The 72,089-nt window shown below is 39.4% G+C and overlaps 1 protein-coding gene across 1 annotated transcript; it reads right to left on the reverse strand.

Moving 5' to 3' along the window:
- Positions 1–15,252: 15,252 nt before the first annotated feature.
- AMBN (ameloblastin) lies at positions 15,253–55,104 on the reverse strand. Its single transcript, XM_025922142.2, has 15 exons — positions 55,018–55,104; positions 46,669–46,719; positions 36,210–36,404; positions 31,743–31,838; positions 30,963–30,968; positions 26,819–26,887; positions 24,263–24,313; positions 22,918–22,965; positions 22,300–22,410; positions 20,656–20,892; positions 19,733–19,771; positions 19,168–19,227; positions 19,028–19,072; positions 18,539–18,583; positions 15,253–16,288 (listed from the first exon to the last, which is right to left on the reverse strand). The coding sequence occupies exons 1-15, from the start codon at positions 55,102–55,104 to the stop codon at positions 15,752–15,754; spliced, it is 1,677 nt and encodes a 558-aa protein (XP_025777927.2). The 3' UTR covers positions 15,253–15,751.
- Between the last annotated feature and the right edge of the window lie 16,985 nt (positions 55,105–72,089).

Genomic DNA, 72,089 nt, shown 5'->3' on the forward strand with positions numbered 1-72,089 from the left:
CTGGTGGTGTTCTCTGGTCCTTTCTAATCTTTGTTGCTTTTGGCATATATATATATATATATATATATATATATATATATATATATTTATTTATTTATGTTTTTTTTTTTTTTTTCATCTTTTCTCCCCTCAGAGAGTCCCCCTTAAGAGTTCTTGCAGGGCTGGTTTAGTTTTTCATGAACTCCTGTAATTTTTGTTTGCTGGAAAAAGAATTCTTGACTGTGTATTTTTCCGATTCAGCTCATTGAATATATCCTCCCGCTCCTTTCTGGCCTGCCAAGTTTCTGTGGATAGGTCTGCTGCCAACCTGATCTGTCTTCCCTTGTAGGTTAGGGACTTTTTTCCCTTGCTGCTTTCCTGATTCTCTCCTTGCCTGAGTATTTTGTGAATTTGACTATGATATGCCTTGTTGATGGTCGGTTTTTGTTGACTCTAATGGGTGTTCTCTGTGCTTCCTGGATTTTGATGTCTGTGTCTTTCCCCAAGTTAGGAAAGTTTTCTGCTATGATTTGCTCACATAACCCTTCTACCCCTATTTCTCTCTCTTCCTCTTCTGGGACCCTATGATTCTGATGTTCCTTTTTAATGAGTCACTGATTTCTCTAATTCTTAAATTGTGCTCTTTTGCCTTAATCTCCCTCTTTTTTTCTGCTTCATTATTCTCCATAAGTTTGTCCTCTATATCGCTGATTCTCTGTTCTGCCTCATCCATTCTTGCCGCCTCTGCACCCATCCATGATTGCAGCTCAGTTATAGCATTTTTAATTTCATTCTATTTTTTACTTCTTTTATCTCTGCAGAAAGGGATTCTAATCTATTTTTGACTCCAGCTACTATTCTTATTATTGTGATTCTAAATTCTGGTTCAGATATCTTGCTTGTATCTGTGTTGGTTAGATCCCTGGCTGTCGTTTCTTTGTGCTCTTTCTTTTGGGGTGAATTCCTTCGTTTTGTCATTTTGAAGGGAGAAAAGAAATTAATGAGGTAGAAAAAGTAAATAAAAATTAAAATTAAAATTTATTAAAATTGAAAATTAAGTGCGCACACACACACACACACACACAAATTTAATAAATGATGCTAGATCCTAGGTGTGTTTTAGTCTGGGTGTTGGAAGTGGTTTGACAGATTAGAGAAAAAAAGGGAGAACAAAAAAGGAAATCATTTGAGAATTTGAAAACATGAATACACTGAAGTAGACTAAAATGAGATGATGGGAGTAAAATAGAATTTAAAAAAATTTACATAAAAGCAAAAATATAGTAAAAAAATTAAAGAAAAATATTTTTAATAGAAATTTAAAGTAAAAATGAAGTTTTCCATTTTCTGCATTCAAGAAAAAGAAAGGAAATGAAAAAGAGGAAAAAGAAAAAGAAAACAAGGAAATCATTTGAAAATTTGAATAGGTGAATACACTGAAGAAGACTAAAATAGAATGATGGAAGTAAGATAGAATTTGAAAAAATTTACACAAAAGTAAAAATACAGTAAAAAAATCAAAGAAAAATATTTTTAATAAAAATTGAAAATAAAAATGATTTTTTTCTTTTTCTGTATTGAAGAAATAGAAAAGAAGTGTAAAAGAGAAAAAAAAGAAAATTGAATAAATGGACCTGCTAACGGATTGAAGTAGGACTGAAATTACTTCGTTTTCCCCTAGAAGTCAGACTATGTAGTGCTTTATAGTCCATAAACTAAGTAGGCGGTGAGACTTCTGTTCTTGAAGAGCCAGGTTGGCCCAGTTGGGCGGGGCTCAGTGTAACAGCTCCATTCTCCACTAGATGGCGCTGCTAGCCTACTTGGGTGGAGTGTTGCAGCGCTTATAGTTGCGTCTGCGCATGTGCAGTAGCGGTGAAAATGGAGTCACCCAGGTACCCAGTCTGTTCTCCCAGATCAGCAATCGTGCACCCGTCCTCTGTCTTCAGCTTTCATCCACTCCCGCTTCTCCACTCTCCGTGACCAGGCCCCAGGCAGTACCTCTCGCCCGAGTTTTGTCTCAGGTGCGGCTGTTTTCCCCAGCCCCTTACTTCAGAAGGACTGCGGCTTTGAGCCGTTCCGTCCCTCTGCGGGAGGGTCTCACCGAGCAATGGCCGAATGAGCAATGACTGAATGTCAGCTGCACCCAGGAATGCCCGCTGGACCCTGCTGCTGCTGGTGCCCTGAGACTGCAGCCAGGTGCCATCCTGCCCCAGAAAAATTTCATGAGATAGTGTAGCAGCAGCTTTTCAGGGATTATGGAAAATAACAACACACATATGGCACCAGGCTTCACCTTTAACCGCCTTGTTCCAGCACCAGCGAATGTGGCCGTGTTCTGGGGTCTGCTGGGACCAGGTGGCTTCAACGGTCTCTACCAAATGTCCTTCCAGCAGTGGAGCTGCTTTTCCCCGTGTGGCTGGAGAACCTCCCGGCCCCCACTCTGTTCCTGGGGATTCGCCCTCCCCACCAGAACACCGCCAGGTATCGAGCTGCGGGGTTGCAGCCTTTGCGCTGCCCTTGTTTACAGTCTTAATGGAATTTAAACCCTCTTCTTTCTCCCTTTTTAGTTTAGTCCCTGTGGCTGTTTCCAATTTTCCACTTTCTCTCCAGCTGCTTTTGGGGAGGGGTGCTTTTCCCGTATTCTCCCCCAACCCCAGTCTCTGCCTTGTCTCCACCTGCAAAGGCAGCTCCTTGCCCACCGCCGGCTGCCCTCTCTCCAAGTTCGCCTCTCCGCACCATGTACCTGCTGAATTCTGTGGTTCAGATTGTGCAGATTGTTGTGTTAATCCTCCAATCAGTTTTCTAGGTGTGTAGGATGGTTTAGTCTGGCTGTGTTTGGTCTTGCTGTATTTCATGGACATGAGACACACAAAAAACTTCCATGCTGTTCTGCCATCTTGGCTCCTCCCCTTTCTTTCATGATTTTTAAAGAAAGTTTCTGTCATAGATTTTTCTTTTTATTGTATGGCTTTCTGAGGGGAGAAAATAATTTAAAAGAGATATCATACATTTTCAATTTGTTAAGAACTAGTTTCCCATTCAGGGGAAGTTTCCACCATGGAAAAAAGAGAAAAAGCGTCTCCAAATCATAGAGTTTCAGAGTCAGATGATATTTTATTTAAAAAAAAATTTTTTTTTAACGTTTATTTATTATTGAGAGACAGAGAGAGACAGAACATGAGCATGGGAGGGGCAGAGAGAGGAGGAGACACAGAATCCAAAGCAGGCTCCAGGCTCTGAGCTGTCAGCACAGAGCCTGATGCGGGGCTCGAACCCACAAACTGCGAGATCATGACCTGAGTTGAAGTCGGACGCTTAGCTGACTGAGCCACCCAGGTGCCCCAGAAGATACTTTAGAATCACCTAAAGGGATATTTCTGTGTCTTTCTAGTTTCACAGACCTAAAATCTTGGGGTTCTTTGACCCTTCTCCAATTCCTGGACGAATCCTGCCAGCTTTACCTTCAAAACAGATCCAAAATCAGACGTTTTGCACCAAGCCCATCCACTGTGGTCCAATGTTACCACCATAGTAGTTGCTCTGCTTGCTTCTTGCTCCTCTTCAGTTTATTCTGAAATCAGCAGCCAAAGTGATACATTATATGTAAGTCAGATCATGACGCTCCATCTCAGTCTGCATCAAAGATGGTCCTTACATGGCCACAAGGCCATATGTGATCTGATCTTACCTCTCTGATGTCCATCTCTTCCTACTTTCTATCCTTCCTCTGCTCCAGCCATACTGGTATTGTTACTTTATCATGATACCAGGTGTGCTTCTGCCTTAGGACCTTTGCACTGGCAGTGCCCTTTGGTTGGAATACTTTTTCCCAGAATTGACATAGCTCACTCTCTTGCTTCCTTTAGATCTTTACTCAAATGCTACCTTCTCAGTGATGCTTAACCTGATGAAAATGGTCACCCCATCATCTTCTCTAATTCTCATTCTGCTTTTTTTCTGTTGTACTTATCATCAATTTACACATGTTTTTCTAATTTAGATTTTGTTGTCTATCTTTCCTTTACAGTAAAAGTAGGAGCTTTTGTCTGTTTTTCCATTACTAAATCTCTAGTACTTAGATCATAGTAAGCACTCAGTAAATACTTGTGGAATTAAATAAAATCATCCCCTTTATGGGGCAGATGAGGGAACTAAGGCCTAGAGAGATTAGGTGATTTTTCCAGGGTTTCATTGCTGGTTAGGCTCAGTGTTGGAGGCACTGACTTTCAATGTAGAGTCTATTTTGCCACGTGATATTTTGTTTTGAGCAATTCTTAGCAACTGTTGGTATATTCCATGTTTGAGACTCAATACATTAAGTAATGATAGTGGGAGAGGCAAAGAGAGAGATAGAAAGCAGAGAGCCAAAGAGAAACAGAGAGGAAGAGAGGTATACACCCCAGGGTTTGTACATGCATGCACACACGCGTGCACACACGCACACACACACATGTGCACACATTAGGAAGACAAAACAGAGACAGGAAGAAACACTCAGAGGCCAGAGACAGGCCTAACAGGGTTCATGCCTCTAGCCATTCCCCATCCAAGAACACCCTCCAGCCCACCACACTGCTATCAGGGTTAATTTCACTCATAGCCGTTCGTGTCATAGAACACTCTTCTCTGGGAGCTACAGAACAAATGTGAATTCCTCACCTTGGCGTACAAGCCATCATCTGTCTTTTCCTGTTTTTATCCCTGACATCATGACACTTTTGCCATATTGTTCCATTTCCCCTCCCTAGATTTGCCAGATCTTCCCACATATTTGTCCATCTGCACGTGTGATTTACTGAGCCTAGAGTTCTTGCTTTCCTTCCTCCACTTGGAAAACGGAATCTCTGAAACTTCCCTCTTCTTTTTTTTTTTTTTCAACGTTTTTATTTATTTATTTTTGGGACAGAGAGAGACAGAGCATGAACGGGGGAGGGGCAGAGAGAGAGGGAGACACAGAATCGGAAACAGGCTCCAGGCTCTGAGCCATCAGCCCAGAGCCTGACGCGGGGCTCGAACTCACGGACCGCGAGATCGTGACCTGGCTGAAGCCGGACGCTTAACCGACTGCGCCACCCAGGCGCCCCTGAAACTTCCCTCTTCTTTCCCGGCAGAGGCAGCTTTCTGTCCTTTGAATGCTTATCTAGATAGGAGCGTTTGCCATAGCATCTGAGTGACCTATTCGTCTTGGTGCTGTTGTGTTTCTAGGGACTAAACACAGTACCAGAGCCTAGCAGGTGCTCAAAATGTGTTAGCTGAATTAAGAACATTGCAGCAGCTTAACTAAGCTTTTTATTTTAAGTTTATTTTTTTTATTTTGAGAGAGAGAGAGATGCAGAGGGGGAATCCCAAGCAGACTCTGTGCTATCAGTGCTGAGCCCAGTGTGGGGCTTGAACTCATGAACTGTGAGATCATGACCTGAGCCCAAATCAAGAGTCAGACACTTAACCAACTGAGCCACTCAGGTGCTCCTAAGCTTGCCTCTTACGATAAGTGGTATGAAGTAGGGGCCACATAGATGAAACTGCTTCTATTAAGTAAAGCCAGGTATTGCCTTACTTAGAGCCCTCACTTGTGACAACAAATAGCAAGTTCTAGATTAAAGCCTCATTAAGTCAAAGTAGGCATTGGCAGTTTTTACCAGCAAAAAGTCTCCTTAGCTTTGCTTCCTTTCCAATGACTATGGTAATTATGCATTTTAAATACACTAATTTATTTGGTATATACTTACCGAGCACACACTCTGAGTCAGTTACTGTTCCAGGGTCTGGGAGCCCTGAGGTAAACAAGACAAACATATTCCTGCCATCAGAGAGCTTAGCTAGCAAAGGGCTGGTGGGGGAGACAGATTGTAAACAAATAGGAAACAAATAATTGCTATAGTTGTAATATAGATGATATTATCTACATCAGCAGTTCTAAAAGGATACCTGGCATTTACTGAGTGCTTAGTATGCAAGTCATTACCTCTCTTAGCGTTGAGTGTTTTATTTTGTTTTTGGATAAGGAAGTTGTGACACACACAGGTTAAGCAATGGGCTCACAGCCAGAAAGGGCAGAATTGGGATTTGAATTACTAAGTTATACTGCTGTGTGGTATTTATTTATTTATTTTCTTATTTAAATATTTATTTATTTTGGGAAGAGCACACGTGGGGAAGGGGCAGAAAGAGGGGGACAGACGACCCCAAGGGGTTTCCACCCTGATAGGCTGATGGCAGTGCGCTGAGCTGGATGTGGGGCTTGAACTCACAAACCGGGAGATCATGACCTGAGCTGAAGTCTTAACTGACTGAGCCAACCAGGTGCCCCTGGTGTGTAGTATTTATGCAAGAAAGGATGTTCTCAAGTTCTAATGAAATCCAGGCACGGAGTCAGGGTTAATTTATGTGTTTTCTTTCATCTGTATAACACCAAAACTAAGAAGATGCCTCAGTCTTGTGATAGAAGGTGGCAGAGAATAGCAGACTAGAAATGTTGCATCCAGGCTGGCTTCCAATTGTGGTTGCAATTGTGCAACCTTGAGCAAGTTATGTAGCTTATTTAGCATTCAGCGTTTTATTTAAAAAAATTTACAAGTGTGTGCATGAGTAGTTTTTCTCTAAGGACATTTTAGTTTTGAAATCATTGCATTCAAATGTCACCTCCTCAGGGAGCCCTCCATGACCACCCCATCGTTCCTTCTTTCTCTTTCTTTCCTCACCCTGCTTTAGTGTTCTTCACAGGGCTTATCATCACTTGATGCTGTATCACAGATTTGACACTCTGTTCACTGCTGTTTTCCTAATGCCTAGAACAGTGTTTAATGCATGGTGTTCACTCGGATCTTTGTTGAACAAGTGTGTTTTCCAAGAGACTGACTAGGTGACAGTCCTTAGAATCAGGATGGAATCTTCCATAAAAATGTATGCTTTGTGCTAACGTCTCTAAAACCGCAAAAAAAAAAAAAAAAAAAAAAAAAAAAAAAAAAAAAAAAAAAAGAGACAAATGATACGTTTTTAAGAATCTGCTGTTAAAGGAAAAACTACATTTCATAAACTTGGCTTGAAAGTAGCTTGCTTGGCATATTTGGGCACTGGGTGTATATGAAAGAAAGCCTTAGAAATCCAAGACAGAGAGACAGTCTCAATCAGGATTCCTTCCTTCCTTCCCTCCTTCCCTCCCTCCCTCCCTCCCTCCTTCCTTCCTTCCTTTTGTTCTTTCTTTCTTCCTTCCTTCTTCCCTCCCTCCCTACTCCCCTTCCTTCCTCTCTCCCTCCCTTCCTCCCCCTCTCTTTCTTTCTTTTTTTTTTTATATTAATTTTTTTTTAAGGTGTATTCATTTTTCAGAGACAGAGCATGAGTGGTGGAGGGGCAAAGAGAGAGGGAGACACAGAATCCAAAGCAGGCTCCAGGCTCTTAGCTGTCAGCACAGAGCCTGACGAGGGGCTGGAACTCACAGGGCTGCAAGATCATGACCTGAGCTGAAGTCGGATGCTTACCAACTGAGCCACCCAGGTGCCCCTCTTTCTTCCTTTCTTTCTTTCTTTCTTTCTTTCTTTCTTTCTTTCTTTCTTTCTCTTTCCTCCCTCCCTCCCTCTTTCTTCCTTCCCTCCTTTCTTCTTTCCCTCCCTTCTTCCTTCCTTCCTTCCTTCCTTCCTCCCTCCCTCCCTCCCTCCCTCTCTCCCTCCCTCTTTCTCTTTCTTTCTTTCTTTCTTTCTTTCTTTCTTTCTTTCTTTCTTTCTCCTCCCTCCCTCTTTCTTCCTTCCCTCCTTTCTTCTTTCCCTCCCTTCCTCCCTCCTTCCTTCCTTTCTTCCTTCCTTCTTTCCTTCCTTCCTCCCTCCCTCTCACCCTCCCTCTTTCTTTTTCTTCTTTCTTTCTTTCTTTCTTTCTTTCTTTCTTTCTTTCTTTCTTTGGTTGTTGCCTGTATTCTGTTATCTGGGACTCAGTCCTCCTTGCTTTGCAGGGATAGACTAGTCCTAGACAGTCATATTGGAGTGATGTTCAAAGTATGCTAGACACTTAACTCTAGGGTTGACCTCTTTTATGTCAGTTTTTTTCAAACACATCTTTAAATATCACCTGCGCATTTCTAGTTTGTGAATAAATTAGAATGTAAATCCCCATCCACTCTGGAAAAACCCACAGTCATTTCCTTCCCTGCGCTCACTACGGCTTATCTTTAAGTCATTATCAAACCGGTTGTTAGGCAGGTCTCTGGGTGGAAAGCTGCTGACCCCCGGGGAAAGATGAAAGTACAGGAGAGTGCTGGAGGCATCAGCAAAGGTATTATGACCAACAGCCTCATAATGATGGTTTCTCAGAGCTGGGGTTTGTTTCTAATGTCTGCCTTCTGTGCAGGGTGCTTGCCAGTGCTTCTACTTTCCCTCCCATCTCTCATGTTTATGGAAGAAAGGAATTGTCTAAACTTTTAGTTTGGTCTCGTCTGCAAAATGCAGCATAGTCTGTCTGTGGATGTCATTTGGCTGCTCGCACAGGCTGTCTCTACAAGTCAACCCTTCAGTGCTGAGTTCTATGGATGGAAGCGGAACACACTTAGGGAGTCAGAGCTTCTATGTGTTTGAGACTTATTTTCCCAAAGAGAGTACATTCAAGTCCTAATGAAATTCAGATTGTGACTCGGGGTCAGTTTGGATATTTGCTTCAGCTCATGCATTACCATATACTGCTGTGCATTTGAATGATTAGACTTTTAGGCCGTCTGAGTAAGCACTGAAATTTTTTGGCAGAATTTTCTGTGTTCTCTCCACTTACTTTTTTCTTTCTTTCTTTCTTTCTTTCTTTCTTTCTTTCTTTCTTTCTTTCTTTCTTTCTTTCTTTCTTTCTTTCTTTCTTTCTTTCTTTCTTCCTAAGGAAAGATGACTCCTACCTTTTGCTAGATTCTCAAATGGAAGTTCAACTGCTGTGAAGGGTCCATGTGGGAGAGCATTGAGTGGGGCATCTGAAGGCCTCGGTTTTTCAGCCTCTGACAGCAACTAGAACTTGAAGAACAAATTGCTCTCTGGGCATTGAATCTTCTCATCCATAAATGAGAAGATCGAATTAAATCAGTGTCTTCCTAAACTTCATTCATCGACATAGTCATTTATACTGCCCCTGTGATTATTATATCTTGTTATAACCTGTACTATTTACTTAATATTTTTTATTTAAACACGAAAAGAAATTTATTTTAAAAGGAACCTTGGGGCACTTGGGTGGCTCAGTCTGTTGAGTGTCTGATTTTGGCTCAGGTCATCTTGTGATTTGTGGGTTCAAGCTCCACATGGGGCTCACTGCTGTCAGTGCAGAGTCTGCTTTGGATCCTCTGTCCCTGTCTCTCTCTGCCCCTCCCCTGCTCATGCTAGCTCTCTCTCTCTCTCTCTCTTCTCTCAAAAATAAATACACCCTTAAAAATAAAAAGAACCTCTGGGGTGTTTGGGTGGCTCAGTTGGTTAAGTGTTCGATTTCGGCTCAGGTGATGCTCTCATGGCTTCTGAGTTCGAGCCCCATGATCGGCTCTGTGCTGACAGCTCAGAGCCTGGAGCCTGCTTCAGATTCTGTGTCTCCCTCTCTCCCTGCACCTCCCTTGCTCACGCTCTGTCTCTCTCTCTCTCAAAGATAAACATTAAAAAATTTAAAAAAATAGGATAAAAGGAACCTCAGTTTTGCATCTGTTAGTGGGAAACCAGAATCACTCAATATACATAAAAATAAAATTATTCCGGTACTACATAAAAATTATTGAATTTATTTATTTTTTCTCTAAGAGCGAGAGAGTGTTCATGCATGTGTGTGGGAGGAGCAGAGGGAGAGACTCTTTTTTTTTAAATTTTTATTATTTTTTAAAATTTTTATTTGTTTTTGAGAGAGAGAGAGAGAGAGAGTGAGAGAGCATAAGCAGGGGAGGGGAAGAGAGAGATGGAACAGAGGATCCAAAGCAGGCTCCTGGCTGACAGCAGAGAGCCGGATGTGGGGCTCAAAGTTACAAACGAAGAGATCATGACCTGAGCCAAAGTCAGATGCTCAACCGAATGAGTGGGGTGCTCCTGGGTGCCCCAAGGGAGAGAGAGAATCTTAAGCAGGCTCCACACCCAGTGTGGAGCCCGATGTGGGGCTCGATTCCACAACTGTGAGATCATGACCTGAACTGAAATCAAGATTCAGCTGCTCAGTGAGCCACCCAGGCACCCCAAGTTTTTCAAAGTTTATTTTTGAAAGAGAAAGAGAGAGAGCATGAGCGGGGGAGGGACGGAGGGGGGGACAGGGGATCTGAAGCAGGTTCTGTGCTGACAGCAGAGAGCCTGATGTGGGGCTTGAACTCAAAAAACGTGAGGTCATGACCTGAGCCAAAGAGGCTTAAACGACTGAGCCACCCAGGCACCCCTAGACATTATTATTATTGTTTTACATTGAATGTTTGTTTAACAATATCTGCCATTATCAGTTTTACTATTCATTCTTTCTGTACCTCAGACCTTCCTTCTGGGAGATAATTTAAAGCATAATGTAGTGTTTTAAAGTATACACATTAGAATTTTGTTTAATAAGAGCCTGCTTACAGTAAAAATAAAAAAAGATGCAGCTGCTCTATGACAGTAAAAATAAAAAAAAGATTCAGCTGCTCAGTGAGCTGAGCCACCCAGACACCCCCAAACTATTGTCTTTATACTGGTGGCAGATGTGCTACTCCTGAGACACATGGGCATAATGGGTCTGTTATGTTTACTGCTCCAGATTAGCTCTCCACCCTCCTGTCTCCAGAAAGGTCCAGAAAATACTTTCTTCACTAGGGCATAATGAGCTCTGGGGTTTTCTCCTCTGTAGGGCAGATATGATGATGGGGATGCTGCTTTGGGTCTCAATGGGAAACATAGGATTCTGTGACAGGAAAGGCCCGATGGTGGTATTTATCCCCCAGATAAAGAGGATGTGATTACCATGGTAGGCCACAAGATGGAATAGTAATCACAGTGCTTTGACCAGCAAGGATCTGTGATGATACCTAGTAGATCATGGGTTTCTCGATAAAAATAGATGGACATTCTGTTAAGATGTGGCCTGACATGAGAAGACAAAAAGAATCTAGGTTCATTGAGCCTAACCCAAGTCACCTAGTGGGACTCACAGTGTCTTATCCAGTTCCCAGACCTACAGCCCCCCAGTCAAGGGGACATCAGGTTCCTGTGAGAAAAGACTACGTGTGTATGCCGTAGTGTCCCTAAACCTTCTCCAGAAGAAACTGACGCAGTGTTCTAGGGCATGTGGGAGGGAGTGGGGGAAGGGAAATACCCAGATTTCCAGCAGGTTGTTAGATGGTGGTCCTGAACAGGCAAAGCCTTCACAGTTTACCAATTAAAGCTTATAGAAATCAGATGAGAGATGGAATCTTGGTCCATGTCCATCTGACAGTGGAGCCAATGGATTTATCTTGTAATTCATTTTCCAGTCACAGAATGTATAGTGAGAATAGATGTATCTTATAACTGGCAGAATCCCACATAGATTCCTACACCAATGGAACACAAGCTGTAACGGTAGGAAGGAAGCTCCTGGAGCTGTGTCTCTTCTTACAATTTCTCCTCCCCTCCCCTCCCCCCCCCCCCCACCAGATGGTAAGTTTTGTAGGGGGAATTGCAGAGATTAGTGTCACCACTGAAGTCTCGAGGGATACAGGGAAGGTGTCTTTCCACATCCTCATTTAACTCACTTGTTTGGCTGGCGCAAAAGCTGGATGGGTCCTGGGAAATCATGGTAGATTACTGCAAATCAGTCAGCTGATGATGCCAGTTGTAGCTGTAGTTCTAGGTGTGGCACCTTTATCGAAGCCAATCAGCATAACTCCTGGTGCCTATTATGTAGTTATTGATCCACCATATACTTGCATCCTATTCCAATCAGTAAGAAAAACCAGAAGCAGTTTGCTTTTAAAAGACAGGGACACTACAAACCTCAACTGTCTTGCCCCAGGGCTGTGTCACTTTTCCTACTGTCATAATACAGTCCTAAGGGTGCTGGATCACCTTCATATCACATAAGAAACCATGCCAGTCCATTACGCTGAAGACACAGTGCAACAGGTTTTGATTAGCACGAATAGCAAGCCAGAAGGTGGAAGATAAATACTGCAAAAGTCCACAGGGCTGCTGACATTTCTAGACGTTTGGTAGTCCTGGGCATGTGAGGATAGCTAAAGTGAAAGGCAAACTGTGGCAGCTCCCAGTACCCCACAAGAAGAGAAAAGCACAATACATGTGGGGCTTCTTTGTGTTTTGAAGATAACATGTAGCACAAACTGTTATCACTTGAATGGCTGTCAGTGTTAAGTGAAACGTAGGGCAAGAAAGGTGTCTATTCAGTAACAGAAGCTTCCCTGTCACTTGTGCATTAGGACGCAGGGACTCAAATGGATGGGAAGTATCTGTGGCTGCAGGGAACCTCTGGCAAGCGCTGGCAGAATAACAGCACAGAGCTTTAGGGTTTTCTTTGTGAAAAGAAGTTCTTGCCTTGCTACTGGACCCTGGTAGAGACAGCATGCCGGGCTATGCGAGCCAAGTGATTATGCTGAGTTGCCTATCTTGAACTAGGTGGTATAGGATCCACTGAAACCATAAAACTGAGTATAAACAGCAGCATTCCACTGTAAGTGGGAACGATATATATGACTCCAGGTTTCAGCGGGTCTGGAGGGCTCAAGTAACTTGCACAAGTGATTGGTTCAGACGTCCACGTACTTTCTCTTTATGACTTTGATGCCTTTCCTCAATCCACACAGTTAGCCTCATGGGGAGTTCCATATGACCAAAAAAGCCAAAAACAAAATAACCCCCCCCCCCCCCCCAAAACCAGATGTCTAGGTTTGCCCTAGCTAGTACTGGTTTATACCTGTTGTGAACATTCATTTATCATTCATGACACCACTTTGTTGTCAAAAGTGTCCCAGTTTGGGGAATCAGTCCTGTGACAACCCATCTATGATCAATTAATGGAGAGGAAAGAATGTCTGCCGGTTCTGGAAGTGCACGGTTAGTGCACCACAATGCCACTTGGTGGGCAGGACCTTAAGAGGTGTGTCTGGTCGTCTATTTTGTTTGGAAGAGGAGATGGCTCGAGTTACAGATTTACACTGACTCAGCACAGCACCAGATTGGTCAGCTGGTCCGGGACTTAAAGATAATAAAATTGGAAAATTAGTATTAAGGAGGTCTAGAAGGCAGGCTATTTGGATAGGACTCTCAGGATGGGCTATAGTATGAACATACTTGTTTCTCATGTAAATGCCCGAGAGAGGGAAGCCACGGTGGAGGAAATTCTCAATAATGAAGATGGTTCTTCCTGTGGGTGACATTTAGCCTCTTTGGCCACTTTGGTGTTTGCTCACTGGAGCAGTGTTTGAAGTGGATATGGTGGCAGGGAAAGAGGTTATTCAAGGGCTCAACAACACTGTATCCCCGCCTTGTCAAACTGATCTAACTATTAACACTGTTCAGTGCCCAGGTTACCAATGGAGAGGCCACCTCTGAGCCCTTGATATGATTCACCAGGGAAACCAGCATATGTGATGTCACAAATGCATGCTCTGGGGACACCTGGGTGGCTCAGTCGGTTGGTTAAGCGTCTAACTTCAGCTCAAGTCACGGTCTCACAGTTTGTGAGTTCAAGCCACGTCAGGCTCTGTGCTGACAGCTCAGAGCCTGGAGCCTGCTTTGGATTCTGTCTCCCTCTCTCTCTGCTCCTCCCCCACTCATGCTCTGTCTCTCTCAAAACTAAAAAAAAAAACATTAAAAAAATAAAAACAAACAAATGCATGCTATGAATTATAAGGAAGAAGTCAAAAGGCTAGCTGTGGAGTGTGAATGGAAAAGCACACATTCAGATAATGGGAACAATTCCATTCTATTCTTACTGATTGTTTTGCAGGGTTCTCTTTCTGGAAAGGATCAGCAGGAAAAGGTGGAAACTGCTATGACTCAGCAATTTTATCCCAGCGCTATCCATCTCATGTAGACCTCACAACAACCATGTGGGGTGAGTTGGCTTGCAGCTCCATGATGGAGATGAAAACACAGGATTGGGGAGATTGGGTCTCATTCCCAAAGACTCAAAGATGACAACATGTGATGTCTGTCTGGACATCTTTTACTATCCTGCTTTTTAGGAGACTGTCTGGCTTGCCAAGGTGGGACTCAGTGGGCACCTGCTGGCTACGGTGGGGCTCATTTTCCAACCCTCGCACCTTTGCCAGAGCCGCTACAGGACACAGTTTTAATCTCCTGCAGGTCTCCTCAGGCTCTAGCCATAGGGTAGGGGTGAGCGGAGCTCTGCCTGAAAAAGGGGGAGACATTAGGGGTGGCTGTACGGTCCTGCTTTGGTTCCTGAAGTATCCCAGGTCCGGAGCCATCAGAGCTCATCTCCTGGGCTGTATCCCCAGAATCTCCACAGGGGAGGGATGGGAATCTAGATCCTGGAGAGGGTAAGGCCTGGCTGGGCCACCTGGGAGGGGGTGGACAGAATGGGGTGGGAGGCTACTTTTCACAGGTGACCAGAACTGGCCTCGGAACCTGTCAAGTTAGGCAAATAGCCCTGACTGAATACCTAGCTTTGGTGACAAGTAGCAATCATTTGCTGATTCCCTTTTTTACCACAGTGTACTTCACAGGAATGAGCTAATTCTCACGTGGCACCCACATGACTCTTCTTGTGTTTCTTCCTCTTGGAGGCCTTATTCTGCAAATGGTTCTGAGAAAACTTGTCTGATCCCTCCCAGCCCCTCCAATGCCTCTCCGGCTGGGTGAGGCTGTCTCCTCTGTGGCTTCGGCGGCACGTTGTGCTTAGCATTTTCTTTCTTTTTTTTTTTTTTTCTCCCCCCCCCCCCCCCCCCCGTGCTTGGCATTTTCATAGCACTTTTCACGTATGTTGTGGGTTTTGCAGTATTGTTGTGAGATAATGTATGTAAAATACCTGAGTTGGTTCAGAATGGCTGTTTTTGTCATAAAAACAAAAACTGTGGTTGTCTGTCTTCTTGTCAGTCATGCCCAGTGTAAGCTGTGAGGGAAGGGACTGTGTGCCCGTTGCCTAGGACAGTGCCTAGGACATTGGTAGATACTCAATAAACTTTCAATGAAAGAATGAACAAATCAAATAAAATGGGTTAAAGAATAGCAAAGGTAGGGAATGAGCATGCCTTTCTTAACCATTTGAATATATGTAAATAATAAACATATAATTCCTGATATTTTCAACAAGAAAAATTCTTTATTTAAAATAAGCTAAGTGTTTTTACTAGATTAAATAAAATACTCTACAATGAGAATTTTAAATCCAATATTACCAAACCCAGTAATACCAGTCAGGGATTGTTCACCCATCCCTGTTTAATAATGTTTGAATGGTGTCTCTCATAATTCTGAGAATATGTGCCTTTGCTTGGAGAAAAATTTCCAAAGCAATGTTGCATTTCCTGGATATGACTGTCATGCTGGAGAGAGAAATTCTATAGTGCCCAAGACAGCTAAGAAACAGCGATTTTCACATGCAGAGACCCTTAAACTTGCTCTGATGTCATTAATAGTATTTCTAAATCACAGAGAAAGCCAACACATTTTATTTCAATAAGAGAATGAAAGCAAGAAGGGGACCTACACTATTTCTAGCCACTTGTATTTATTAATATATGCTCAGCATTTTTAACGCCTTTGCTGCGGCAGGGTAGTAAGTGTTTCAGTAAAGAGATATACTATAGGGACAAAGCTGGGGAGCTTGTGCATACAGAAAGTAGCTGATAATCTCAAAGCTCTCAGGGCTCTTGGAAATGCCACACATCATGCATGATCTGGGGCTGCTGGGCCTTGTTTTCTGGCATGGATGTTTGCTGAGTGTCTGGGATGGCTGTGGTATCTGTGGGCGTTTCTTCCAGGGGTGTGGTCACGTCGGCACCATAGGTCTCATAAATATCTGCTAATCCAGGGGTCATCAGTGGGTCAGCTTCTGCTGGGGTGACCCTGGGGGGTCCCCCACTCTGCCCTGCAGGACCTCTTGCCAGGCTGGGGTCGTTGCCCTTTGGGTGAGCAAGAAGCCCTCCCAGGGCACCAGGTGCTACCTCTGGAAGGAGAGCTGGGTTTTCCGGATCGGCCGGGTTGACATCCGGCCTGGGGGAGCCTTGTGCACCTCCTTCGCCCTTCTCAGGGCCTTTGGTTCCGGCGACTGGGGTGTCAAATTCCAGAGTAAAATCCCCACCCATGGCTGGATTGTGGGGTATCCCGCCAAGGTTAGGCCTCATGCCTCCAAATCCTGGGAACATGGCTCCATAGGCCATGGGGCCTCCTCTGCCTCCCTGGAAATAAACCATTTACCAAAGGTACCGTTATCACCTACTATTAAGTATACCACACAATCACAATTGGTCAGATTCACCTAGAAATCATAAAAAACTGTTAGGGAAAAAAGAGTGAGTTGACAGCTTTGGGTAAGCACATTTCTCACTAAACTGGCTTTGAAATATAAAGGAGAGGATTCTGCACTTTTCTAGAAAGGTGGAAGGCAGGTGGAGACCCTTTGCCAAGTCTGAATGAAAGCAGGAAGGAGAGAAGTGGGGAAGCAGGGCAGAACCAAGTCTACAGGCAAACGGAAGTTCAAATATAATGTTAAGAAAACAATAAGCAGGCAAAATAGGCAATGCCATCATAAAACAAATGAACAAACAAACAAAAACTGGTCCATTGCTGAGTTTGTTGAGGGATATTTTAGAAAACCACCTCAACATCATTTCTCAAATGAACAAAGCCCTCTCTAAGATTTTCCTTTTCTTTTTCTTTATTTTTAGAACATGTGTCAGAAAAAGAAGCTTGATCTCTCTGGAGGAACTGAAATATTTTCTTCCTGTGGACGGTTAGAATTGTAGAACTTACCAGGTCCCTTTTTTTCTGCCTTTGCTGCCCCAAAATATCCAACCTCCAATTTTGGGCTACTTACAGTGATTGTGTAGGGCTTTGTAATTTGCATGTTTGTAATCTCATTTAATTAATCGCTTACAGTTTTTACTCATTTTAAATTCTATCTTCAATTTTTTGGTGACCTTTATTGGGGGCTTTTCATAAGCAACTACAAAATCTTTTAAGCATGAGGCAGAATATAAATAATTAAAATGATAAGATGATAATTAACGCTTACTTGAATTTTCAGCCAGTTGTGTTGGTAGTATGTGGATACCGCATTCTTTTCTCCTACCTTCTCTTGGCTCTCCACTCTCTAAATCTCAGCTTCTCACATCATCTCCTTGAGGGATGGCACTGTGAACCCCTTGCCTGGGCTACCTGCCTCTCCCCTTTACCTCTCTTATAGGTCTGTTTGCCCTTATCACAACATTTTGACACTATCTGCCCTTGTATCTAACTTTCCCATTGATTAGAGAGTAAACTCCTTGAGAACAGAAATCTTATGTAATTTATCTCGCCTCTATAGTGTCTTCCTATGCATCTAGTTCATAGAAGGCACTCAAGAATGTTGGGATGAGAAAGGCACCTGGGTGGCTCAGTCAGTTAAACATCTGACTTTGACTCAGGTCATGATCTCGTAGTTTGTGAGCTTGAGCCCCACGTCTGGCTCTGTGCTGACAGCTCACAGCCTGGAGCCTGCTTTGGATTCTGTGTCTTTCTCTCTCTGCCCCTCCCCTGCTCTCACTCTGCCTCTCTTCTTCCCTCAAAAATAGATAAACATTAAAAAAAAAAAGAATGTTGGGATGAGAGTTTTCTTTCGATGATAGCATATTTATAGTATTTATTCATTTGATAGGATCTATAGTTGATAACAATTTAATTTAGTATGGTATTTGTTTTGTTTTGTCCTCTAACAGAGGTAACAGGTAGAAATTTCTGGGGGAAAATATGAAATTGTGCAAGTCTACTGGTCTCAAAATTTAAAGTTGTCATATGCATGGATAATAGAAAAAGAATATGCTCAAATTAACTTATTAACGCACTTTGAATTTTACACTAATCGCCTTTTAAACTTGGTTAGTTTTCTTTTTCTTATCTGAATATAGTTGACACACAACGTCACGTTAGGTTCATGTATACAACATTGTAACAGTGTTGTGTGGTGACAGATGGTGGCTACACTTGGGGTGAGGATAACATAATACATAGAGTTGTTTTCTTTTTCTTTTTTATCGCTCAATGTCGAGGTCTAAATTATTTGCAAGCTGTTGAATTTGTTGTTTTGAATTTATTTGGTCCGAGAAGAAATGGGAACTCTGTACAAATCATGCGTGTCTTTTTTTTTGGTTTGAAGCATATGCCATTCAATGATAATGGCCTTTCAGGAAAGGTTTCTCCTCTGCTCATATTCAAGAAACAGGGCAAAATCTTATGTTCTAGAATGGTCATGACTCAGAAATGACTAGATGGAAACGTGGTGAAATCTTTGCATGTTGCCTAAGAATCAAGGTTTTGGTTTCTGAGTGGAACAATCTGAGTCCTGTGCTCTATATTCAGTGACATTTATGGCCAATGCCTCTTGCAGCAAGTCTTTTGTGACTGTTCTGCCCTGACCACTATTTTCATAACAGTTTGAGGACATTACTCACCGCCATTTCTTCTGAGCTCATGATGCCAAGTCTGGCAGGAGCATTCTGTTAAAAAAGAAACAGTGCATCTTATTACCAGTCAGTAGGTTCCTATTATCCCATTAGCTACTCAAGACAAAGTTAAAAGTAAAGTAAAAAGTTAACTTTTTCCTTAAACCTTAAAGTTAATGCCATGTCCAACGGCAGGGTAAAGTGTAGAGGTGAGTCATTATTAAATGCATGGAGCCAAGTTGGATAATTCAGATAGAAAATTTACCTTTCCTAATGCTGTTGTATATATGCGTGTGTGTGTGTGTGTGTGTGTGTGTGTGTGTGTGTGTGTTTCTGGCTAGAGTTAGTCAAATAGAAAGTGTGCCTCCTTGACATTTCAGTTGCTATTAGGCACTCAGAGAATACGGAATCTTTTGTGTGAAGCTTAGATTTTTATAATTATAGCTCTTAAGATAATATTGAATTTAAAATGATATTTTTTGTAGGTTACAGACTTACCAATTGATTTGCTCCATAGGACATGTAAAATATTCCTGGATAAAGCTAAATATAAATACAATAATCATCATAAAATGCATTTTCCAAGGAAAAATGTTCAAGTAAATTATAAGCAGAGGCATATTTTTTAAAAAGCTTACTGGAGAAGGTTTATTTTGTGGCATTGGTCCCCGAGATATCAAACGAGCTATTTGGAACACCTTTAAGTGATAGAAAAACAGAATTAGTAATTCATTTTTGCTATAATACAGGCAAACCTCCCTTTACAGCCATTTCTAAGTGATATATGAAATGCATTTTCAGGTGGATTAATTTGACAAATAAGTATTTAATATTTAAGAAAACAAAGGAACCCATTATACTTCATATTCATGAATAAATGGGGCAATTAAACATTTTCACTCTTCTTTCTTTTTTTTTATTTTTAAAATGTTTATTTATTTTTAAGAGAGAGAGAGAGAGAGAGAGACAGAGTGCGAGTGGGGAAGGGCCAGGAAGAGAGAGGGAGACACAGAATCTGAAGCAGGCTCCAGGCTCTGAGCTGTCAGCACAGAGCCTGACACAAGGCTTGAACCCACAAACCGTGAGGTCATGACCTGAGCTAAAGTCAGACGCTTAACTGACTCAGCCACCCAGGCACCCCTCTTCTTTCTTGAAGTATAGATATTTTTCTTAATAAAGTATCTCATTGAGATCTGTACTTACTGATGGGCCTTGTGGATCAGCAAAATCCATTCCTGGTAGCTGCATCATAGATGAATATTAAAATTACTAAACTATAAAAGTAGAACTGGACATACTCTTAACTTATTTATGACTATAATAAGCAATCTAAAATGAATTTCCTGATTTTTGCTTTCATTTAGTCAGGCAGGACACAAAGTCTGTCTTCTCTTTTTAATTTTTTTAATGTTTATTTATTATTGAGAGACAGAGAAGGACAGAGCATGAGCATGGGAGGGGCAGAGAGAGGGAGACACAGAATCTGAAGCAGGCTCCAGGCTCTGAGCTGTCAGCACAGAGCCTGACGTGAGGCTCGAACTCACGAGCTGCAAGATCATGACCTGAGCCAAAGTTGGACGCTTAACTGAATGAGCCACCCAGGCGCCCCAGTCTGCTTTTTAAAAAGGATGATAATATCTATCTTTATAGGATTTTAATCAGGGTGACATGGGGGAATGTCAAATGCGTGCAGCATACTAGTTACATGGTAGCTTCCTTTTCTTACTACTGCTCTTTTCTCTACATTATTGCATGATTGTTTTTTCTCCACCAGATAGAGAAATAATAATCCAAAATACTACATGCAATGCTGTGGGATAATCAGTCTTCTCAGTCCTTCCAACGCTGAAAAAGATCCTGGTGATAGGAAGCATAGACTTCTCTGGGCTGTCCTATTTCCCCTGAAAGCTTTCATCTTATGTGACTAAGAAACTAAGAGGCACAGGATCTTTTTAGAGTCCATGCCTTGTTTCTGATGGCAAAGGACAGATATGTCAGCTGCTTAAAAACATATTTGTATTGTCATAAATTATGCCTGAAAATTCCGATTATTTAAATATGCTCTGTAAATCAGTTTTCCTTTGAGTTAGTGGGCAATCCTGATTGGACTTTTGAGAAAGAATTACCTCGGCCTTTGGTGGCTTATCTGATGGTGCCACCTGCTGTTCAAGCATTGGCCCCTCTGCTTGCTGCAAGGGCGGTTGTCCCTGGTAAACTGGAGGCTGAGGTCCTCCCTTCTGGGCTGCGTCCTGGATGGCGGTTACAATAGTAGGCTGGAGGAAAGGTTTCTGTCCTGGCTGTTGAGGCTGCAGGGATGGCTGCGATGGGAGAGGTGGGGGATGTACAGGCAAAGAATATTCATACTGCAGAGAAATTTGAAAGGAGTGTCAGGAAGCGATAGCTCACTGAACTGTGGTGTCTAGAATTTCTAAAACAAAAGGGCTTGGGAAGCTTTCTACTTGCAAGAGAGTCCGGGGGAATTGGCCTGAAGCTTATGTTCATTTAGGAAGCACCAGTTTATGTAAAGTCAATGTTATTGGGGCAGTCTTTTGTGTGGCTGTCTCCTCCACTTCCTTTGGAACTATCTGTGCTGAAGAATACGGAAAACTATCGGACTTCCTGGTAGAATGGTTGTTTCCTCCTCTGAGTTCCCAAAGCTGCCTCTAGGTATGTCTCTTTTACCACTTTTTCACTGGATTACAATGATATCTTTGCCCACCATCAACTGAGAGACAATTATATGTCTTCTTTGACTTTATAGCCCTAACACTTAACATGGTTCCTAACACGTGCCTGGCACTTGATAAATAATATATGTTTTGAGTTAATGAAAGGAGAGAAGTGATAATTAAGTAAAATACCAATCAAATTCCTGCATCATGGAGTCCATTTTGGAAATAATCAAGTGGAGAAACAGTCACTACTAACATTATTTATTGTCCCACTAAATGCGGCTTGGTGAATAATGTTACTTGTGAGCACTGGAATCAAAAGTTCCTATTAAAACAACCATGTTTATTTGCTCCTTTTTGAAATTAACTGTGGTGGATGGCTTCCTGTTATTTTTAAATCATTTGCAAGCTCCTCAAAGTGGTATGGAAATCTCACAACAATCTGGCTCTGCTTTGCCTCTTCAACTACTGCCCATCTCTAAACTCTATGGCTTTTTATTACCGATACCTCATAATTTAACACCTTGTAATACATTGTCTTATCTTATCTCCCAATCAGATCTGAAACTTCATGAACCTTGGAGCCATTTTTAAATGTTTTCATTTTCACTCCCAATCTATAATTTGGCTTATGCATTTATTAGGCACCAAAAAAATAATGGTTAACTGATTGATGTATTTATTGATTACTGTAGGGTTCATGATATTTTAACCAGGACTTTGGCATCATTTTAAATGTGACTTTGAATAATTATTTGGAACTCTTGACTAAGATGAGAATTGTCCAGGATATAGCCTGCTTCCATCTTGAAGATAGTTTCTCTCTTGTTATGGCTCATGTCATTAACATAGGCCTCTTATATTTTGGAGGCCATATCTTCCTATTTGAAATAAATATACAAATAAGTTGAAAGTTTGGACCACTTTATTTTAATTTTTCCTAAGTACTAAAAACAATTATAGGTTTTGACTTGCTAATACTTGGATAATTTTTTATTCATTATTATTATTATCTGTCTGTAGCTAGTATATGATAAGTTAGAGAAGGCAAATATTGTTCAGCGTGAAGTTTCAAGCACATTGATGCAATTAACCTACCTGTTGAGTTTCATGCTCCCTTGGTCTCATCCATGGGAAAGAAGAATGTGGTGGCAGGAGACCATGCATCCACAAAGAATTAAATGACTTTCCAAAACCAAATCTTGAATACTAAAGACATGTAGGGGGGAAAAAAGGAAAAAAAAAACCACATGCTTTTATTTCAGTAGTGGCTTAAACTTGGTTTTCATTTTCTACAAAATCCATAGAAAGTGTGGAGACAGCAAAAGTAAGTGTGACATCGGTGAATTTAATGTGGACAGGTAAATGCTCTCTTCCAATAGACTTACTTTCCATCCTAAGACAGACTGCAAGATTCCCATAAACTTACTTGAGATTTAGCTTTTTAAGCATTCATATTTTGGGCTGTTCAATAAAATTGAAGTGCTAGAAAGGATTTTTTTCTTACTCAAGAACATTAAATATTGTTTTACCTACCATCCCATCCAAGGGTCTTATTTTGTTTTAGGTTATCTCTATTACTCATTTGTTCTTTCAATACTTAGGATAATATCTATTCACAAACAAATTTTATGAATTACAATGTTGCTATTAATAATATCACTACCACCACCACCATTAATTCGTGCAATAAGAAATATTTGAAAATAAGGTTACCTGAGAAAGCATATTTAATCCCTGCAAACTTCCCAACTGTCTCATTGTCTATCAAGAAAAAAGGTGGGTTAGTGTTTGCCACATATATTCCTTTTCATATGGTACAACCATTTTCTAAATATATGATATTAGCACAAAGTTTGCAGTGGGTCAGCTGAATAAAATAAAATAGACACAATCATCATTGAAAAGTGGAAATGTTAAATGTGGTTGTGCCATTGTTGTTATTGCTATTAAAATAGTGAGTTTGCTTTTTATCATTAATCAAATAAGAGAAAAAGGTATCATTTAAGTAAAGGTCACATTAAAATATTGGAAAATAGCTCATTCAATTGAAATAGAAACTTAATCATGAGAACATTGTTTCATTGACTCTTTCCTCCCTTCCCCATTTAATTTACTTTGCCTTTTATAAATCCATCCCCAAACAGGCAAACAAAACAAAAACAAGACAAAACAAAGCACCCTTACCTCCTTCCCAAATAAAAAAGGCCTCAAAATAGTAAATGTAAAACACACTGGGGAAAATGGTGAGTATCTGGATAGCTGGTCAAGAATGCTGCCAATTCAACAGAAAGTCAATTTCAATTTAATGGGAAGAGGTTTAGAGTGCTTTGAGTTGTTTTTAAGCTAGAAAGTGAGAAAAAAGTAACTCTGTGAGCTTCCGTTTGAAATAAACTTCCAGCCTATTGCCCCCAGATTATCATGATATGAATAAACTTTGCAAGGTCTTATGAAAAATTTATAATCTCATAAATGTTTTTTTATTCATAACTGTTAATATTTTCTTTTGACATGGTCAAATGTTTCCAGTGTGCTGAGATTTTCTAAACAGAGTATTATTAGTTATGAGAACTTCAGCAAGACAAACAGGCTATGAAGCAGGTGCCACAAAACCAGGTTAATGTTATTTACAGGAGTTCTTATAAACAACCACATTTTGTGGGGTAAATTCTCTTCAGGGGAACATTGTCATATAAAATACTATAAGGTGATGGAATTAAATGTAAACCATTTGTGGCTTCAGAACAATGTGTTTTAATTAATGTAGTAATTATATTAATACAGTAATTATATAATGTATATGTAATATATATTAGGTATTAAATATTAGTATTGATCTGATTCACACACAGATGACATTCTGAAGAGTAAAATATCTGAGAGTTTAAAATTGCAGTAAAATGAGAAGATGAGGTTCTAATAAATGTCATATGCTTCTCTGGAACTTCTCTAGAAAGCCACTGACTTCTGACTAGGAAAACAGAACCTGCCCATGGTGTTTCTCTCTTACCAAGACCATACAAATGTTAAGACTACATGTAAATACTCTGACGATACATACCTCCAGGCTCAAACTAGCCATGCCTGGTGTTCCAGGTTGCTGAGGAAACATCTAGACGGAAATAAGAATAATTTTGATATCTGGTGAGAACCTTCCCTAAATGCATACTGGAAATAGAAAGCCTAGCCCAGTGCATAAAGGCCAGCTGAGGGATTTTGACTTGAGTTTTTAAGCAGAATAAAGAAAAATTTAAATTAATTGGGAGAATTAACATCATATTTAATGGCTTTGCTCCCACATGAATCATCTACCCTTTGTATCTTAATGCAGAAATTTTTGTTTAACTTTGAGATTACATTGAGCACAAATACAATGTAGGATAAAGCTACAAAATAGAAAACCAAGAATACTTTGTATTCTTAAAGAAATTACCCTATAGGTAAGCAAAAGGGACAAACCTAAGGTCAATTTTCTTGTGGTTTTGCCAAGCTTACGTGCTTCTGGTTCATGGAATGTGGCATGGAATCATGGCATTCAGCAAAGAGCACATGCAAAACCTAACTTGCCATCCATTCAAGGGGTTTCAACAAATGCTCCGTCATCATTTATGAAAAATTATTTTATGTATAAATCTATTATCTGTGTTTGTATTTTTTGATCATATCCAAAATATACACTTTAAAAAAAGTCAAGTTTTATTATAATGTATTCATTTAAAAGTTGTTAAAAATATAGTTATACTTACAACTAGATTTTTAAAGTGTAAGATATTTTTCTTTCTAAAGCAATCTTTGTTAATATGCATAAATACCAGTAGAAAAAAAATGGAGAATGGAAGAGTAAGAATTAGAGTACTTTGGATTTTGAGGGTTTTTGGTTCTTTGGAAATCCTTACTTTCCAGGGTCCCAGGTTCTCAATGCCTTCTTTCCTTCATTTATACACAAATATTTATGGAGCATCCACTAAACATATTGGTATTTTTTTTTTCGTGAGTAAGAAGTTGAGGAATAGTTTCCTGAGTGTGTTATCTACCTTCCACTTTATGCCTTTTTATACAAGTAAAATCTTGCCTTCTTAGTCATGGTGCAAATTGTTCCAAATAATTCAGTTTTGGAAATGGATAGCAGAAAAAGAGTTATAAATGTGTAGCAAATACTCTAAGCAGAGAAAAAGATCAGTTGTGTAGACAGGAAGACTGATTGTGTGTGTGTGTGTGTGTGTGTGTGTGTGTGTGTGTGTGTGTGTGTGTGTAGTGAGCAGATTGTTCAGCATTTTGGGGGACTGTGAGAGTAAAGCCTTCCTCCCAGTGGCCAGTACACAGATAAGGTATCTTGGACAGATTCAACTACAAAGTATACTTTCCTTTCCATTTACTCCAAGTCATGAATTAACAACAAATTTACATGAATGTAAATGGACAGAGGGTACCTTTCCAAGGAGGGAGTAAAATTAGAACATCTAACTTGACAGGCAGTCAGTTGGCAATCCTAAACAATTGTCATGTCCCTCAGGGTGGACCTGATTGACACAGGTGTGGGCCAGCATAAGTTCCAGGAGTGTCAAAGTATTAGACAGTGGATGGCTGAGGCTGACCCCAGGGTCAGTATCATACAAAAGTAAGCTAGGGTGGCAGCTTCACTTTTTCTTTCACTTAAAGTTCATGTTGAGTAATGGAATAGAAACTCTTTTTATTCACAGAGTTGAGGCTTTCATCCTTGTAGCCAGTTTTTATCCCCTTTCTCCCAAACATTTAACTTTAAGAAACCCAAGGAGCTAATCTTTTTTTTTGTCAGGGAACTGAAATATTTGAAAGTTTATTTAAGTCCAACTATGAGTTCCTCAAGACAAGAGATCATGTCAAACTTACGTTTGTGGCTCCAATGCCCAGCACATTGCTGGATACATGTCAGGTGTTCGGTCAATATTTGCCAAATGCATATGGCAGCAGAACAAAGTCTCCATGAAAATAGAAACACATACTATTGGCTGGTAGAGTTCAGTACCCAGAGGATTGTATTCATGAGATCATATCAACATATGTTAGAATGAGCCAGGTATAGGACCATAACATACAATTAGCCCCATTGCCATAGCATGTTTTGATTTAAGAAACTTCAACTCTCAGTCATATAGTATCTCCCCCATGAGGCAAATCTGTTGGTTAATTACTTAATTACTAGCTTCAAATGGAATTACTTAGCTCTGTTTTGTAACCATCATAATTTGGCTAATATTATTCTTTTAAAAATGAAGAAAATGGACTTTCCTTTTTTGGAGAAATTTCTTCTCCATTTCAATTGCACAACGGCAGCAAGTGGTTATAATAAAATTGTGCCATGGCATTGCAGAGGCTACATAAGTCTTTTATATTTGAATGAATGGAATAAGACTTCAAAATTTTCTTCAGAATATTTTAATATCTTTTTGAATAAAAAAATTACATTGACCTACTGCTTTCAGATGGTAAGCTGATATCTGGACACCTATGACCTTTGACTCAGTAGGAACTCTACCACTGGATTAATTCAAATGAGTCCATGCATGAACTTTAGACCATGTCCTTCGGTACTGTTTAGCATCCAAGAATCTAGAATATCTAGAAAACTATGACTTACCGGCACTGCGGAACTCATTTCCAGGAGGCAAAAGATCAGTATTAGGTCCTTCATTTTGGAAAGTGGGATCTGAAACAGAATTGGGTTGGAGAATTAAATCAGATGAATTTTTATTTCAGAATGGTTAAAAGGCAATGTTTCAAATGAGCCACATCTCTGTTCTTCCAAAACAATCAGTTTCAAGAAAACAGAAATAAAAATAAAACACAATTAAATATTTCTAAACTTATTTATGCTTACTAGTTTTTGGAATGAATTGACAATCAATTAAAAAATATCTAAGTGATTTTTTTTTATGGAGTTACAACCTAAATGAACATATAGGAACAACCTTTGTGCTGTGTTCTTTAACTGCTGTGTTTCATTTCATAAAATGAATTATGAATTTGAAAATCCGTTCCATTATGTGAAATTTTGGTCTATTAAGTATCATTCACAGGATGTTATACTTTCTCTCCAGAGCACATTTTGAAATGCATTTGAAATATAATACAATGATTATTTTATAGCAAACCTTTATTTGCAGATATATTAGAATGTATCACTCTATGTTTCAGTTATCCAGATAAACATAACAAAACTTATCTTTTAAAAAACAAGAATGAGGGATGCCTGGGTGGCTTAGTTGGTTGAGTGTCTGACTTCGGCTCAGGTCATGATCTTCCAGGTGAAGCCCGACATCAGGCTCACTGCTGTCAGTGAAGAGTCTGCTTCAGATCCTCTGTCCCCCTTTTTCTCTGCCCCTCCCCCACTTGTACTCTCCCCCAAAATAAATAAATATTAAAAAAGTAAGAATGAACTGAATATTTTAAATGCCTTTGATATTAGTGGGAAATATGTCTCAAAACTGAGTTTTCCTTTTTCTAAAATGAATTATCTCTTTAAGTTTATTCTAGAAGTTGAAAAGCCTCTTTACTTTTATATGAACAGAAATCTGCCTACCCAAGAAATTTGCTTGTCTTCTAATGCCTTTCTAAATTAGGCGCTGTCACTAATAATCACAAATAGTAAAAAAAAAAAAAAAAAGAAAGAAAGAAAAAAAAAGAAAAAGAAAAAGAAAAAAAAGTCTATAGATTAGTCTTTTTTCTTAGCTGGTAAGATATTAGGCATGTCTTCTCTGGAACATGCTAATGGTTTACAATAAACTATTATTCAGCTTCTGGTGACAAACAAAAATCCTCTGTATAAAAGCTACTTGGAGATAGGAAAAAAGAACTTATAGGAATCACATGGAAATCATAAAATCACATTTTACCTTCAATGTTGACATGCACTGTGTTCTCAGGGCCTGGTGATGCCAACCAAGACAGTTCTAAGAAAAGAAGATTAAAATTTTTTCTGGTCTGTGCCTAGGACTCGCTCTGTATCTCTCATTCAGGGAAGACCAGAAACCTTTATTTAAAGCGCCAATCCACCAATCAAAGTGAAGCAAAATGGGGAAAAAAACCAAACTCTGCTCCTGTAATTTAGCCCACACCCTTTTATTGCATGCAAGGACATTGGCCCAGTAGAGTCTCATTATTTTTAATTGTAAACCAACCCTTGTATTTATTCAGAGAACTCAATTGCAGGGAGGACAGTAAAGGAATAATGGACATAAGCTCTGAAGACAATCATTTTGGTGAGCTGAAGGAAATATATGTAAAATAGGTGCAAAATTAACCATTATCTATTTTGTTCAGGTTTTTATCTGCAGATAAAGCTAGTGACCCAGTGCCAACATTCTCAAGATTTTCACCCTCATACTTGTTATAGTAAATGTATCTTCCCTCCCTTACCCCAACACTCTAGAAGGAAACATAACATAATGTTCTGAGATTGAAAGAGAAAATGAAAATATTAGATGGATAATGAGTACATTATAATGTTTTCCTCAGAATTTCCTAGATAGTTTTTTATCTGAAGATAATAGACTAGAGTTAGCCAAGCTTTTGTTAAGAAATTTTAATTGGACCCTCTGAGAGAATCACTTCAGGTAAACCTTTGGTGCATGTGCTTTGGGGAAAGAGGGACATAAGTCAAAACATTCTCCGTGAACCAATCAGGTCAATGGGCACTAGTTTCATTTCACTCTTTATTTTATTTTTTTTTTAAGATTAAAAAGATGCTTATTTATTTTTGAGAGAGAGAGAGAGAGGAGGAAGGGGGGAGAGAGAGAGAGAGAGAGAGAGAGAGATTGAGAGAGAGGAGCACAGGATCTAAAGTGGACTCTGTACTGACAGCAGAGAGCCTGATGCAGGGGTCAAACTCATGAACTGTGAGATCATGACCTGAGTTGAAGTCAGATGCTTAGCAGAGTGAGCCACTCAGGCACCCTTATCTCAATCTTTAGATAGACTTATTTTCAGGCATTCAGTACCAAGCCAGGTTAGTCATATCTGTGTCACTTAAAAGGCTAATGTCAACATGGATGAGTTTTTCTCCAGGAACAGATAAAGATGTCTTGGATGTGGATTGGACTTTAACTGCTTTTGTTATTTCTCTGCCCCTCCTTATCTTTCCAAAGGTGTGATTTCAGATGTGGTAGGGGTAAGAATTTAAGATTGGTTTCCTAAGAAGGGATGAGTCAGTATACTCTTTAGGGGAATAGGGATCTTACCAATTACAGGGAACACCGAGGAAGCTGGTATTTTGGAGAAAAGATGTCTTCATACCTAAGTGTAGGCTTAACATCTTCAAATAATGATATCCAAGAAATTGTTCCTGATAAAACCCATTTCCTATTGATAACAGAATTATTTTTAGGATGTAAAGAAATAAGGAATGTAAATATGTTTTGTAAATAATAAAATGTTTTTGCAAAAAAAGTATTATTTTTGACCCTACCTTTCCCATTTGTCTCTATTCCAGCTCTGGTGCTTGATCAAGTCCTCTAATCTCTCTGAGCCCTAGTTCCTTCCTTTGTTATATAAAGATGATTATTTACGACCATAGGTTTGTTTTGAAGATTTGGTGAGATGATAAAGATACAGCGGCTGCCATATAGTGGGTGTTCAGTAAGTGGGTGATTTGTTCTTTGAGTGGGAGAGGCTACATGAAACACCACAGAGACACTGTGTGTGTGTGTGTGTGTGTGTGTGTGTGTGTGTGTGTGTGTGTGTGTATGTGTGTGTGTGTGCGTTAAAAAAGAGGAGCAGTGGCAGTTAGGTGTATGAGTTCCAAAGAGGGTAGAGAAGGGACTTGATGGAAGGCATTTTGTTTGCATAGAAATTGATGCTGAATCCATGGGATTAAGCTTCCTAGTTGACTGTTAACCAGGAAAATGGGATGTGTGTGAATATGTCTTTTACAGTTTATGAGCATGATCATGATAGGCTAATTATGATGTTTTCATAGAATTCATATATTCTGCCTTTCTCTTAAGCCAAATACTTAATATACTATAAATGATGTTGCTTCTACCCTTTAAAAATGACCTTCACACTCAGTCCTGGATTACTGTCTTCCAGATGTTTGCGTTAGTTTCTTTCTCCTCCACTTTCCTGCATACCCACGTCAATTTATCTTCCTAAAATATTGGTTTCAACATTTCACAGCTCCGCTCAAAAACTTTTCAAGGACCCCTAAAGCTATAATGTAAATTTCACCCTCTATAACTAGACAGTCAAATTAACATGTCCATTCACCTTTCCAATTTCATCTCCCATTTTATGCAAGACTGTACATTGGGATAGTAATCATGATTGTTGTAATCAGTTGAAGTAAACATTTTGCATCTGGTCAACAGCTTTTTTAAAAAATCTTTTAATGTTTATTTTTGAGACAGAAGAGAGAGACAGAATGAGAGTGGAGGGGGGCGGGCAGAGAGAGAGGGAATCAGAATCAGAAGCAGGCTCCAGGCTCTGAGCTGTCAGCACAGCTGACATGCAGGGCTCAAATTCATGGACCGCGAGATCATGACCTGAGCCAAAGTCGGACCCTTAACCGACAGAGTCACCCAGCCGCCCCAAGTCAACAGCTTTCTATTTTTGACTTATGTTACTGGGAAAGTTAGCAAACATAATCCTAATACATCCTAATTAAAAGGAATTTAATTACAAAAATCTGTAAATTAGCCTGAGCATATCAGTGTGTAGCAGTGATGATAGACATTAAGGAACTACTACAGCTGATGGCTACTATGTCATGTTGATCAAGACCATACCTTTACCTAAAAAAAATGAGAGTAACAAATTAAAAAAAATGCTGTGTCCGGAGTATAGCAAAAATAAAAAAGCTCAGAATGGCAGAAGATCTGAGATACATGAGGGGACATGTACAGAAAAACTTATAAAGAAAAAGCTAGATAAAGAAGATCCTGTGGAAAATGTCAGTACAGTAGCTGGATCACAGCTTTTGAAAACCCTGCCATGACATTAATCATGTGATACTGGGTGAGCCACTCAACTTGAATATATACAGTATTTTTGTATAATTATTTAATCTGTGAAATGTGGTCTACCATAGGATGGCATTAATTTAATTTAATGTATTTAAGTTAAGCATATTAATGAATATTAAGTGCTCAGCACACTATTTGGTATGCAGAAAATATTCAGTGATCATGAGTTATTGTTCTTGTTGAAATAAAGAAATCTATGGTGCATATCTACTTCATATTGGACTATGGGCCTTGGCTGTGACTATTCTAGCCACCAAAGGCAGTTATGTTAGTTATAACAACGAACTAAAATGTATCATTCTTATGATTTTAATTGCTAATGAGCATGTTGATTGCATGGGACAAAACATGGACTTTAATTTTTGCTTTGTTCTCACACATGGTCCCTTTCAACCTTCGACTCCAGCCAGACTTGTTTACTCAGTCTCTCCAGAATGTTCCATGGTTTGTCTCTTCTTGAGGCTTTTATTGAACCTTTCTCTCCGCCTAAACTCTTTTCTTATCTCTTCACAGCTTGTTTTCAAAGTTCCAGTCCATTTTTACCTCTTTGGTGACTCTTTCCCCCACCATTCCACTCCACTGTGATGTTCTCTTCTCTGACTCCAAATATTTGTCAGTCATTCGACAACCATTCATACACTACATTGTGACAAATTGCTTGTTATAGATCTTCACGTTTTACTTTGCACATGATCTTCTAATTTTTTGGATAGATTATCATATTTTTTCAAACACATAAAATATTCCTGCGGGAACAGAAATCACTCATTCCACTAAGTTGTATCCTTTGACGTTATATTCACATTATAATGGGTAATATTTGGATAGTATTTACTGTGGGCAGGCATTATTTTAGTGTTCTACATATATTAATTTATTTAATCCTCCAAATGACTTTTTGAAGAAGATACTATTCTCCCCTTTTTATACAAAGAGAAAACTGATCTACAGAGAGGTGAACTAAATTACCCAAAATGACAGTTAGTGAGTGGTGGGACCAGAATTTAGACACAGGCATCTTGCTCTTATGCACCATGCCAGAATGAATGAGTCATTCAATAGTAGATGACATTGATCAATCAATCATTGCTAGATACAAAGGAGTATAATACAGTACACCTACTTGTCAGAAATTTATCAGCAAATAACTCAAGAGAAATACACAAAAATCGTTAATGAGACATATAGCAAACCAACAATAATTTAATTAAAAAGCCTATATAATATCAAAAAGGATGGTCCCACATGGATTAACTGCTAAAATAATAATGCTATAGAACAGTGATTCTCAATTAGGGATGATTTTGCCCCAACACGGAACATGTCTGGGGGACAAGAGGCTACTTCTGGTGGTTACAGTTTGCTGGCAGGGAAGGGGGGGTGGAATTTGTTAGTGGCATCTAGTGAGTAGAGACCAGAGATGCTGCTAAACATCCTAAAATGTACAGGAAAGCCCCTCACAAAAACAAGTATCCAGCCTGAGATGTCAATAGTTGTGAGGTTGGGAAACTGCTGAAAGAAGAATGCTCTAAACTTTTTGAGGTTGGAGAAATCCTTTGAGGCTTTGGGGTCAGGTATGAGGAGGATAGGTTCATGCTGAGCCTTGAGGGAAGGCTATTTGTCAAAATGCCCAATCAGTAGCTGATGACTGAATCAATTGGTAAGTATTAAGTTTTCCAGGGAAAGAATCTGATGGGGTGTCATGCATTAAGCTGGAATGGAAGAAGAGTGGAAAGTATGGTCATGTCAAGGAAGGCCGTTTTAAAGTTGATTTTGTATGTTGGCATAATAAAAGGAATAATAAAATTTTCATGGATCTTACACTAATGTCTACTGTATATAATATTAATAGGTTATTTTATTGACCACTTAACATGTACCACATGCTGTGCTTTACATTTTTTCTTAGTTCATCTTCATGATGCACTTCATTTTATCATGAGATAAATACTGTGATGACTGGGATTTAGAAAGGATAGAATGTCCTTTGGGAGTCAATCTCCAAAGACCATATTCTTGACTGCTAGGCCACCACATTGACTGTTATTATTTAAGGTTTTGTAGAGCCCATTATCATGTTGGTTTGGGATAATGTTTATATCTGATTTTTTTAATTTAATTTAATTTTTTATTTTTTAAAATTTACATACAAATTAGTTAGCATATAGTGCAACAATAATTTCAGGAGTAGATTGCTTAGTGCCCATGACCCATTTAGCTCATATCCCTTCCCACACCCCCTCCCATAACTCTCAGTTTGTTCTCCATATTTATGAGTCTCTTCTGTTTTGTCCCCCTCCCTGTGTTTATATGATTTTTGTTTCCCTTCCCTTATGTTCATCTGTTTTGTCTCTTAAAATCCTCATATAAGTGAAGTCATATGATTTTTGTCTTTCTCTGACTGACTAATTTCACTTAGCATAATATCCTCCAGTTCCATCCACGTAGTTGCAAATGGCAAGATTTCATTCTTTTTTGATTGCCACGTAATACTCCATTGTGTGTGTGTGTGTGTATATATATATATATATATATATATATATATATATATATATGCCACATCTTCTTTATCCATTCATCCATCGATGGACATTTGGGATCTTTCCATACTTTGGCTATTGTTGATGGTGCTGCTATAAACGTTGGGGTGCATGTGTCCCTTCAAAAGAGCATACCTGTATCCCTTGGATAAATGCCTAGTAGTGCAATTGCTGGGTCGTAGGGTAGTTCTATTTTTAGTTTTTTGAGGAACCTCCATACTGTTTTCCAGAGTGGCTGCACCAGCTTGCATTCCCAGGTCTGATTTTTAATCTTACAAAATATGGAAAATGAATTTTTGTGAAATCTATTAATACTTGTTACCATATAGTCTTATAGCATTGGAATCAAATTTGAATTATTTTCCCTCTAATAATATAGTGAAAGTTATTTTGAAAACTGCAGACAATATCAGAAATTAGTATTTTTATTGGCTTCTATTTGTTTCATAATCAAGAGCAATAACCAGAAAAATAACATGGTGATGGTAATAATTACATGAATAAAAAGAAAGACATATTAGATAGGATTTTACTACCTTATCAAATGATTTCATTTTTTTCTCTGACAGTACTTACACATGTTAGATTCATATTCAGCATAGTTATGATGATAGTGTAGGTATAATTTTATATTAGGCTTTAGGCTCTATAAATATTAATTAGCTACAGGGATAAATCTTATATTTTAAATTATGTGAGTAGTAGCTCCTCAGACTGATGCTCAAGACTCCTTTTTATTTTTTTAATTTTTTTCCATGTAAACTTCATGCCTAGCACAGAACCCAGACTTGAATTCATAACCCTGAGATCAATACCTGAGCTGAGATCAAGAGTCAGATGCTTAACCAACTAAGCCACCCAGGTGTCTCAAGACTCTTATTTTTTTTTTAAGATTTTTAAAAAATGTTTATTTTTGAGAGAGAGAGAGAGCGAGTAAGTGTGAGCAGGGGAGGGGCAGAGAGAGACACAGAATCTGAAGCAGGCTCCAGGCTCTGAGCTGTCAGCACAGAGCCCCATGTGGGGCTTGAACTCATGAACCACAAGATCATGACCTGAGCTGAAGTCGCATGCTTAACTGACTGAGCCACCCAGGTGCTCCAAGACTCTAATTTTTTGGTCTTTCATTGTTTCTAATTTTTCACCATAGATATTTTGGTTAGTAAATATTTTAAAAAATTATATTTTGAATTATTTTCTTAGTATAATTTACCATGAATATGATTCCTTGTTCAAAGCATGCATAATTGTATGACTTTTTAAAAATTTTATTTTTAATGTTTATTTTTGAGAGAGAGAGAGAGAGAGAGAGAGACAGCATGAGTAGGGGAGGCACAGAGAGAGGGAGACACAGAATCCGAAGTAGGCTCCAGGCTCTGAGCTGTCAACACAGAGCTTGATGCGGGGCTTGAACCCATAGAGGTGTGAGATCATGACCTGAGCTGAAGTCTGCCGCTTAACTAACTGAGCCACCCAGGCACCCCTTGACTCTTGATAAGTATTGCTGGATTATCTAAGTTGATATGCTACCAGCAACGTATGTATAGCAATTCACTTGTCAGAATTTGTTCACCTAATTAATATTTTCCCATCATTTAATAGGTGTAATACAGTGTTTTGTGGTGGGTTTTGTTGTTGTTTTTGCTTTATATTTTTATTGATTGAAGTATAATTGACATGAGACATTATATTAGTTTCAGGTATACAATGTAATGATTTGACATTTGCATATATTGCAAATGATCACCATGAGAAATTTAGTTAATATCTGTCACCATAGTTACATTTTTTTCTTGTGATGATAACTTGGTGCCTTCTTTTTTTTAACAAAGAAGTTGAATGTTTTATTATTAAACTATTTATCTTCCTGTTGCTTCACCATATAAAAATAGCACCAGCAAGCACAGTATATTGCACAGCTAAGATAGTATCATTCTTTATCTGATACTATACAACTAACAAACCTTTCTCCACTGCCAGTTACTTCCAATGGACTGGTCATTTAAGTATTTTGACCCTAATTCAAGGTTAGATGTAAGCAAGTTACAATATTCCCTAAGGCTTAAAAGTCATCCTTGAATTACAAAATTTTTATTCTTTTTATTTTTTGAATTACATAATTTTTATAACTAGTTTTTGACCACAGGCAATTTCAGGATTCTGAATATTGTAACTGGAGCCTAGCCTAAAAATCATAGGGTGTTGCAAAAAAGATGCATATTGTGTTTATCTTAATCATAAGTTAAGGGGTGTTTCCTTTCATTAGCATTGTTGCAAGTAGTTTCTTTTTCCACTGGTACTGCTAAAAATTGCTATTTTAAATGCTCTATGCACCAGTAATTTAAAACAACTACGCTAGATTAAGTTGTTTGATACTAGTTTATTTAGGGGTTCCATTTTCACTACTCAATAGATTTTACATGTGTCTCACCAGTTCTGAAGGATTACTGAGTGTTATCTTGATCAGTCAGACATCTTGATAGCAAAATTTGTTGACAAGTGCTGGATTTTCCTCAAGAACTTCATTAATTTCAGTTACTTCTCCTGATGGAGGAGAATAGAGTTCACTAGCAGCTTTCACACATTCCAATGCACCACACTCATCTTGTTCGTTCAGTGTGGTCCCAGCTTCAGGCAGGCTACAGTAAACAACCTCTCCCAAAGCTTCCTGTGCAAAATTGCTGATTCCCACTGTTCTGATACCATTTTTCTGTTGTTATCCATTCATGTCTGTCTGTCAATTTATGCGGGGAGAGCAGAGCTTGCAGCGTCCTCAGGAAGCGCTTACCCTCAGCCCCCAGGGCCAGGGCAAGAAGGGGTGTGGTGGTGCGGAGGCTGCGCCCTGGAGGCAGGCTTGGGCCTGCACGCCCAGCACCTCTCCCCCTGTTCCCAGAGGTGTTTTAATTTACATTTCTTTGATCACGATCAAGTTTAAATATTTTCCTCACCTATTTATTTACCACCGTATTTCCACTTTTTGTATTCATGTTTTTGCTTATTAGCCACAGGAAATTGATGTTCTTATTAACTTGTGTTTCTATATATCAAGAAACATTTATTTCTTTAATTATTTTTTTAATTTTGTAACATAATTTATCGTCAAATTGGCTTCCATACAACACCCAGTGCAAGGACCATTTATTATACAACACTTTATATAGCATAGAGATTAATTTCTTGCCATGTTTGATGTAAATTTTTTTGATAGACATTAAAATATAGGTAAGTTAAGATGTCTTTCATATAAAGGCTTTATATTTCACAGTGATTTCTTGCTGTTATACTTTGTATACACGTAGAATCACACTGAGCTCAGTTTCTATCCCTTTTGCCTTCTCTGCATGGTGGATTCCAAAGTCACATACCTGGACTGACCGTGAATAAATTTGCATTGATCCTTTGCAAACAAGGGAGTTTATAGCAGAAGTATGTGCAACGGATACAGCAGTTCTTGGCAGCTTGCCAAGTAACACCAGCTTGCTTTGTATATGAAAATGATGTTTCATTTGTTTCTCTTCTGGATTATTACCTGCCAGGTGATAGCCATTATAAACCCACTTCACAAGGACTTTTGGAAGAATGGGAGAGTTGACCACAAGTTAATACAGAATGACTTCAGGTCTTCACACATTGACCTTATGTGATGACATCAGAGTCAGTTTTACTGTAGAAATGGCAATTTTTCCCCCTGCTCAGAAGAAGTCTCTGGTGTATATAATTAGAAAGCAAGTCAGGAAACATATCCTGTGCTAGTCAGTTGCTCAGTTTGTTGAAGAAGATTTATTAAAGGCTTACTACAAACAGAATATCATATTAAATTTAATGACAATAAAGAGATACCCAAGCTCCTGTTCCTCAAAAATGTCATAGTCTAGTTAAAGACACCATACTTGACACTGACACATGAATTAGCCTTATTATGAAAAGGCTTATCATGTAAAAGAAGATAAGGTACAGAGTGCTTAATTGCTAACAACGTGGGCTCTGGGGTCAGCATGGTCAGGCTGGGATAGAGATTCATAATTCTCTAGCTGTGTGTCTTGGGCAATTCCAATAAAGGAATCTACATAGGAGTAAATGAACAGTGTCTGGTACATTGCAAGCATGCAAATAATGCAAATTATTGATGTAACATGAATGTTAAAGGGATGTCATATAAGGAGGTTATTAGAATGGGAGAGAATTATAGAAGCAGTCTTGCAGAAAGTGAGCTTTAAAACTAGGATTGCAGGGGTACCTGGGTGGCTCAGTCTGTTAAGCGTCTGACTCTGGGTTTCAGCTCAGGTCATGATCCCATAGTTCATGTGTTGGGGGCTCTGCACTGATGGTGGGGAGCCTGCTTGGGCTTCTCTGTCTTCTTCTCTCTCTGCCCCTCCCCCCCCTCAAAAATAAATAAACATTAAAAAACCCCTAAGATTGCAGATAAAGAATACAGACTGACAGTAATAAGGTGAAAGACCTTTCCATATTGAAGGAATGACCAATGAAAAGAAATTAACTGGTTGCATTGAAGGTGAGAGACAAGCAGATTGGCAGAAGTTAAGTGATACTCAGGAATCTAGTGAAAAATGTATCCAATTGATAGGATGTGATATGATCATGATGCCAAACATACTGAACCTTGGTTTTTCCTTTAAGAAAATGAATAAGGTAATAACTGCCTAGGGGAACAGTGAGGCAAATTAGCTCCTTTTCTTTTCTTTTTCTTTTTTCTTTCTTTCTTTTTTTTTTTTGTTTGCATATAAGTTACTTATAGCCAAAGGCTGATACCATGAAAATGAAAACTTTTATCCTAGCTTTTGAATCTTTTTTGTTCTCGAAGGTGTAAAAATCCTATACTTGGATACATACATTAAAAAGCTAATGTATATGAGAAGAATAGATTATATTTATTAAGTCTTTTCTATGTTCAAGGCCCTGGACGTTTATTTCATTTTTTACTTATAACAACTCCATAAGGCAGATACTATTATTGTCAACATTTTATAGATGAAAAAAACTGAGTTCAGTGGGATTGAGTAATTTGCCCAAAGTCACACAGCTAGTAAGTGGCAATCTGGATTTAATGCTGATCTGTCTGAAGCTGGAGCCAAATTGTACCAAACATTTAACATTTCTCAATGAAAAGGAGCTGAACATAAAAAATGAATTATTATTAACTGGATGTTTGAATTTCATTGCAGCCTAAATGAGAGGTTGAAATTGCTCACGCATTCAACAATTGAGCATCTAATGTGTACCAGGCACTGTTCTTGGCACTGAGGTACCAAAGTGACCAAATCTGACAAAACCCCCTCATGGAGCTCACTTACTAGTGGGGGAGAGAGTCAGTAAACAAGGTGGATAGGTAACATGTGTAGTCTGGTAAGTGCCAAGGAGAAAGAATTAAGCAGGAAAGGGGCATAGAAATTGTTAGGAGTGTGTGTTGAAACTTTAGGTAGGGTGGCCATGGAAGGACTCATTGTGAAGAGACCACATGAGAAAGAAATGAGGGAGAAGTCCATTCTAGGCAGAGGAACAGCCTGTGCACAGACAGAATGTTCCAGATGTGTGTAAAGATTGGTGAATGAGCCCAGTGAGGGCTGAATGACAGAGTTGTGAGAGATGAAATCAGGTAGGATCTCATAGGTCACGGTCAGGGCTTTGGCTTTTACTCCAAGTGAAGTAGGAAACCAGGGAGAGGTTTTGAGCAGAGGAGGGGTGTGATCTGATCTTGTAATGGGACAATTCTGGCCAGGTTCAAGAGACTGAAAGGGGCCAAAGGCAGGAGCACAGAGACAAGTTAGGAGAGACTGCAGTAATCCAGGCAAGAGATGGTGGTGTCTTGGATCATAATAGTAGCAGTGAAAGGGGTGAAACATGGCTAGACTCTGGATATTTTTCGAGGTAAACCTTAGAATTTACAGAGTAGATGTAGGATGTGAGAGAATTAAAGGGATCAAGCAAAGGGTAGCATAATATTTATCCAGTGGATTTATACCTCACTAGTTCAAGTGTCATTTATCTTTATTTCTTAAAAACCTTTTTTAGCGTTTATTTAATTTTGAGAGAGTGTGAGCAGGGGAGGGGCAGAGAGAGAGGGAGACACAGAATCTGAAGCAGACTCCAGGCTCTGAGCAGTCAGTGCAGGGCCCGATGTGGGGCTCCAACTCATGAGCCGTGATATCATGACCCGAGCTAAAGTCAGACGCTTAATCACTTAACTGACTTAGCCACCCAGGCACCCTAAGTGTCATTATCTTTAAATGCAGCTATTTATAGCATATTCAAGAACTCAGAAATAAGCAAAAAATTCTTCAAAGCCACCCAGACAGCACATAGTGCTAAAGCTCATGTCCTTCCAAGAGATATTTTTAGTTCCTTTTTATTCTAATTTAAGTTACAGTTCAAATAAACATCATCATTTTATCATTTTTAGATCATAAGAAATTCAGAAGGAATGGAGAGATTATTTCCAGTTTTAGAAACCCTTATAGTGACCAGAAATAATAGCTGAGACCAAGAACAAAGGTAAAATACAAACAAAGCCAAAACATAAAAAACCATAGCCTGAGGACACAGAATCTAATGTTTCATAATGCTTGAGAAGCCTCTGTTAAAATAGGAATGCACATTTTTAATGGTCATTGTACCGTTATAATTAGGTCAGGTAATGTTTTTATCTTTTCATCTAGAGAGGTCAAATTACCGATGTTTTGCCTCTAAAATAATGGAATGTATTGGGGTTCTTTATCCTTATCACTTTCGAGGGCACGCACAGCAATATTCTGGTAGATAAAAAGAGCTCTGGGCTTGAATTATGATCTCCTTTCCTTCCCTGCAGAGCTGGCTTAACAAACCAGAAGAAAATTATGAGGCCTTTTTTTACTCCCCCTTCCTTTAAAATTGGAACCTAGAGCAAGCATGTCGGCAAATTCCCTGTTTTCTTTGTTCTGAGTCCCTTACTGATACATTCTATTTTTTATTTTATTTTATTTTATTTTATTTTATTTTATTTTATTTTATTTTATTTTTTATTTTTTTATTTTTTTAGAGAGGAGAGTGAACACAAGCAGAGGAGAGGGCAGAAGGAGAGAGAGGGAGAGAGAGAACCTGAAGCAGGCTCCATGCTCGGCTCAGAGCCCGACGTTGGGCTTGATCCCATGACTCTGGGATCATGACCTGAGCCAAAATCAAGACCTGGGTGCTCAACTGAGTCACCCAGGTGTACTATCTTATTAGCTCATTCTAAAGGCTCACACGTGCCCCAGAGACTCCTAAGACCAAATTCTTTCAAATCTTTCAGTTTTAGGTCAATAACTGTAGACTAATAAGCCACAAAAATTTCTAGCTCAAAAGCCTATCCACACTGCTTTGAATTTGAAAGGTGGAACTTTGCCCCTTCTTCACATTTCTCCATTTTCCAAAACTCATTTCTCAATTAGTTGAGGTGAGTAGAGCAGGAAGTGGATCCACCTGAAAATTCACTTGTGTGGAGGAGCTCATTCTCTGATAAGCCCAAGGAATGGAGCATTATGGGTTATATAATGGATATGAAGACTTATGGCGCACACAACTACTTATTTCAGATTTAATTTTAATTTGGGTTACAGAGAAGTAAATTTCTGAGAAGTGATTTCAACTGTTTCTAGGCAGATGTGGATTAGAGCAGGAATTGAGGAATCTTACTGTTACACTGAGACACTGTGTTTCACAGGGTGTATGAGAATGTTGGGTCACATAATTAAAATTTTTTCAAAAGTTTCCTGACCATAGGAGTCTTCATAGGGATGAAGAGTTTGGAGAATTTTACTGAGTTTTAGATGGATCAAGGTAATGTTTGGTTGATGTTGGCCTCTAAACTGACTGATCTGCAAGTGTAAGAATGACTTTTTCCAGAAAGCAGCTAGGATTTCTTATTCAGACAAGACAAAGATCCTGTTGCTCTCCTTCTGTTGTCTCAGCATTTCTGGCTGAAACACAGAAGTGCAAAGAGATACATAACTGCAGGCAAAAATAATAGAGGAAGTACACATGATGAATCACAGGTTATTTGCTCCTCTAACCAGCAGGATGTATTTATCCTTGACTGGTTGTGCTGTGCTTTCCAGGATGTAATAAAATCTAGCACAGAATGAGGGGGGCAGGGGACAACTATCTATTAGAATCTACTTTTACTCTATGCCTTGTACTTTTCCATATTACTATATTTATTCTTCGCAGGAACCCCAGAAGGCAGGTATTGTTATGATCCCTGTTGTTTGGATATAGAAATAAGCATCAAGGAGCTCATGGCCATGCAGGTAAATTGTAGAATCAAATTTCCAGTTTAGTCTGGGTCCAAAGCCCACAGCTCTCCCACTGTAGACATGTAGCTTGACTTAATAGGGTTTGCTTCAATATTTGTTAAAAAAATGACTTTTTGAAAAAATGAACTAATATCCAGCCACTCTGGCCACTGCAGACAGATCCGTCTGAGATGAAGGGAAAGGATAGACCTGCATTTACTCAAGGCATAGGGCAAAGATCCTTCGTCCTCAGTATCGTGTCTAAGTACATTCGAGTCACCTCTCCTTGTATTTTCTCATATCTATGTGAAACCAGATTGATCCTTCCATCCCCCTAGGAGAAGATGGGGTGGAAACAAGAAAGTAACATTTTATTAAATGTCTGCTAAATGATAGACAATGGACAGACACTTTTCTATGTTATTTCATGTAATACTCATATCAGCTTTATAAAGTAAGCGTTATTGTCACCATCTTTAGAAATGATAACACAGGCTCAGAAAGGCTAAGGAACTTTCCAAAGATACATATCTGAAAAGCATGTCAGAATTTGAATCCAGGTCAGTCTGATTCCCAAATTCATACATGCTATTATCACACTGCTCCTCCACAGGAAATTAGGCCTGAATGGGTTATATTAATACAACATTAGTTACTTTGACATTTTAATGTGCTTTGGATGTTGATTCATAATATTAATTCACAATATTAATTCATAGTAGTTGTTAAAACATAAGGAAGCCTAGACCCTTGCCTTAATTACTTTGATTTTGGTAATGGGTTCCTCTACAATTTTTTGAGAAAACAGAACAAAACAAGACAGTTTCTACTGCACTAAAGTGTGGAGTTGTAAGTATTGGTGTAAGTGTTCTGCACATGTGTGTGTTGTGTTGCCAAAGTGCTTTTTTCTGTAGGGTCTTCTCACTCATTTCTTAGCTGAACTTCATTATTTTTCCAATCCTTCAAGGCAACAAAACTTACTGATTTGTTTTGGAAGGGCTGGTTAGACTGGCAGTCTCTGATTAAAGACTCAGAGAAAATCACATTATGTTCAATCTACATTTATGTCTGATAGGCAATTTCTGAAGGTGTTTCTGGGGGTAATTACCCAGGGAAAATATAGGCTAGAGAAACCAAGAAATGGGTAGGCCATCTTTCCCCAAAAACCAAAGAAATGAGCATTATCAGAAAGTAAACCAGTAGAGTCAGCGTACCTTAAATTTTAGGGTTCTTGTGATTTAATTAAAACTGGCACTGTGTTTTAAAGAGCATGACCTAAAAATATTTGTTAGATAAATGTATATTAAGGAATTAGAAAATGTAAAGTTGCCACGTGGTTTCATTTCTCCAGATGATGTCTGTGGAAGTTGACTGTTGATAATGATTATAAATGATATAAACCAATAATAATGAATATTAATGGGCTCTTGAGATGTGCTAGGTGGACATGCATTGTTGGAAGTTCTAGAAAATAGCATCTATCCTTCCAAATGATAACAGTGACCAAAACTGGGGTGCAACAGAGCAAGCATCTCCTTATCGTCTATACCTGGCTGTCTTCCCTAGTGTATGTTACCTGCCTTGCTTGGGTAGGCCTTGTGGCCTTTGATGCCTGCTCTAACTCTTAAGAGCGTTTCACTGTAGTGTGTTGGATAAGTGGCTGAATTGTCTTTCTGCTCTGTCCCAGAGCTTACTACAGTGTAAAGTCTGTGGCTCACACTGTCATAAACCATAAGAACGAAATATGCTTCTTAATCAATGAAAGCAAAAGAGGAACAGATGCATTTTCAGGGCTCATGGAGATGGGATGTCATCCTGTACCTTGTAATTGCTCTGGCATCTGCTGGCAGCTTCAAGACTTTTAGGGCACTCTAGCTCTCTCTTTTAGTGGCAGTCACCTGTAGGGAGACACAGCTATTGCCTGTGCTGTGCTGAATGATTCAGCTGTTACTAACTGCGTCTCCTAAGTGTCCAGGGTAGATTTCCTGGGAGGACCTGATTCAACTAGTCATCTCTGCATATAGGAGGTCTTCACTGGGCAGAGCTTTGACTCAAGTCACTTTCATAGACTCTGGCCAGAAAAAGAACCCACCCCTAGTCCAATAAGTGGTGTCCAGGGAAGGAAGCAAGGTGAAAGGAGTAAAGCATGATTAAGGAAGACTTTCGAAGGGGATATAGGCCTGGCAGGCATTTTGAAGCTCCCAGAAGGGGTTATGACTGTCAGAATAAACTTGTTCAGACATTTAGGATTATTTTTAACACTGCAAAATTTAGTCCCACCAAAACTCTACAAAATACAATTCCTCTCATATTCAAATGAGGAGAAAAGCTTTCCAACCTGGGGATGGGCTTTATCCTTTTCTTTACCTCTCTTTTCTTTCAGATTTCTTTCAAAGAATTCCCTTGTAGAGAAAACTCCTGCTGAGGAAAGGATTGAAAACTAGACATGATATCTTGACAAAATGGTACTGTGAATCTGAAGATAAAATTCTGGGAAGTTCCATTCTAGGATTTCCTTTATGGCCGTCACCTTAATTGCATTCATTCTCATTCAGTTGTTTCCACATAATCTACAGTTAGTTACACCAGAATCCGTTTCATGGATTCAATTAAAGCATCATCTGGTCATTCACAAACACTCACTGGATGGTTTCTGTGAACTAGTCAGTGTGTTCTGATGCTGAGATTATGAAGCTGGCTAATCACAGTCCCTTTCTGCAAGGAGCTAACGGTTTGTGAGAGAGTCAAACATAAAGAACTAATTTGGTTTTATAAGTGTTATAGCAGAGGGATATGCCAAGAACTATGCTACCATGTACAGTTTAGAAGTTGCTTTATTTATTCTACCAGAATTTATTGAGTTCCAACTCTGTGCTAAATATAGTGCTGGGGGCTGTACGGCATGATAAATAATTTTGCCTTCTAGAAGCTAAGAGTCTAGTTGGAGAGAATAAAGCACACATGTACACACACCAATGATCAGCAGTGGTGGTTCAAGACAGTGTGAGATTAAAATCCAACTATTTATAGTAAATAGAGCCATAGTATTTCAGAGAAGAGATCTTCACAGGCAAGAGAAGTTTCAAAAACCGAATTTCAAATCCCCCTTGAATGAGCTCTGAAGGGCAGATGGGACCACAGGACAGAGAGGAGGGATAGGTGTCTAATAAGGGTCGGCAGTGGCAACTAGTGTAAACCTATTGTTCTTTTCAGACCTAAAGCCCTCTTCTTATAACAAATATTTCCTTTTCTGAAATTAAATTCATTCCATAATGTACATGCACAAGCAATTTAAAAATGAAATTACTTTAAATATAAATATAATGTTCTTACCATAATTTAAAGGAGAAAGAAATATATAATAAGCAGTGCATTTCAATACATAATCCTTCAGCACGACTACACAAGTAGCCAAAATGAAGTAGTCAGATGTTTAACCACTTGTAATAACTAAGATAGAAGTTCGAGGAAGTAAGATTAGAAGCCACGTTGAACAAGAAGTAGAGGAAAATGAAAGAGCAGAGGTACAGTGAACATAGAATAAAAACTAGTGCTAGGGTGAGTAATGGCAGACTAGACCTGTCTATATGTGATGAGAGAAGGAGGGAAATCACCTTAATTGCAGCACAGGTAACATGGCAGACAAATTATAGATTGTTGATGTGAGAAAATGAGGAAGTATGGTATTCTTGCAAATGAGCTGGATCTTACCTATCAGTGTGTGTCAAGGTAATTCCCTGTGTTGCCTGGGATGGACGAGACAGAATATTGCAGTAAATAAATTCTATCTTGAAACCACAAGTTGAGGTGTACATTCTGTCTTGAATATCCACAGGGACTACAGAGACCATCTGCTTTGATAATCAACAGGAAATTAGAGATCTATTGAAAAAAAGAAATAGCAATTCAAGGGACAATACAGAAGTTTTGTGGCAAATCTCTGGGGGATGAAGGGTTGGATAGAAAGTGAGATTGAAGAATAGCAAGCAGTTTCAAGAAAAAGTTTCAAGTTTAATTTTCAAAACATACGTAACAAGAAACCATTACACCACAAAATTAAAGTAATATGATTATTAATACAATGTGATGAGATGTTTACATTTCATGTATATCAATTAATATTAATATTTGTCTCAAATCTTCACTGTAAAATATTTGTAAGCACCAAATATTTGCAGCTACAAATGTAGATGGTACAAGTGTGGAACATGGGTTTGCATGCTTGCATTTCGAGACAAGATTTTCTACAATGGTTAGCAACTTTTGAAAAAATTTGAACAAAACCAAAGCATACTATTTTCTTTAAAGCATGATATTTTCATGATTAAGAGGAAGGTCCTGGCCTAAAATATTCTGTGTATATTAACATTGTGCAAAAAACACGTTGTGTTATATATCAAAAAGAGTTGAATCCTAGGCTCAGATATACAAATTATTTTATTTACTTCCATGAAAATCTGGTGGGATGTTTGGAAGTCATGTAGGATGTGAGCCCAATCTTCCTTGTTTGGCACATGCTCATGTGTTGCACAACATTTAGCAGGACTGTCCCTTGACACTACACATCAATAGCAGTTTCAATCATATGACAGTTAAAAATGCCTGAAAAAAATTGCCAAAATACCCCCATAGGGTTTTCCCATCTCCATTACAAGATTCTGTTACCATACAATGTCGCGACCGGCGCGACAAGCGACAATCACCGAGGTCAGGGTCCTGAGGGTAGGGGAATGCAAGAAAAAAAGAGAGAAGAGAAAGTTTGGGAACAGGAGGGTCCCCTGGGCTGATGGCCCAAGTGACGGCTTTATTGTTGCTGTACACAATCTTTTATAATAGAAGACTCTTATGGATCAGGTCATTCTAAGAATAAACAGGTTTCACATGATCACTGCCAGCCAAAACATTTAGTTCTGTATACCTTGCGAAATTTGTGAACGGGTCACAAGACCTTGTTGATAGATTGCTAGCAAAACACAGTTCCCATGTTTGTTTCTATCTGACTCGGGGTAGAAAAAGGGAGGTAGCATTACTGCCAACACCTGCAGACCACAGGCTTCAGGAATTAACTTTCTCAGCCTTGACAAGGCTTTCGTATGCCCTTGAAAGTGGGGGAATGGGAGGGGGAACCACCGGGTTGGCTTGGGTCAACAGGGAACGTTGCTCGACCCGGTCTCAGCCTGGCACTGGGGCCCGCCCCCCCACAATACAACAACAACAAAAAGGCTTAGGCCAAGTAAAGTTATACGTAAAACTAATGCAGTACAGTGGGTTTGAAGGAAAATGAGGCCTTCTGTTGGGCAGAACCAATTAGCAGAGACTTTAAAAAAAAATTATTTGTTTCTGGGAGACAGCAAACTGGGGGTGGGCAGAGAGAGGAGGACAGAGGATTCTAAGCAGGCTCTGCACTGACACGCTAACAGCACCGAGCCTGATGTGGGGCTCGAGTTCATGAACCATGAGATCATGACCTGAGCTGAAGTCAGATGCTCAGCTAACTGAGCCACCCAGGTGGCCTAGTAGAGTCTTTTAAATCCAAGGCCAAAGATTTTATTCAAAAAGTCATGACGGGGCGCCTGGGTGGCTCAGTCGGTTAAGCATCCGACTTCGGCTCAGGTCATGATCTCGCGGTCCGTGAGTTCAAGCCCCGCGTCAGGCTCTGTGCTGACAGCTCAGAGCTTGGAGCCTGTTTTGGATTCTGTGTCTCCCTCTCTCTCTGACCCTCTCCCTTTCATGCTGTCTCTCCCTGTCTCAAAAATAAATAAACGTTAAAAAAAAAAAAAAAAGTCGTGACAAGTTATTGGAGTTTTTTAAAACTTTTTTTTGGTAATGTTTGTTTATTTTTCAGAGACAGAGAGAGACAGAGTGTGAGTGGGGCAAGGGCAGAGAGAGGGAGACACAGAATCCGAAGCAGGCTCCAGGCCCTGAGCTGTCAGCACAGAGCCTGAGGCGGGGCTCAAACTCACGAGGTGTGAGATCATGACCTGAGCCGAAGTCAGAGGCTTAACCTACTGAGCCACCCAGGTGCCCCAGTTGGAGTTTTTTTTTAAAATAAAAACACCAGAAATTTAGTTCTCACAGTTCTGGAGGCTGGGAAATCTAAGATCATGGGGCCAGCATGGCTGCCTTTTCTGATAAGGGCCCTCTTCCTGGTTCACAGCTGGCATCTTCTCATTGTGTCCTCACAGGTGGGAGGGGTAGGGAACTCTCTGGGACCTCTTTTATAAGAGCACTCATCCCATTCATAAGAGCACTCATCTCTTTTATTTTTTTATTTTTAATTTATTTTATTTAAATCCAAGTTAGTTACATATAGTGTAATCATTGTTCCAGGAGTAGAATTTATTGAGTCATCACATATAACACCAAGTGCTCATTGTTATTGAAATGTTTTAATACCTTTAGTTAGTCTAAAATTCATTCATCTGTAGTTTTTCATGTTTTTGTAATTGTTATACTATCACAGCTCTAAAGGGTCAAACTCCTTGGATAAAAAACAGTGAGTTTGCAACTTGTATTCACTCACTAGTAGGTGTTTAAGCAGAGTTTGCTGTGGGCATTTGTGGCTAAAATGTCAATTGTAAGGAATGTTCATTTCAGGAATGTCATTCCTGGAATATCATGTCTGTGCACCCCAAACTTCAAATCAGTAACTTGTGGTCATGTAATGAAGGGGGTACGAATTTTCATTTTGTGAAAGTTTTTAGTCTTGCAACGATGCAAATCTTTGTGTCTAAGAAAAAAAGAATGTACCCAAGTTTTTGGGACAACTGACCACTTTTTTACTCCAAACTTCAAATCAGTAACTAGTGGTCATGTAATGAAGGGGGTAAAAATTTTAGTTGTGTGAATTTTTTTAGTCTTGCAACGATGCAAATCTTTATGTCTAAGTTAAGAAAAAAAGAATGTACCCGAGTTTTTCTTGGGACAACTGACCACATTTTACCCCAAACTTCTCATGGCTTTGTTTCACTTTTCTCCTCTAGTGTCTAGGTCTCTTACTTCATTCTGACTGCCATTATTTAGGGAAATTGAAGCATAAATATTTCAGTATCTTCTAGAGGGTATTGTGGAAGGATTTCCCTGATTTTCGCAAAGATGTAAGTTATTGTCATAGCCCAGCATGAATACATACCAACCATCTTTCTAGGCAGAGAGTGGATGCTTTTTCTTGAGCCTTGTCCAAGAAATCTGGGATTGGTAATTTCCTGAAGAAAAGTATAGGAGAATTTCAAGGACAGGTATAGTATCTTATTTCTTTTGTTTTTTCCAGTACCTAGCCAGTACATAATAGGCATTCGGTAAGTGTGCTTGGATTGAGTGAATGAGGGAGAAGTGCATTCAGTGGTTACTGCCCTTTTGTGATTTTCCAGGATTGTTCTCCATTCAGTCTTCTTCTCTGATACCATTTGGTCAGCAGAGGGAGTCCAAGATCCATGTCAGTTTCAGAATAAACTAGGGAAATGAGAAAATTTCTAGCCATAGAAAAGCAATCATCAAAAAAAGGAAGCATAAGTTTGAAATCGTCGAGAAGGCTTAATTTAACTCTTTCAATAAACTGTTACTCTTAGAATGCTAAATAATCTTGATCTCATGTGGATAATATATTAAAGGGAAATGCCTATTTTTATCTGATTTGAAACATGAAGCTTCCAGAATGTTTAAAGGAGAAAAAGATTGTTTACAACTAATTTTTACTCACATTTCACTGTCTCTACTTTTATCTTTGTATACATAATACATAGAATGTAGGATTCTTAAGGAAAAGGATTTTTGTATTATTTACCAGATTATTCCAAGTACCTGCTATGGGGCACCTGGGTGGCTCAGTCAGTTAAGCATCTGGCTCTTGATTTTGGCTCAGGTCATGATCTCACAGTTCATGGGATGGAGCCCCCCATCGGGGCTCTGTGCTGACAGTGCTGAGTCTGCTTGGGATTCTCTCTCTTCCTCTCTCTCTGTCCCTTCTGCCCTCACTCTTCCATTCCCTCTCTGTCTCAAAATAAATAAACAAACATTAAAAAAAACCCTTAATTAAAAAAAAAAGAATAGCACCTGGCACATATAGGCATTAAATAACGAAGCTGTTGAATTAATCAATAATTAAAATTATACTACCATACAGTTTGTGTCATTTAGCATTATATTGTCTATCAATGGATGGATGAATAAAGAATATGTGAGCTACACACACATACACACACACACACACTAGACTATTATTCAGCCATGAGAAATAAAGAAATCCTTCTCTCCTTCCACTAGCAACATGGATGAACAGGAGGGCATTATGCTAAGTGAAATAAGTCAGACAGAGAAAGACAAATCCTGCATAGTATCACTTACATGTGGAGTTTAAAAAAAAGTCAAACTCATATAGAGAGTAGAAAAGTAGTTGCCAGGGCCTGGGGGTTGGGGAAAATAAGATCGTTTAGTAAAAGTGTTCTAATTTTCAGCTCTAAAGGTGGATAAGATCTGATCAACTAATGTAAAACATGGTGATTATGGTTAATAACACTATATTATATAGTTGAAATTTGCTAAGAGAGTAAAACTTAACCATTCTCAAGAAAGAAAGAAAGAAGGCAGTAAAGAAAGAAAGAAAGAAAGAAAGAAAAAGATAAACATGCGAGGTAATGGATGTAATTAACTAGATGGGGGGAATTTTTTCAAAATGTATATGTCTACTAAATTACCAGTGTACACTCTAAATATCTTACAATTCTATAGGTTAATTAACCTCCATAAAGATGAAAAAAAATTCAGTATTATATTGTAAGCATTTTCTTACATTGTATTTTTAACACTTCCTTTTATATTTCATTATTTCATTAAATATCCACATAATCACAATTTTATCTATTCAGTAAAATATTCATTTTCCTTTGAATGAAAATACTCACTACTAGGCCCCACTCCCAGAGATGTTGATTTAATGAGTCTGGAATGGGATCTGGGCATAGATAGCTTGTAAAGTTCACCAGGAAATTTTAATATACAGCCAGGGCCAGCAAGCATTGGTGTAAGTTACATAGCCAGACTACTTTCCAAAACGGTTGCACTGATTTACAGCAGAATCAGTTACACGCAGCACCAGATATTTTCACCAATACTTATCATTATGGTTGGAGATTGCCTGAGTATTGGAAGTGTGGTCCCCAGCTTCAGCAACACTGGCATCACTTGGAGATAATAAGAAATGTAGCCTCTCTGACTCTTTTTGTGCCCTAGTGAATCAGGATCTAAGCTTTAACAAGATCTTCTGGTCATTTGAACAAACATTAAAGCTTGAGATGCACTGATATAATGTCTTTTCTTAATCTGATAAGGCAAAAACAGTAGCTTGTTTTTATTTGAACCTGCTGAAGTTCAATTTTTGAGGTTAAACTTTCTCTTTCATGCATTTATTGTCTGTTTCTGGCTCATCTTTTTAAATTGTCCATTTTCATCCTTCGCCTGTTTTAAAATTAGGGTGATTTTCTCAGATGTTTGGATATATGAAGAAGCTCTGATGGCTTAACAAGGGACATGAATGAATTATGAAGTAGAGATCTATTGGCATTGAAATTTAAATCTATCTAGAAGCAAAAGACACAAGAGAGAGATAGGGAAGAATGTCATGAACTAGGGAAGAATATTTAAACTGATTCTTATTTAAGGCCCTTAACATTTGTATCCTCCTCTTAGCATTCATCAAATACCCAATCATCCATTCATTTAATGCATTTTTAGATTGTCTTTATACGGTATATGGTACTAGTGCTGTGAGTCTGTGTGACCATGTGGAAATCTATTTGCTCATCTTGGGGCCTTATAGTCTATTTGGTCTGGTTACACGTATGCAAAGTTAATTAATAATAGAAAGTTTTGTTTATTATGGCTGACTGAGTGCCAACTGGATGGCTAAGACATTGGAGTCATCTAGGAATTAAGCAATGGGTAGTGGAAGAGAAGGAGCTCATATCCATTGAGTCTTATCCTGTATATGTTCTATCTTACTCAATTCTCATGATAACTCCATAACATGGTCAGGATATTTGGATCATAAACCATGTGAAAAGTTGAAGAATGATTGCTATTGGTGACATAGCAAATAAAGTTTATTTGGTGGAGAAAAGAATTATGTAAGAATTCCAATTAAAAAATGGAGAAGAAATGAGGGAAATAGAAATTCTCCATTAGAATCCCACAGTAATTGTTACTGTAGGAGAGATCCACAGATAAATGCTAAAATTAGTGGGTCAAACTTTTACAGAAAAAGATGATATTTGGATAGCCTAAAATCATCTCCCCCCAATATTTGGTAAGGGAAAAATAGTATATTTATGGTGGAGAAACCTAACAGACACCAGTTCAACATTACATGAGACATACTAATTCCATTTACCCCCTGAAAGATGCACTGAGAAGGGCATATCACTTCTGTGGTATTCTTCCTCAAAATTATAACCTCAATCTGATTCCTTAAAAAGTTAAAAAATAGAATTACCATATGATCCAGTGATTTCACTACTGTGTATTTACCCAAAGAATACAAAAACACTAATTTGAAAAGATACATGCACCCCTATATTTACTGCAGCATTATTTGCAATAGCCAAATTATGGAAGCAAACCAGGTATCCATCAATAGATGAATGGATAAAAAAGATGTGAGATATATATCATATATATATATATATATATATATATATATATATATGAAATGTATATATATATATATATATATATATATATATATATATATATATGAAATGGAATATTATTCAGCCATAAAAAGAATGAAATCTTACCAATTGCAGCAATATGGATGAAGCTAGAAGGTGTAATGCCAAGTGAAATAAGTGATTCAGAGAAAGACAAATGCCATATGATTTCACTCATGTGTGGAGTTTAGGAAACAAAATAAATGAACAAAGAAAAAAGGGGGCAAACAGAACAATAGACTCTTAAATATAGAGGACAAACTGGCACCTACCAGAGGCAAAGTGGGTTGGGGGATGGGTAAAATAGGTGAAGGGGACTAAGAGTATATTTACAGTGATGAGCACTGACTGTATAGAAATTGTTGAATCACTGTATTGAATACCTAAAACTAATATAAAGCTGTACGTTAATTATACTGGAATTAAAAAATAAATAAAAAAAATTATAACCTCAATCTAATCACAAGAAAACGTCAGAAAAAACCCAGTTGAGGGATAGTCTACAAAATACCTACCAATACACTTCAAAGGGTTATTAAAGACAAGGAAAGCCTAAGGAATTGCCCCTATAGGAAGAAGCTAAGGAAACATGACAACGAAATGAAATGTGGGATTTGAATTAGATCTTGGAACAGAAGAAGAACAGTAGTGGAAAAGCTGATAAAACCCAAATAGAGTCTGTAGTTTAGTTAATAATATTGTACTAATGTTAATTTCTTAGTTTTAAAATCATACCATAGGTGTGTAAGATGTTATATGAACCTGGTTGAAGAATATATGGAAACTCACTCTGTGATTCTTCTCTAAGTCTAAAATTTTTTCCAAAACATTTTAAAACATGAAAAACCTGTTTATACTGAGAAAGAAAAAGTTTAATTCTTCCTCTTCATCTTGATTCAGTTCTCAACATATGGCTGCAACCAAAACCTTCTTTACAAAAAAGAGGAAATGAAAAAAATAAATGTGATTAGGTTTTCCTTTTGTAAAGAGTGATCATTTCTACTATGGAACAGAATTCTTGGCTGTTTATAGTCACTCCTTCATTGTCAGGTCTGCAAAGCATTGTTCCTGTGAAATGAAAATTGTGCAATATACTGAATCTCTCTTGGCATAAGCATTTCTGGAACATCTTTTCACAATCAATACAGTTTCATCTTGGACAACAGCTAGTCCAGCCTGCTTATTTTCATTTCATAGTTAGGATGAAAATAATACTACATGTTTATATGTTACTTTATACTTTTAAAAACAGTTTTATATTTATATCTCACTTCATGCATACCAGCTGTAAGTGATAGGGCAATCATAACTGGAATCCCTGTTTTATAGATTTCAAAATACAGGCTGTAGGATGTTCACCAAATTCTAAGGCCACAGTTAATTATTGGCTGGCACTCTTTTCCACCTTCCTGAAACTTTCCTATTCTCTCTGAAAGTGAAAGTGGACAGTCAAATTCTCTTTCCCTTGCAGGTCAGAAAACAGGGTAATCCTTATGTAATAATAATAATTAATAATTAATAGTTAATAATAATATCCAGCCTTTATTGCATTCTTACAATATGCTAGAGGGTTTGCCGAATGTTTTTAAATAGATAATCTCATGCAATTTTCTTTTTGATTTTACAAGCAGGTGGAAGCGGATGTGGAGGTGATTGGCATCTGATTGGATATGATTAGCAGGAGAAGAGGGAAACATAAAGGGTCATGATGGTTATAAGCTTTGGCGATATGGAATATGGTGGTACCATTAACAAAAAGTGCAGAAAGAAGAATATGAAGTAAGATGACTTCTTTTTTTTGTATATGCCACGTGTATACTCTGAACTTACAGTGTGCCCCTTACTTGACTTCTTTAAAGTACTTAGAATAATTTGTTATGATTTAAAAAATTTACATGTGCATGCTATTGTAATGGAACAGAGACTGAGATTCGATTAGACAAGAGAATGTAAACTCATAACTTTCAGCAGATCCATCTAATAGCCACTTGCCTGGCATGGTGTGAAATCTTCCCTAAGCATGTTTCTGAGGATTGCATTGGTGCAACTAGCTTCAATTAGCGTGGGGAGACATTCCTTTGAAAAGCAAATCAGACTGCAATTACAGTGTGTGGGGCAGACAGGGCGTGGAGGGGGTAAATGATTGATAATTAGGAGAAGCTTGCTGACACAAAGTCTGATTTGAACAATGATAAAGAAACATGTCTATAGTTATTACAGAATATGAGTTTTCTCTCTCTGTAACCCCACAACTACATCCCTCAGAGTGGGAGAGGGTGGGGAGAGATAGTATGTTACTGAGCAATCTTACATCAGCTGATGAAGCACAAACACAGTACCCACAAGAATGTACAGAACAGTCCTTCAGGTCAGAGTCAAGTCGTACAACAAGGGCCATGGGTACAGTCAACCCTGTCTGTTACTCACAGATAAGAGTCCCTCCATCTCTCATGGAAATAACCGTTTATGATTCCATATTGCTTTATACTAGGAGAAAAACCTATTTGGACTTAAATATATCCTATGGCCTTCAGGCTCCTTTAGTCTAGGGTTCCACCTTTTTTTTTGTTCTAAGTTTCCAGAGCCAGTTGTTAGTTCCACCTGATTCCCCACTGGATGGGGCTAACTGAGGAGGGTTTCATCTCATGGTGAGGGTCCATGAGCCAGCTAGACCTTTCACACGGTCAAAAAGGACCACACCTTAGTCTTTCAGTTGACAATATTCCTAAAAACTCTCTCCTCTGTTTCCTTCCTTCTCTTACCAAATCCCTCTTCTGTTACCCTCGGTATATATCATGTCACAGACATGGGGAGGGAGGAAGGAAAAAAAGGCCAAATATCACCCCACTGATACCAGTTTTCAGGTGGGGAGAAGGAGGAAAAGAAGGTCACAGTGATAGGGAATTCTATTTTCACTTTTTATAGTGGTAACAGAGATAATTAAAGATTTTCTTAAGGTGCAAAATCCCTTTAAGAATGTTAAAGGATTGATTACATAAGTTATGGTTAATTGGTAAGGTGGAATACAATTTAGACATTAAAAATATAGAGTTTTTGGCAAAATAATGACAGGGAAATATTTATGATATATAGTTAAGGGGAAAAAGCATGTTATATCATACAATATGTTACTGTGGAGATAATTCAGCTTTGTGAAAAAAATACACAAAATATGCACAGAAAAAAGCGACTAGAAAATATTCATGAAAGTGTTAATGGTAGTATTACATAAATGGTAAAATTTGGGTGACTGATTTTCCTAGAATTTTCTGCATTTAGAAAATTTTCTGTTTGCTTCTTCTCTAAGATAAAGTCACAAGAATCAGCTGGTGACTGGCTGAAAATCTCTTTATTGGAAAGTGCACAAGCTCCAAATTACAGTGGATATTTTGACAGTCCTGGCATAATTTTGTTTACTTTTAAAATGAAAACTAATGTACACATTCAAAGTACACAGAATAACTACTGTAATATTTAGAGTTCATTTTGTACATATACAAATTCACACACCCTCCTTTTCAAAGTCTTGTTAGTTTTTTTCTGATTGAGGACCAGAAGGGACCATTAATGCTTAATATTTGAGATACCAGATGTATCATATTTCTAATGAATAATCACTTCTCATTTGATATTGAATGAGGTACCACGTGGAATTGTTCCCACTTGATCAGAATTAGCAACTGAGCCTCAGATTAGAAGAACAGGGGCTGAGCATTCACATTCTTCGTTTCAAGGAACCATCAGGTATCAGGACTAGCCGCTTCCTTGAACACTATACACCTTTTGATTGTTAGTAGATCTCCCTCCCTGCCCTCCCTGCCAAAGATACCATGGAGTGGGTTAGGAATAAACACCAGAAATGGATTTCTGGTTTCCATAATGATAGATTAAGTCGTTTGGACAGATTCTGTCTGCTGGAGAAAACTGAACATGTGAATGGTACATTGAAAAAAGTTTAAACCATCAAAGAGTTAATGTCCTAGTGAGGAATTACTAGGCCAAGATCCAGAAGGGGAATGGAAATCTAGAGAGGAGAGTCCAACATTTGGAATCATTTTTGCCCTGGAGCTGATGGCTAATCTGGAAGTGACCAACCTGCACGTTCAATAGGGCTGCTAGGTTTGAGGGGCAACAGTCAGAGTCTTGGGCCCACCAAAAGTGGGAGCCCTACAGAGCTACCATCTGCTATTGTTAGGGCCCAGTAAGGGTGAGCCAGAAGGAAGTCAGTTCTGGAGAAATTGAAGCCCAACTTTCCATTATCTGAGTAGACCAGAAAAATCTCAAACTCTAAAATTGGGTTAAGATGATCCAAACTGACGTTCCCCTGGGCTCCTGGCAGAGGCAAACAAAAATGCTCTCTGACCTTAATTGTTTCTGCACAAATTTTTAGAAACAACATCTGACGTGCTATCCAAGATAACTTGATTCAATAGGGGGCAAGATCTCATGAGTAAGAAAGAGAAGAAAAACCAAATAGGAGAGACCAAAGTTGAAACAAGATTACTAGGATTATACTTTGCTTTGAAAAAACCAAAGCTCAAAAAACTTATCAGGAAACAAGAAACTATAAGTATGGTATAGCAGATTTCAAAAAGAGCCAAACAGAAATTTGGAATTGAAAATGTCAGTCAACAAAACTATAAAACAATAGATGGGTTTAACTGCAGATTAGCTACAGCTGTAAAAAAACCACAACAATCTAAGAAGTGAAACGTAGGTCAGAAGGTTAGAATGTAGGGTGACAATGAAGGGTTTTAGAAATACATATTGACAGGGGCACCTGGGTGGCTCAGTTGATTAAGTGTCTGACTTCAGCTCAGGTCCTGATCTCACGCCTCGTGAGTTCAAGCCCTGTGTCAGGCTCTGTGCTGACAGCTCAGAGCCTGGAGCCTGCTTCAGATTCTGTGTCTCCCTCTCTTTCTGCCCCTCTCCCACTCACACTCGTGTGTGTGTGTGTGTGTGTGTGTGTGTGTGTGTGTGTGTGTCTGTAAACAATAAATAAACTTCAAAAAAATTAAAAAAAAAGAAATACATATTGACATTCAGAGGTTACCCCCAGGGTATTGAGGATACAATTTGTAACATGAATGTGTCCACCCAAACCAGTGATGGCTATCCACCTTGAATAGTAGTGGGGAAGGAGCAGGATTATCTGTGCAGAAGGTGATGTGTGTTAGCGCACAGAAAGTGTGCTAACTTCCTTCCATGATTGCCTTCTATGATTTTTCACATTGTTCTATTCTCAGACGCACAAGGACACTAAAATAGACTGGTAGGCTCTTTGGGTTCTAAAAATGTTTACTAAGATTCTGGAAAGGACATAAGTATACTACTTGTTGAGATGTTCTTTTTTTTTTTTTTTTCTTGTCATGAAAAAAAATCAGTTTTTCTCTTTTCTTTTCTTTTTTTTTATTTATATATGAAATTTATTGTCAAATTGGTTTCCATACAACACCCAGTGCTCATCCCAAAAGGTGCCCTCCTCAATACCCATCACCCACCCTCTCCCACCTCCCACCCCCCATCAACCCTTAGTTTGTTCTCAGTTCTCAACAGTCTCTTATGCTTTGGCTATCTCCCACTCTAACCTCTTTTTTTTTTTTTTCCTTCCCCTCCCCCATGGGTTCCTGTTAAGTTTCTCAGGATCCACATAAGAGTGAAACCATATGGTATCTGTCTTTCTCTGTATGGCTTATTTCACTTAGCATCACACTCTCCAGTTCCATCCACGTTGCTACAAAAGGCCATATTTCATTTTTTCTCATTGCCACGTAGTATTCCATTGTGTATATAAACCACAATTTCTTTATCCATTCATCAGTTGATGGACATTTAGGCTCTTTCCATAATTTGGCTATTGTTGAGAGTGCTGCTATGAACATTGGGGTACAGATGCCCCTATGCATCAGTACTCCTGTATCCCTTGGATAAATTCCTAGCAGTGCTATTGCTGGGTCATAGGGTAGGTCTATTTTTAATTTTCTGAGGAACCTCCACACTGCTTTCCAGAGCGGCTGCACCAATTTGCATTCCCACCAACAGTGCATGAGGGTTCCCGTTTCTCCACATCCTCTCCAGCATCTATAGTCTCCTGATTTGTTCATTTTGGCCACTCTGACTGGCGTGAGGTGATACCTGAGTGTGGTTTTGATTTGTATTTCCCTGATAAGGAGCGACGCTGAACATCTTTTCATGTGCCTGTTGGCCATCCGGATGTCTTCTTTAGAGAAGTGTCTATTCATGTTTTCTGCCCATTTCTTCACTGGGTTATTTGCTTTTCGGGTGTGGAGTTTGGTGAGCTCTTTATAGATTTTGGATACTAGCCCTTTGTCCGATATGTCATTTGCAAATATCTTTTCCCATTCTGTTGGTTGCCTTTTAGTTTTGTTGGTTGTTTCCTTTGCTGTGCAGAAGCTTTTGATCTTCATAAGGTCCCAGTAATTCACTTTTGCTTTTAATTCCCTTGCCTTTGGGGATGTGTCGAGTAAGAGATTGCTATGGCTGAGGTCAGAGAGGTCTTTTCCTGCTTTCTCCTCGAGGGTTTTGATGGTTTCCTGTCTCACATTCAGGTCCTTTATCCATTTTGAGTTTATTTTTGTGAATGGTGTGAGAAAGTGGTCTAGTTTCAACCTTCTGCATGTTGCTGTCCAGTTCTCCCAGCACCATTTGTTAAAGAGACTGTCTTTTTTCCATTGGATGTTCTTTCCTGCTTTGTCAAAGATGAGTTGGCCATACGTTTGTGGGTCTAGTTCTGGGGTTTCTATTCTATTCCATTGGTCTATGTGTCTGTTTTTGTGCCAATACCATGCTGTCTTGATGATGACAGCTTTGTAGTAGAGGCTAAAGTCTGGGATTGTGATGCCTCCTGCTTTGGTCTTCTTCTTCAAAATTACTTTGGCTATTCGGGGCCTTTTGTGGTTCCATATGAATTTTAGGATTCCTTGTTCTAGTTTTGAGAAGAATGCTGGTACAATTTTGATTGGGATTGCATTGAATGTGTAGATAGCTTTGGGTAGTATTGACATTTTGACAATATTTATTCTTCCAATCCATGAGCAGGGAATGTCTTTCCATTTCTTTAAATCTTCTTCAATTACCTTCATAAGCTTTCTATAGTTTTCAGCATACAGATCCTTGACATCTTTGGTTAGATTTATTCCTAGGTATTTTATGCTTCTTGGTGCAATTGTGAATGGGATCAGTTTCTTTATTTGTCTTTCTGTTGCTTCATTGTTAGTGTATAAGAATGCAACTGATTTCTGTACATGGATTTTGTATCCTGCAACTTTGCTGAATTCATGTATCAGTTCTAGCAGACTTTTGGTGGAGTCTATCGGATTTTCCATGTATAATATCATGTCATCTGCAAAAAGCGAAAGCTTGACTTCATCTTTGCCAATTTGGATGCCTTTGATTTCCTTTTATTGTCTGATTGCTTATGCTAGAACTTCCAGCACTATGTTAAACAACAGCGGTGAGAGTGGCCATCCCTGTCGTGTTCCTCATCTCAGGGAAGAAGCTCTCAGTTTTTCCCCGTTGAGGATGATGTTAGCTGTGGGCTTTTCATAAATGGCTTTTATGATCTTTAAGTATGTTCCTTCTATCCCGACTTTCTCAAGGGTTTTTATTAAGAAAGGGTGCTGGATTTTGTCAAAGGCCTTTTCTGCATCGATTGACAGGATCATATGGTTTTTCTCTTTTTTTTTGTTAATGTGATGTATCACGTTGATTGATTTGCGAATGTTGAACCAGCCCTGCATCCCAGGAATGAATCCCACTTGATCATGGTGAATAATTCTTTTTATATGCCATTGAATTCGATTTGCTAGTATCTTATTGAGAATTTTTGCATCCATATTCATCAGGGATATTGGCCTGTAGTTCTCTTTTTTTACTGGGTCTCTGTCTGGTTTAGGAATCAAAGTAATACTGGCTTCATAGAATGAGTCTGGAAGTTTTCCTTCCCTTTCTATTTCTTGGAATAGCTTGAGAAGGATAGGTATTATCTCTGCTTTAAACGTCTGGTAGAACTCCCCTGGGAAGCCATCTGGTCCTGGACTCTTATTTGTTGGGAGATTTTTGATAACTGATTCAATTTCTTCGCTGGTGATGGGTCTGTTCAAGCTTTCTATTTCCTCCTGATTGAGTTTTGGAAGAGTGTGGGTGTTCAGGAATTTGTCCATTTCTTCCAGGTTGTCCAATTTGTTGGCATATAATTTTTCATAGTATTCCCTGATAATTGTTTGTATCTCTGAGGGATTGGTTGTAATAATTCCATTTTCATTCATGATTTTATCTATTTGGGTCATCTCCCTTTTCTTTTTGAGAAGCCTGGCTGGAGGTTTGTCAATTTTGTTTATTTTTCAAACAACCAACTCTTGGTTTCGTTGATCTGCTCTACAGTTTTTTTAGATTCTATATTGTTTATTTCTGCTCTGATCTTTATTATTTCTCTTCTTGTGCTGGGTTTAGGCTGCCTTTGCTGTTCTGCTTCTATTTCCTTTAGGTGTGCTGTTAGATTTTGTATTTGGAATTTTTCTTGTTTCTTGAGATAGGCCTGGATTGCAATGTCTTTTCCTCTCAGGACTGCCTTCGCTGCGTCCCAAAGCGTTTGGATTGTTGTATTTTCATTTTCGTTTGTTTCCATATAGTTTTTAATTTCTTCTCGAATTGCCTGGTTGACCCACTCATTCGTTAGTAGGGTGTTCTTTAACCTCCATGCTTTTGGAGGTTTTCCAGACTTTTTTCTGTGGTTGATTTCAAGCTTCATAGCATTGTGGTCTGAAAGTATGCATGGTATGATTTCAATTCTTGTAAACTTAAGAAGGGCTGTTTTGTGACCCAGTATATGATCTATCTTGGAGAATGTTCCATGTGCACTCGAGAAGAAAGTATATTCTGTTGCTTTGGGATGCAGAGTTCTAAATATATCTGTCAAGTCCATCTGATCCAATGTGTCATTCAGGGCCCTTGTTTCTTTATTGACCGTGTGTCTAGATGATCTATCCATTTCTGTAAGTGGGGTGTTAAAGTCCCCTGCAATTACCACATTCTTATCAATAAGGTTGCTTATGTTTATGAGTAATTGTTTTATATATTTGGGCCCTCCGGTATTCGGTGCATAGACATTTATAATTGTTAGCTCTTCCTGATGGATAGACCCTGTCACTATTATATAATGTCCTTCTTCATCTCTTGTTATAGCCTTTAATTTAAAGTCTAGTTTGTCTGATATAAGTATGGCTACTCCAGCTTTCTTTTGGCTTCCAGTAGCATGATAAATAGTTCTCCATCCCCTCACTCTCAATCTAAAGGTGTCCTCAGGTCTAAAATGAGTCTCTTGTAGACAGCAAATAGATGGGTCTTGTTTTTTTATCCATTCTGATACCCTATGTCTTTTGGTTGGCGCATTTAATCCATTTACATTCAGTGTTATTATAGAAAGATATGGGTTTAGAGTCATTGTGATGTCTGTATGTTTTATGCTTGTAGTGATGTCTCTGGTACTTTGTCTCACAGGGTCCCCCTTAGGATCTCTTGTAGGGCTGGTTTAGTGGTGACAAATTCCTTCAGTTTTTGTTTGTTTGGGAAGACCTTTATTTCTCCTTCTATTCTAAATGACAGACTTGCTGGATAAAGGATTCTCGACTGCATATTTTTTCTGTCTAGCACACTGAAAATCTCGTGCCAATTCTTTCTGGCCTGCCAAGTTTCAAAAGAGAGATCAGTCACGAGTCTTATAGGTCTCCCTTTATATGTGAGGGCACGTTTACCCCTTGCTGCTTTCAGAATTTTCTCTTTATCCTTGTATTTTGCCAGTTTCACTATGATATGTCGTGCAGAAGATCAATTCAAGTTACGTCTGAGGGGAGTTCTCTGTGCCTCTTGGATTTCAGTGCCTTTTTCCTTCCCCAGTTCAGGGAAGTTCTCAGCTATTATTTCTTCAAGTACCCCTTCAGCACCTTTCCCTCTCTCTTCCTCCTCTGGGATACCAATTATGCGTAGATTATTTCTTTTTAGTGTATCACTTAGTTCTCTAATTTTCCCCTCATACTCCTGGATTTTTTTCTCTCTCTTTTTCTCAGCTTCCTCTTTTTCCATAACTTTATCTTCTAGTTCACCTATTCTCTCCTCTGCCTCTTCAATCCGAGCCGTGGTGGTTTCCATTTTGTTATGCATTTCGTTTAAAGCGTTTTTCAGCTCCTCGTGACTGTTCCTTAGTCCCTTGATCTCTGTAGCAAGAGATTCTCTGCTGTCAGCTATACTGTTTTCAAGCCCAGCGATTAATTTTATGACTATTATTCTAAATTCACTTTCTGTTATATTATTTAAATCCTTTTTGATCAGCTCATTAGCTGTTGTTATTTCCTGGAGATTCTTCTGAGGGGAATTCTTCCGCTTGGTCATTTTGGATAGTCCCTGGCGTGGTGAGGACCTGCAGGGCACTTCCCCTGTGCTGTGGTGTATAACTGGAGTTGGTGGGCAGAGCCGCAGTCAGACCTGATGTCTGCCCCCAGCCCACCGCTGGGGCCACAGTCAGACTGGTGTGTGCCTTCTCTTCCCCTCTCCTAGGGGCAGGATTCACTGTGGGGTGGGGTGGCCTGTCTGGGCTACTTGCACACTGCCAGGCTTGTGATGCTGGGGATCTGGCGTCTTAGCTGGGGTGGGTAGGCAAGGTGCACAGGGGCAGGAGGTGCTGGCTTAGCTTGCTTCTCCTTAGGTGATCCACTTCAGGAGGGGCCCTGTGGCAGCAGGAGGGAGTCAGATCCGCTGCCGGAGGTTTGGCTCCGCAGAAGCGCAGAGTTGGGTGTTTGCGCGGAGCGAGCAAGTTCCCTGGCAGGAACTGGTTCTCTTTGGGATTTTGGCTGGGGGATGGGCGGGGGAGATGGCGCTGGCGAGCGCCTTTGTTCCCCACCAAACTGAGCTCTGTCGTCAGGGGGCTCAGCAGCTCTCCTTCCCTTTGTCCTCCAGCCTTCCCGCTTTCTGAGCAGAGCTGTTAACTTATGACCTCCCAGACGCTAAGTCGCGCTTGCTGTCGGAACACAGTCCGTCAGGCCCCTCCGCTTTTTGCAAGCCAGACTCGGGGGCTCTGCTTGGCCGGCGAGCCGCCCCTCTGCCCTGGCTCCCTCCCGCCAGTCCGTGGAGCGCGCACCGCCTCGCCGCCCTTCCTACCCTCTTCCGTGGGCCTCTCGTCTGTGCTTGGCTCCGGCGACTCCGTTCTGCTAATCCTCTGGCGGTTTTCTGGGTTATTTAGGCAGGTGTAGGTGGAATCTAAGTGATCAGCAGGACGGGCGGTGAGCCCAGCGTCCTCCTACGCTGCCATCTTCCCAAGTTCGAGATGTTCTTATATGTGATGTTTTCTTGTGGCTATAAATTTAAGGGAAGTTTAATTCAAACTAGTTGTTCTTTTCTTTCTTTTTAAAGTTAAAAAAAATTTTTTTAAGTTTTTATTTAAATTCCAGTTAGTTACCATGCAGGTAATAATAATTAGTGTACAAAATAATGATCAACCCTTCCATATAACACCCAGTGCTCATTACAAGTGCACTCCTTCATCCTTATCGCCTATTTAACCGGTGCCCCCACCTACCTCCCCTCTGGTAACCATTAGTTTGTTCTCTATAGTTAAGGGTCTGTTTCTTGGTTTGCTTCTCTCAAATTTTACTCTGAAATGAATACTTCTTGCAATTATATGTCCTATGTGTTGGTCTAAAATCTGTCACACAGTCGTTTCATGCTAGGTATGTGATTTTAGTTTTACAAATTTAAAGTTTTAATTATGTTAATAATAATAAAAGTTCAACTTCTGTTTCCTTAGTTCCATTGAGTTTCTTGAATGTGGCTCCTAATGTCTTAGGTTAGATGTTTACTGGTGAGGTCTGTCAATATCTCACTGGGAGAATGAGCTTGCATTTTTACAGCTCTTTTAGGATGATTTCTTTTCCTGACCCGCAGAGGTCTTCCTACCCAAGGGATACTTAGTTGGAGGAGTTATGGAATATTGTTTCCTCCTTTCCAAATCACTCCCATTGTAGAAGGCATCAATCACTTATTTATTTTGCTCATATGTTCTCTGATTTTCCTTAAGTGTTGTCCTTCCTCAACCTTCTTCCTGAGTTCATGGGTTCTAACTTGGATTTTATGAATAGCTATCAGATTTGAGACTAAATTTATTTCTAAAAGTGCCCTGTTCCCCTGAAACAGCTATTGCTCTCTTTTCCTTAGCTTGAGTTGGTTCACTACACTTAACTAGTTTTTCTGTCTCTGGACCACCAGGGGGAGGTATTTTCTATCCCTTGGCCTGATAATTTCTAGCAAATCATATCAATTGCAAATATTGTGGGCTAATAATTTTTTATTTTTTATTTTTTTGAGAGAGATGGAAAGAGTGAGAGTGGGGAAGAGAGGCAGAGGGATAGAATCTTAAGCAGACTCCATGCCCAGTGCAAAGCCTTACATGGGGCTTGATTTCATGACCCTGGGATCATGACCTAAGGCAAAATCAAGAGTCAGAAGCTTAACTTAGTGAACTACCCAGGTACCCCTGGGCTAATATTTTAAAATACCAACAAATGTTTAGGAATCTTTAAAAAAATTGATAGACCCTTAAAAAAAAGGTCTTAGGTTTAAAGAAAAATTGAACAGAAAGTAAGGAAATTTCCCCTTTGTCCTCTTTTCCACCCCAACCATTGATCTCATTGCTAATATCTTACATTGCTGTGATGCATTTGATACAATTGATCCAATACTGATACATTTTTATTAACAGTTTTCCATAGTTTACATTAGGGCTCACTTTTTATGTTGTAGATTCCATGAGTTTTGATGAACAAATGTCTAATGACATGTTATCTATCATCTCAGTATGATACAAGATAGTTTCATTGACCCTCTGTGCTCCACCTACTAATCCCTCCCTCCCTCTGAACCTCTGGCCACCCTGATCTTTTTACTATCTCATGGTTTTGCCTATTTCAAAATGTCATCTGGCAGGAATCATATAGTATGTATTATGCACAGATAGGCTTCTTTCACTTTGCAATACGCACTTAAGTTTCCTTCAAAAGGTGGATTTTTCATGGCTTGATAGCTGAATAATACTTCACTGTTTGGATGTCCCATAGTTTGTTAATCAGTCTTCTACTGAAGGACATCTTGGTTGCTTCCAAATTTAGCAAAATGAATAAAGCTGCTATAAACATTTGTATGACGATTCTTCAGTTTTTTTTTTTTTATTTATATATGAAATTTATTGTCAAATTGGTTTCCATACAACACCCAGTGCTCATCCCAAAAGGTGCCCTCCTCAGTACCCATCACCCACCCTCTCCTCCCTCCCACCCCCCATCAACCCTTAGTTTGTTCTCAGTTCTCAACAGTCTCTTATGCTTTGGCTCTCTCCCACTCTAACCTCTTTTTTTTTTTTTTTTGTTCCCCTCCCCCATGGGTTTCTCTTAAGTTTCTCAGGATCCACATAAGAGTGAAACCATATGGTATCTGTCTTTCTCTGTATGGCTTATTTCACTTAGCATCACACTCTCCATTTCCATCCACGTTGCTACAAAAGGCCATATTTCATTTTTTCTCATTGCCACGTAGTATTCCATAGTGTATATAAACCACAATTTCTTTATCCATTCATCAGTTGATGGACATTTAGGCTCTTTCCATAATTTGGCTATTGTTGAGAGTGCTGCTATGAACATTGGGGTACAAGTGCCCCTATGCATCAGTACTCCTGTGTCCCTTGGATAAATTCCTAGCAGTGCTATTGCTGGGTCATAGGGTAGGTCTATTTTTAATTTTCTGAGGAACCTCCACACTGCTTTCCAGAGCGGCTGCACCAATTTGCATTCCCACCAACAGTGCAAGAGGGTTCCCGTTTCTCCACATCCTCTCCAGCATCTATAGTCTCCTGATTTGTTCATTTTGGCCACTCTGACTGGCGTGAGGTGATATCTGAGTGTGGTTTTGATTTGTATTTCCCTGATAAGGAGCGACGCTGAACATCTTTTCATGTGCCTGTTGGCCATCCGGATGTCTTCTTTAGAGAAGTGTCTATTCATGTTTTCTGCCCATTTCTTCACTGGGTTATTTGCTTTTCGGGTGTGGAGTTTGGTGAGCTCTTTATAGATTTTGGATACTAGCCCTTTGTCCGATATGTCATTTGCAAATATCTTTTCCCATTCTGTTGGTTGCCTTTTAGTTTTGTTGGTTGTTTCCTTTGCTGTGCAGAAGCTTTTGATCTTCATAAGGTCCCAGTAATTCACTTTTGCTTTTAATTCCCTTGCCTTTGGGGATGTGTCGAGTAAGAGATTGCTACGGCTGAGGTCAGAGAGGTCTTTTCCTGCTTTCTCCTCGAGGGTTTTGATGGTTTCCTGTCTCACATTCAGGTCCTTTATCCATTTTGAGTTTATTTTTGTGAATGGTGTGAGAAAGTGGTCTAGTTTCAACCTTCTGCATGTTGCTGTCCAGTTCTCCCAGCACCATTTGTTAAAGAGACTGTCTTTTTTCCATTGGATGTTCTTTCCTGCTTTGTCAAAGATGAGTTGGCCATACGTTTGTGGGTCTAGTTCTGGGGTTTCTATTCTATTCCATTGGTCTATGTGTCTGTTTTTGTGCCAATACCATGCTGTCTTGATGATGACAGCTTTGTAGTAGAGGCTAAAGTCTGGGATTGTGATGCCTCCTGCTTTGGTCTTCTTCTTCAAAATTACTTTGGCTATTCGGGGCCTTTTGTGGTTCCATATGAATTATAGGATTGCTTGTTCTAGTTTTGAGAAGAATGCTGGTGCAATTTTGATTGGGATTGCATTGAATGTGTAGATAGCTTTGGGTAGTATTGACATTTTGACAATATTTATTCTTCCAATCCATGAGCAGGGAATGTCTTTCCATTTCTTTAAATCTTCTTCAATTACCTTCATAAGCTTTCTATAGTTTTCAGCATACAGATCCTTGACATCTTTGGTTAGATTTATTCCTAGGTATTTTATGCTTCTTGGTGCAATTGTGAATGGGATCAGTTTCTTTATTTGTCTTTCTGTTGCTTCATTGTTAGTGTATAAGAATGCAACTGATTTCTGTACATTGATTTTGTATCCTGCAACTTTGCTGAATTCATGTATCAGTTCTAGCAGACTTTTGGTGGAGTCTATCGGATTTTCCATGTATAATATCATGTCATCTGCAAAGAGAGAAAGCTTGACTTCATCTTTGCCAATTTTGACGCCTTTGATTTCCTTTTGTTGTCTGATTGCTGATGCTAGAACTTCCAGCACTATGGTAAACAACAGCGATGAGAGTGGGCATCCCTGTCGTGTTCCTGATCTCAGGGAAAAAGCTCTCAGTTTTTCCCCGTTGAGGATGATGTTAGCTGTGGGCTTTTCATAAATGGCTTTTATGATCTTTAAGTATGTTCCTTCTATCCCGACTTTCTCCAGAGTTTTTATTAAGAAAGGGTGCTGGATTTTGTCAAAGGCCTTTTCTGCATCGATTGACAGGATCATATGGTTTTTCTCTTTTTTCTTGTTAATGTGATGTATCACGTTGATTGATTTGCGAATGTTGAACCAGCCCTGCATCCCAGGAATGAATCCCACTTGATCATGGTGAATAATTCTTTTTATATGCCATTGAATTCGATTTGCTAGTATCTTATTGAGAATTTTTGCATCCATATTCATCAGGGATATTGGCCTGTAGTTCTCTTTTTTTACTGGGTCTCTGTCTGGTTTAGGAATCAAAGTAATACTGGCTTCATAGAATGAGTCTGGAAGTTTTCCTTCCCTTTCTATTTCTTGGAATAGCTTGAGAAGGATAGGTATTATCTCTGCTTTAAACGTCTGGTAGAACTCCCCTGGGAAGCCATCTGGTCCTGGACTCTTATTTGTTGGGAGGTTTTTGATAACCGATTCAATTTCTTCGCTGGTGATGGGTCTGTTCAAGCTTTCTATTTCCTCCTGATTGAGTTTTGGAAGAGTGTGGGTGTTCAGGAATTTGTCCATTTCTTCCAGGTTGTCCAATTTGTTGGCATATAATTTTTCATAGTATTCCCTGATAATTGTTTGTATCTCTGAGGGATTGGTTGTAATAATTCCATTTTCATTCATGATTTTATCTATTTGGGTCATCTCCCTTTTCTTTTTGAGAAGCCTGGCTAGAGGTTTGTCAATTTTGTTTATTTTTTCAAAAAACCAACTCTTGGTTTCATTGATCTGCTCTACAGTTTTTTTAGATTCTATATTGTTTATTTCTGCTCTGATCTTTATTATTTCTCTTCTTCTGCTGGGTTTAGGCTGCCTTTGCTGTTCTGCTTCTATTTCCTTTAGGTGTGCTGTTAGATTTCGTATTTGGGATTTTTCTTGTTTCTTGAGATAGGCCTGGATTGCAATGTATTTTCCTCTCAGGACTGCCTTTGCTGCATCCCAAAGCGTTTGGATTGTTGTATATTCATTTTCGTTTGTTTCCATATATTTTTTAATTTCTTCTCTAATTGCCTGGTTGACCCACTCATTCGTTAGTAGGGTGTTCTTTAACCTCCATGCTTTTGGAGGTTTTCCAGACTTTTTTCTGTGGTTGATTTCAAGCTTCATAGCATTGTGGTCTGAAAGTATGCATGGTATGATTTCAATTCTTGTAAACTTAAGAAGGGCTGTTTTGTGACCCAGTATATGATCTATCTTGGAGAATGTTCCATGTGCACTCGAGAAGAAAGTATATTCTGTTGCTTTGGGATGCAGAGTTCTAAATATATCTGTCAAGTCCATCTGATCCAATGTGTCATTCAGGGCCCTTGTTTCTTTATTGACCGTGTGTCTAGATGATCTATCCATTTCTGTAAGTGGGGTGTTAAAGTCCCCTGCAATTACCACATTCTTATCAATAAGGTTGCTTATGTTTATGAGTAATTGTTTTATATATTTGGGCGCTCCGGTATTCGGCGCATAGACATTTATAATTGTTAGCTCTTCCTGATGGATAGACCCTGTCACTATTATATAATGTCCTTCTTCATCTCTTGTTACAGCCTTTAATTTAAAGTCTAGTTTGTCTGATATAAGGATGGCTACTCCAGCTTTCTTTTGGCTTCCAGTAGCATGATAAATAGATCTCCATCCCCTCACTCTCAATCTAAAGGTGTCTTCAGGTCTAAAATGAGTCTCTTGTAGACAGCAAATAGATGGGTCTTGTTTTTTTATCCATTCTGATACCCTATGTCTTTTGGTTGGCGCATTTAATCCATTTACATTCAGTGTTATTATAGAAAGATATGGGTTTAGAGTCATTGTGATGTCTGTATGTGTTATGCTTGTAGTGATGTCTCTGGTACTTTGTCTCACAGGGTCCCCCTTAGGATCTCTTGTAGGGCTGGTTTAGTGGTGACAAATTCCTTCAGTTTTTGTTTGTTTGGGAAGACCTTTATCTCTCCTTCGATTCTAAATGACAGACTTGCTGGATAAAGGATTCTCGGCTGCATATTTTTTCTGTGTAGCACACTGAAAATCTCGTGCCAATTCTTTCTGGCCTGCCAAGTTTCAAAAGAGAGATCAGTCACAAGTCTTATAGGTCTCCCTTTATATGTGAGGGCACGTTTACCCCTTGCTGCTTTCAGAATTTTCTCTTTATCCTTGTATTTTGCCAGTTTCACTATGATATGTCGTGCAGAAGATCGATTCAAGTTCCGTCTGAAGGGAGTTCTCTGTGCCTCTTGGATTTCAATGCCTTTTTCCTTCCCCAGTTCAGGGAAGTTCTCAGCTATTATTTCTTCAAGTACCCCTTCAGCACCTTTCCCTCTCTCTTCCTCCTCTGGGATACCAATTATGCGTAGATTATTTCTTTTTAGTGTATCACTTAGTTCTCTAATTTTCCCCTCATACTCCTGGATTTTTTTCTCTCTCTTTTTCTCAGCTTCCTCTTTTTCCATAACTTTATCTTCTAGTTCACCTATTCTCTCCTCTGCCTCTTCAATCCGAGCCGTGGTGGTTTCCATTTTGTTATGCATTTCGTTTAAAGCGTTTTTCAGCTCCTCGTGACTGTTCCTTAGTCCCTTGATCTCTGTAGCAAGAGATTCTCTGCTGTCAGCTATACTGTTTTCAAGCCCAGCGATTAATTTTATGACTATTATTCTAAATTCACTTTCTGTTATATTATTTAAATCCTTTTTGATCAGCTCATTAGCTGTTGTTATTTCCTGGAGATTCTTCTGAGGGGAATTCTTCCGCTTGGTCATTTTGGATAGTCCCTGGCGTGGTGAGGACCTGCAGGGCACTTCCCCTGTGCTGTGGTGTATAACTGGAGTTGGTGGGCAGAGCCGCAGTCAGACCTGATGTCTGCCCCGAGCCCACCGCTGGGGCCACAGTCAGACTGGTGCATGCCTTCTCTTCCCCTCTCCTAGGGGCGGGATTCACTGTGGGGTGGGGTGGTCTGTCTGGGCTACTTGCACACTGCCAGGCTTGTGATGCTGGGGATCTGGCGTCTTAGCTGGGGTAGATAGGCAAGGTGCACAGGGGCAGGAGGGGCAGGCTTAGCTTGCTTCTCCTTAGGTGATCCACTTCAGGAGGGGCCCTGTGGCAGCAGGAGGGAGTCAGATCCGCTGCCGGAGGTTTGGCTCCGCAGAAGCGCAGAGTTGGGTGTTTGCGCGGAGCGAGCAAGTTCCCTGGCAGGAACTGGTTCTCTTTGGGATTTTGGCTGGGGGATGGGCGGGGGAGATGGCGCTGGCGAGCGCCTTTGTTCCCCACCAAACTGAGCTCTGTCGTCCGGGGGCTCAGCAGCTCTCCTTCCCTTTGTCCTCCAGCCTTCCCGCTTTCTGAGCAGAGCTGTTAGCTTATGACCTCCCAGAGGCTAAGTCGCGCTTGCTGTCGGAACACAGTCCGTCAGGCCCCTCCACTTTTTGCAAGCCAGACTCGGGGGCTCTGCTTGGCCGGGGAGCCGCCCCTCCGCCCTGGCTCCCTCCCGCCAGTCCGTGGAGCGCACACCGCCTCGCCGCCCTTCCTACCACCCTCTTCCGTGGGCCTCTGGTCTGCGCTTGGCTCCGGCGACTCCGTTCTGGTAATCCTCTGGTGGTTTTCTGGGTTATTTAGGCAGGTGTAGGTGGAATCTAAGTGATCAGCAGGACGCGCGGTGAGCCCAGCGTCCTCCTACGCCGCCATCTTCCCTACCGGTCGATTCTTCAGTTTTCAACTCATTTAGGTAAATTCCAAGAAGTGCAATTGCTGGATCATTTATTTAAGAGTATGTTAAGTTTTGGAAGAAACCACAAACCTGTCTTCCAAAGTTGGCGATACCATTTTGCACTCCCACCAGCAACAAGTAAGAGTTCTTGTTGCTTCACATACTCCCCAGAATTTGGTATTATCAGTGTTGTGGATTTTAGCCTTTCTA

Source organism: Puma concolor, chromosome B1 (genome assembly GCF_028749965.1).
Source record: "Puma concolor isolate L17-30 chromosome B1, mPumCon1.1.hap2, whole genome shotgun sequence".
NCBI classification, from domain to species: domain Eukaryota; kingdom Metazoa; phylum Chordata; class Mammalia; order Carnivora; family Felidae; genus Puma; species Puma concolor.

Excerpts from the sequence above, each read along its gene's own strand:
- AMBN (XM_025922142.2), bottom strand. The coding sequence starts at position 55,104 with ATGGCCCTTGTTGTACGACTTGACTCTGACCTGAAGGACTGTTCTGTA. Across the intron at positions 24,314-26,818 it reads AAATGAGTTCCGCAGTGCCG|ATGTTTCCTCAGCAACCTGG; the intron begins GTAAGTCATAGT and ends ATTTCCGTCTAG. Across the intron at positions 19,073-19,167 it reads CACAAAATAAACCTTCTCCA|CTTTATCCAGGAATATTTTA; the intron begins GTAAGCTTTTTA and ends ATTTATATTTAG.